Consider the following 59,673-nt stretch of genomic DNA (forward strand, 5'->3'; position numbering starts at 1 on the left):
TGAAATTTTCTTCTGACTCTAATCTGCAGGAACTGTGGGGAGATTTTGTCTTCCTCTGTAGCAAGAAGGAATTCTCCTACTCCCATCTTCTTGCAGCTTGTTGTAGTTCGTGGGTTTTGGTCTCCTGTATGACAGAGACTAGTAGGACTCCTCAGCACGGAGTTGCCCGAGAGGTGCAAGATAAAAGTGCGTAAAATCTTGCGTGGATTGAACAGTGACCGTGTATCATCTGTCATAATGCAAGAACAAAGGAACACCAAATGACACTATCTGGTGGCAGTCTCTAAGCAAACGAGTCCTTTTTCATACAGTGTGTATTTAGATGAAGAACTCATTGCCATGGGATCCTGTCAATACCAGTGTGAGGGGAAGAAAACCCTGTGGAGGGCTATTCAACACAAAGATGCCCACAGAGTCCCGTGCTCTCTCTTGTACTCTTGCCCAGGCATTCGTTACGGGCCGTGGGCAGAGACAGCTCATTGGGTCAGATGGTGGTTTGAGTTGATGCCATCTTTCTGTGGTTCTTCTGTCTTAAGTTAGGAGGTGTGGGTAGGGGAGAGGATCTCCGTCTTGTACGAAGACTACCTGGCCTGAGTAGGAGGTCTAGAAAATGAGCAAACCACAATGCATGGAACACATCTTTTATTCAATAAGCAAGCAAGCACAGAAGTATAATGTGTAGTGCTTAATATTCATACAGTACTAAAAATATAAAAATAGAAATAAAATTTCACTGAAAGCATTTTCACTCACAAATATACAAGGAAAAGTGCTGTCAAGCCACATCATGCTACACCACTTGTCAGTTGCTGAACTGACAGTTAGTTTCCCAACAGAACTGAAACACTAAAAATCTGCTAGTCCTTCCTCACGGCTTTTGATGAGCCTGAATATTTGACTAGCAAAAATGGGCCTCCTGCAGCCGAGAACCTAAAAAGCATAGATGTCAATACCTAACAGAACAATAAAATTATTCTGGAGAGTTTTATAGTGATAGTAGCCTGCTTCAGGCTGTTTGTGTACCTGTCGTTGAGAATAAAAAAAGATACAGAAATAAACTTGAATCCTGATTATAATCCAGACCAGTCATGGCTAACAATTACTGAAACTGTATTCTGCACGAATGTTTGTGCAATACTCCCACCTGGTGGCGTATTTTTAAACTCTCTTCCTTCAGTGCTGCCATTTCCTCTGCCTGCTTACACTGGCATGTATATTCGTCTTCCACTTAGGTCTGGTGGAGTCCAGTAGCACAAACCGTAAACAGTGCTGAGCGCCCTTAACGTTTAGTGGAACTAGAGGATATCCAGCACCTTATCTTCTCTTACTGTATCTAATGGGTGAAATTCACATCTACACAGGAAAGTGATACGGGTCAGAGACTCTGGTTCCTCAAGAAAGACCCTGCACCAGATGCCTTGCTTTTAATCCCCATTTTGAGGGACTGCATTAGCGTTGGGGGCTTAAGAAGCTTCTGTTTGCTGACCTTCGGCATGGAGAGCTGAACTTCACCCATCAGGAAGACAGCTGTGTGCTGTCATCCATGAAAGCATGGGTGGGTTTTGGGATTAGAGTGACAATCACAGCTGTATTTCATAACAAGGCCTGTCTTGCAGAGTATGCCAGTGCACAGAACCTACGCAAACTATACAGATAAGGGTGTGCAGAACCCAATGTGAACCCCACTTTGATCAGTTACTATTTTGGAATGGGATTTGTTTATACTTGATATACCTGCTATAAAAATAAATGTGACGATTAACCCCTGAGATCATTCTAGCATACAGTTTTGGCCTGTTACTTGTTTCCCTCTGAAATAATTTTTTATTTGGTTTACGGACGTTTATTTAGGTTCTAGTGAAAAGCTTTTATAAAACACATTAAATAATCAATGTGGGGCTGAAAAGGTGTACATTCTAGTTGCATATATGATACATACCTTATACGTATATAATACATTCCATAACAGCTGAGTATTCTAGTATTGTCTAGGAAGTTCTTGCATGTGGACAAAGGATTAAAATACTAGAAGATAAACAGCTGTTTAGGATCAAAGATAATTGTATCTGATATGATTTACTTAGATTGTTTTTCTTTCTTTAAATCTTGTTACACATAATAGCTGCAGTAGTTTGTCCAGCAGGTAATAAATGAATGCATAAAGCACTTCTAGCTATATTTGGATATCATATGCATGCATTTTTTATAAATAAAAATCAAATGTGAGGTCACATTTTCCCATCTTCTGTTTATAAACTAAATCAAATTTCTCATTCATTGAAACAGTGAAGATGTCTTTCCATAGCCCAACTCGTCCTGAAACACAGAGAAGGAACACAAGTCAGAGAGCGGACATAACAGGACACCAAGTATCTACAGTCTACTTGTGCAGGGCACCAAGTATCATCTGTGAGATGCTAATCAGTCTCAGCTTTCACTGAAAGCTCAGTGAGACCTAAGGCTGTTCATTGTCTTACCCAGTTCCCCTGCTACAACCCTTGCAAAGCCTTAAAATAAGTACCGTACACCTTGTCATCGGCACCAGGTGAGTATTATACAGGAAGAATCCAGATTTTTGTGAGATTTTGCTCTAGCCTTAATCAGAAATGAATACAGATTTTGGTTTGGGTACTCATTTAAAAGTGGGTTTCTGGTTTCAGTGCAAACTATGGCTGTTTAATAATTCCAACAGCTAACAACAATGAATTTCAAAATTACTGTGCCTTCAGCACACGCTGGTTAGAGAACTATCCAAAAGGTACATGGAATGCGGAGTATTAAACTGATTATTGAATTCTGATGATTGCTGTAACATTATCATTACTAATTTCTATTATTTTATGTTTAAAGATTAAGTTCAACAGATGAATTTACATTTCTCAATATGGAGAGATTTGTTAAATACGAGTGCCTAGATTATATCTACAGAAGAGAACAAGTGCCATGCACCCAGTTTGTGCCATTTAAATTTTAATTTTGTACATGAGGAATAGGAAGCTTTTGGTGGATGCAATATGGACACTGAACGCTTTTTCCTTGTATGGAGTATTCTTCTACTCTACTGAACCCAACTAGTAACATAACCTGATGACACTGCTGAACCCACCAGTCAAAGGCTGCACTGTTTCACCGCAGTCCAAAATTTATTTAACTCAAAGTCAGTCAGGCTTACTTGTTGGTGAATAAGCCCCATGGAGTAACCAGACTGAGAGGCCCAATTCTCTTCTCATTTATATTGGATATAAATAAAGACAAAATCCAGGCTTGTTCAACTGGAATAAATGAAAGAATTGGGACTCTGCAACCAGAGAGCTTAATCATAACAGCAAGAACAAAACTACATGCAGGGAGCTTAATTATGCACTTGATGCATAAGAAGAATACCCATTTAATTTAATTACCATTGCTTTTACGCAGCAACTCTATAATTGAGTCCAAAGACAAAACTGTCTGAAACATCTACAAATTACATATTAACGTGATGGTGTAGTATGTGTGGCAAGGGCCGTTTTATGAAATCAGGATTTTCCTGTAACTCCTGAAGGTATGACAGTGTTCTGGTTTGTTTTCAGGATCCAAAGATCAAAAGAACCTGAAACTGACTGAAAATGCATCATTTATTGTTTTCACCAAATTTCTCCTGCATCAAAAAAACCCTTAAGAAAACGCTTGCAATCATAAACATCTGATACCGATTTCAGTTTTGCCCCGGCAACTATAATTGCGTAAAGTACAGCATGAAACATAAAAGCCTGTATTTGCCTTTCAATAATGATAATAAAACAGTTTCTTCCTCTGCTTGGGGAAGATAAGTCTTTAATTTCTGAATCTCCCTAACAACATGTATGGACAAATGACAAGTTTTACAAAGGACATACAGAGTGGATTATTTGTAACATCTTTTTTTTTTACCATATGAATTGATAGCTTGTCAAAAAGTCACCCACCTGGTTTATGATTTGAATCATGCAACTGTGTAAATTATGATGTGATAAGAGTCAAATATAAGTAACATATCTAATCATTGTTCTGCTTTCACAGCAGCTCAGGGTTATCTTCAGAGTAAAGATCAATGTGCTAAAAGAAAAAAAAATGAAGAACTAAAATAAAGCAAAATAATAAAGTAAATGTAACTAATGACAAATTAAAAATATTTGAAACAAATTACAATAAGCTGTCATGTTATCGCCACCATTCTTTGTCACAGAAACGAACAGAGAAGGAACAAAGCACTGTTAATGATGCTGCATTCTGAAGTAACAAAATACTGTAAAAGCCGCAGACAGCGAACAAAAGAAATTCAAAATAAAGATATTTTTAATAAAAAGCACAGAGTGAACAAATGACAAAATAATACATTAACTGCTGTAGCTCCCTTCCTTCTCTATTACAAAATGGAGGCTTCTTTTTGAAAGATCTGTAGATGGTATAAATAAGAGGCTCTGACCCTTGACTGGGGGTTTGTGGGCTCCACTGCAGAGCAATGAACACTAACACCACGTACAGAACGGTGCATGCAGCAAGAGCATGGGCATCGCCCCGTTTATCTCGATGGAGATGAACTGGCCAGCAGAGACAGTGGTTGACCTTTCTGCCTGTGGAAGGTCTCACCAGCAGCTCTGTTCTCATTCCTCTTGTATTACAAGAGAAATCACCTTTCTTTCACAACTGCCTTGCTGGCTTTCACTGGACAAGGAGGGGGGATTTGGGCTGTGCATGGCGTGTAGCAGTGCTGCTGCTCCACAGATCTCCAGATCGTGGAGGTTAGAAACAAACCTAGGGTTTTGTGTTACTTCATGCAAGTCAACGGAGGAGAACATGGCTCTGTTGTTTGTAAAATCTTGCGCTGACATAGAACACTTTAATCAAGGCCCTCAGGATGTCTTACCAGACTCATTATTTTGCGATCTTGTCTTCATAGCAGAGAAGCGGGTTGGTAATCAGTTAGGCAACATGCCGTAAAATCCTACTGCAAATGAGATGGTCTGTTGTTCTCACACAAGATGCATGTTGTATTACATGCCGAATTTTCAGTTTGAAGTAGTAAGGGGAGGGTAGGATGGGAGTTGAAAGCAAGGTAACTAAAAGCAGGAAAACACACCATTCAGTGGAGACTCTACCAGAAACTATAGGGAATATATTAGGTCTTTCAGTGAAACTACGAACTCCTTTGTCTTCACCGGAATTTTACCTCAAGCCAGCAAACTTGAGATATTTATGTCAAGAAGTCATCATTTACCATAACATAAGTGAACTGGGGCAAAAAGAGGTGCCATATCACAGTTACGACAGAGAACTGCCCACAGGAATCTGGTTTCCAGTCCTACTGTAATAACTGGAGTGTATGGCCCCTACATAACGCACTAAAAGCCTTTCCATACCAGGTGTGCAAAGTCACAGATAAAAGCAAGGAGGTGTGAGCAATGGCTTTTATCCAAGTATGACATTCTGAAATGTTTGTGCCAACATACAAACGGGACAAGTTATCCTGGGTCAGTTACTCTGACGATAGCCTGAGCTGAGTAATGGAAAACCGGTATACGGCTCTGCCAAGAAAGACGCAAAGGTAGAATACCAGTGAACCTGCTTTCATGGGAAAGCAAACTTGCTCTCAAAACAAACGCGACTGAGTGTTGGTAAGATTACAGTTTGATTAAAGGTGAATGCAAAGATACAATAGACTTTTGTAAGGCATGTGATTTTAGTGTTTTTTAATAGAACTATATAAAGTCACCAAAATGCATGATAAATGAATAAACAACTGGCTAACTCAAAATTAGTATTCAAGAAGGACTGACAATATTCAGTATTTTTATCAGAGATTTGAAAATAATTATAAAAATTACAGCTGATAAAATCTGCAGATAACAAGAAGGTTGGCTGAGAGAGGTGGTGTGGAAAGGGCTCCTACGCAGAAACCTAAGGATAACGTATTCAGGTCATGCTCCCTGAGTAAGGGGCAAGAACCCGCAAACTAGTTCCTCTGAAAAGACTTTGTGGTCACGATAAACGACACATGCTTCATGTATGATGCTGTAGGAAAAAGTGCTGATGTGGCCATGGATGCACAAACAAGGGAGATGGGGAGAGAAAGTTCCAGTTAAAACTGGATTAAATCAGTGGATAAAGTGATTTTATGTCTGGATAAGGCATTTGTGAGGCTGACAGAAATTCTCCTTTTTGATCTTATGCCCTCATTTTTAAAAAGGACTGTTAAGTGCTGTAAAGCAGCCTACAGAAAATAGTTTGAGGGAGACTTACTGAGGTCACTCTTACGCTTATCAGAAGGAAGACTGAGAAAGAACTTGATTTCTTGGCATTATCAAAGAACAGATGTATCAGCAGTTTAAAGGGCACTTCAGGTTCCTAGAGAAAGACCTCACCAGCATAAACATCTGGAAGCTAAACACATTTTAAACAGCTGAGGTAGACAAGGAAAAGAAAAAGCTCGTAAGGAAAACTTACAGCTCCTTGTTATTTGATGCCTTCAAATTAGTATCATCTGCTATTCTAGAAAATCTGATATACTTAAACACAAGGGCTTAGGCCAGGACAAACTGTATGAAATTGTGTGGGCTTTGACAGGCCAAAGGTCAGAAGGAGCAGTGCAGCCTTCTCACCATGAATAGCTCAATCCGTTGAAGTAAGCCAAAGACTAACAGAGCAGTTTGCGTGGTGTTGAATACACACTGTTGATCTTGGACGTTTCCATCCTTTTTAGTCAATTCTACCTAACTTTATTTCAAAACAAACAAACCCCAAAATTGCACCAACAGTCAGTTTCCTCCCATCATTTACATAGCAATATTTTGCCAACATCTTAACACATCCTGGAGGTTACGAAGTTGTCAGTTGCTTCTTGCAACTTCCACAATAAGAGTTTCACTGTGGGTTTTAAACATACCCCTGCCAACGGGAAGCGCTTCTGCATTACAGCACTGATCAATGAGTTGATGGCAGTGTTCCACCATGGATTCCAACTGTGCTTTGTCATAAGAAACTCCTAAGAACCTCACCAGTTGCTCCACCATTGTTGCTAGGTCCTGTAAGAGAGTATTTAAAAATATACTTTTAATATATTTTTATATTTTTAAATATTTCAAAATAAATATTAAATTTAAATTAATTATTAAATATTTCAAAACAAATATTTAAATATTTCAAAGTAAGTTATATCCTGATGAGTGTGAAAAATACAAATGCAGAAGTTGTAGAAACACCACTCTCAAAATTTTGCCCCCTTCCAATTTGCTGAAAATAAACACATTCCAAGTTATTAGGGTAAGACAAGTCGGCAGAGAACGCGGTCATGTAAGCTCGCCTCTTCAAATATTAGAACGGGGAACTGCAAAGTAACTGTGATGCTTCCCACTTCAGACAACATCACACCCTTAACGGATCACTTTGGAATACGACTGTATTTTGGAGGAATTAAAAGTTACTTTGATTTTGATCTTGGTAAAATAAATTACTACAAATGTTAGAACAGCCCTTCCTTCATTGTTAGCTTCTGGGACTGCATTCATGTAGATGGAAAGGATCTAGTGAGGTGGCCTCTGAGAATAAGCAGTCCTTCATTTACGTATCCAGAACTCCAGGGTTCCTCAGTACGAGTGAGACTTCTGGAATTGCAAGGGCAAAACAGCAACGTTTATCCGGAAGCAGAAAGACACTGTGAGGCCACCAGCTTTTGGCAGCATCCATCAGTGAGCACAGCTAGGAATATATCATTATTCAAAACCATGGGTTTGAAATAACTTCTACTAAACTTTTTTAATTATTCTGATTGATTGTATTACATCTTCTTTTAGCATCCCACTCCATCAGAAGGCTCCGTAAAGCTGAAATTATAATTTACTCAGCTTTATTGAGTTCTACCCTGATTTTGCATTTTTGTAGGTTTAGAGATAGGAACTGGGTGTTTCCTATGTTTGCATTAATTTTCCAGTCAAATAAACATTTTGAAGTATTTTCATTAATTCTCAAAAATACATTATTGCAATAGGAAATGGAAACTAATGTTCTATGTAGTATTTCCACTAAATTTCTGATTAAAAACGAAGTGGAATTACTAGCCAGTGTACTTTAAGGACCCAATAATTATGTTCACCTTATGCTACACAATCATCCCCAATTGTTTTCAACATTGTTTCACAGAAGACAGTAAGAACAACCAAATAATCAGAATAAATGCCAAATATATAGGGCAAAACACTGATGATGATGATACACTTTTTTTTCTCATTGATACAGCACACACAGCAAGACATTTCTTTCAAATGAATGCCCAGGGCTGAGTGTAGCAAGCACTGAACAGTTACCCATCTCTGCCTTCTCTGTGAGTAGTTTAGTGCCTGTGGATGCAGGCAGATTCCTGAGTAAATTACTAGGTTTATGAAAGTGCTGAAAGCCCATAGAAGCTATCGAATGCCCATGCTTTAAAAATGGTATCAGACATTAGGGAGCCCAAATATGGACATAAGAAGCAAATTTTGTACTTTATGTATTTTAAACATTACGATGCTAAATGTAATTAGCAAGCCTTTTTGCTACATCTAACCTACCTTATGCATATCTTCATACTTGAGAAAAAGTACATTGGCATCCATGTGATGTTCCCAAAACTCTTGCACGTGTTCAAACCACGAACCATATCCTACTAGAAAGACATTATGATTGGCATGAGGAAAATGAACACTTTTGTTACTAAGCCCTTTTCAAAAAGGAAAACAAAAGGAGAAAAACAAATTAACTGGAGTGGTTTGTAGCCCCAGGAGAACAGTGTCTGGTTTTGACCCATTGTCATGCACAGCAAGGAACTTAATTAAAAAAGAGTTTTTTTATCAGCTTGGAATATTCAAAAGAACTAACTTACCATAAAGATAAAATGTTCAACTGAAAAGCCACCGTATTTCATGACGGACCTCTTGGAGCTCAGTATTAATAACGCCTGACTATTGAACGGAAATTGAGCCAAAATGAAAATTACACAGATAGCTTTGCAGAAGGCAAATTTCCAGTGGCTCCAATTTGTGTGAATTCCTGCATCACACAAGAATGTATCACACTGCAGCTTCCTTCACTTAGAAGCTAGATACAGCATTCACGGGATGTTCCATAGAGCATCCTCTATTACGGACAAAGAATTGCTAACAACCACTGTCCTTTCTTAATTAAACAAGTATTGAGGAAACAGACCTATAAAAATGCTTCACGGTCATTCCCAAAAACATAGGATGTACTGACAGAATATTCTATTTATCATTACATCTCTTGCCCCCCCGCTAAAATCTAAGACCTATTCTCTTCTATTGTTATTTTCTGAACACTTCCACGCAACTTCTGTAGATAGGCCAGAACACAGCTTCACTTACACTGTTATCAGTTACCTCAATTACACAATAAATCCAGACTACAACCAGATGCCCATGAGGCGTTGAGTGCTCCCGAAAGCTTAGAGTGATGTGATGGGGTACTGCCCATTTATCACAAGTTGTGAGCTGGCCCAGCGTGCAGGGTTGCCAATGATGAAAAGCTTATGCCTCCTACCTCCTGCATGCCACCAGCAGCTTGTCTTCAGTTCCCCGTGTCTGCTGCGTGGGCTTTAGGACTTGAAGAGAAGCTGAGGTGCTGCGCTGGGAGGGCCTGCGCTCCCAACGCTGCTGATGCAGCGGTTACTGGAAGTCTCAACCCTCCCCCCAAAACTTTCCTCCTTTGTTTTTCACTTCTCTGATAAAGTCCACACTTCCACTGATTTCAGTCAATTTATGTGTGTCTAGCAGAGGTTCAGACACTGGTATTTATTATCTAGAGAATATCTTTTGCTGCCAATATTACCAGAAAGACAACCCAAAGAGAAATGCATTCTGCGTATTTCTTTTTGCTACCCGTGATAAGTTCCCCCAAAGTACTTCAGGTAATCAAGGCAGGAGTTAAGCAAATATGGTGAGCAGTTTTTCACATTCTTTCCCAATATTTTTTTGGTCAATTTTATCTTTTCAGCAAAGCAGCTATAGAAAATTATGAAACTTTTTAGTTTTGTATTTTGAAGCCACCTTTTCCCTTTGAAAAAGAATTGTTTAATTTTGTTAACTGGAACATTTTCAATGGACAAAGAGGTCAGTTTCATAGGAAAGTTATTTGAATCAGCTGACTCATTTTCAATTTTTATAAAGGTATTGGAAAAATTCTATTTTTGTTATTTCCATTCCATACACCCCTAAAGAAATTCACACATGAAACTACCACATCAGTCAAGCAAAAAGTGTTCCTAGCTGCTCTTAATGGTGCAGGGCAAGAATCCATTAAGATTATGTTAGCAGAGTTTACCTATGCTTTATGTAAGAAAATCCCTTAAGCTTTAGAGGATAATGCCAAAGAATTAGCACATTCAAGACTAATCCCTATCCAACTGTATGCTCTCAAACAATAGAGCTAACATGCACTGAATTTGTTTCAAGATGGTCAGGTATAAGGGGGGGTAAAAAGAGTGGGATTGTGTCATTTGGACTCAGTGCTTCTCCCTCTAGCAGTACTTGGACTTCTTGCGAAGGTTTTTTTCCTGCTGCATTGCTTCCACGAGATGCAAACATTTAGCTAAATGCTAAATTTACTGTATTACAAAACACTCCATTTGTACAATTATGGACCCAGAAAATGCTGTAATGTTTTACTGACTCTGGGAGGTTGTGATAAATCAGCTAGCTGCTACAAGACGAAGATATAAATAACTCTTGGGATACTTATATGACAAAGACTACAGAACCTTCCTTCTATCTTAGAAGACCTTCTAATGTGTCTTTCTTATGTCTCCAGTCTAGAAGTTCCTGATCGCAGGCTACAGACAAACATCCCATTCTCAGGGAATGCAAAAGAAAAAGCTGAAGGTGGGCTAGAACAGAAGGAGAGAATTTACCTTCCCTACACAAACTTGCAGGAGAAAGTAGCAAAGGTTTTTAAGGCCTGTTAAATAACCTCCACTGGTAGGCTTTTACTTTTTTTCTTCCCTTTAGTATTATACAGCTCCTTTAGCATCAACTCCTCCAAATTCCAGGTTGAAGGAAAGTTTGCTGCACTGGATCTAGAGGAGATCCTGCTCTCAGAGCACAAGGTACCTGGTGAATTCTTAGTGGCACGTTAAGGTATCATAGAGAAGATTTTGTAGAGAAATAGAAGGCAGTAAAAAATTTTTCTCTTCCTAGCTAGAAAGCGTGGCAAGCCAATGGCAAAAAGCCAAGTGGCAGCCAGTTATGTGAGAATGTAGGGCTTGTCCTCCCTGTAAGTTTACTGAGCTAGTGTAATAGGGCTACTTAAGGCAGCGCAGCCTGAGTGGGAACACAGTGGGTGGGTGTGTCATGAAACAGCCCCCGCTCAAAGGAATTACTGAGTGAGCAGCTGATGAGTTGTAAAGCAGGTTACTGTATTCTCATTAGAGGTGTATTTTTCTGACAGTAGCAGCCGGCAACAGGGGCTCACTTCAACTTACTGATGTACTCTAGATCAGTCTCATGCAAACTAGAGATTTTTGTGTGTCAACAGGTATCTTGCGAGGGACAAACCTTGAGTTTTCGGATGAAATAAAAATATTAAAGGAATTACCAGGAAAAAAAAGCCCTTGAGGACCAGAAAGGCTCCTGAGAAGTAGCTAACAGTGAGGTACAACTGAAATCAGATGATGCTGGGAGTATTTACCACTTTTCACAAGGTACCTGGTACCTTGCAAACTGAATTTTAGAAGACTAGACCAGAGTTTTGCCTGAGCTAAGTGGAACACTGCTGAGCCCATGGGGTCAAATATTGTAAGGCAATTATTTACAAGGCATGGCCATAGTTTTCATGGACAAATCTAAGTCCACGCAGCACTATCTGTAGCAACCTCCTTGCTGTATATGCAAAACAAATGCACCTTTATCCAGTTCATTTCTGTACTCGCAGAAGGAATGCAGAGATGAAAATAAATGTGTAACAGCGTGTGCAGAGAGAACAGCTCCTTACACTTGTCATTCATAAACCTTCTGCAGAACTCTTGAAACGTTCCTCTGTAGCTCATGGTCCTTAGGGAGCGGTGAAACTGGTAATAAGACACCACCAGGTCTTTGGGGTTGCGAGCCATGTATATTACCTATGACGGGAGGGGGGAAAAAAATCGTCTTATTGAAAGCTTTTTCCCCACCCCGTTTCCCAAAGCACTTAAACAACTGCTGCCAATATAGTTAAACAAACATGATTTCATTTCATTTTTACCTTTGAATTGCCATTATGGAGGTCCGAAGGCAAAAACCGGTATGGTAGGTGGCTTTTTATGAGGCGAGGAGATGTCAGTTCCTAAAATAAAGCAGACAGAAACATTTCTTATTGTGCATTAGTTTTTGGCACATCCTGAGCTGTCCTGAACTGTCATACTTGAAGCCCTTTACTATACTGAGTCACATTCACAAATTCACTTCTGAAATTAATAGGGGTCTGGGTCTAGAAATTACGTCAGGGAGTTACATCTGTTTTTAAATATCAAAAGTCTGGATAATGTGTTGGGGATTTTTGTTGTTTTTTTTTCCCCTTTTGTTTTCAAAGTACTTCCATTTGTAGGACCTTCTCAGGAAGAGAGTGTAATAGTTGAAGATTCTTAGTATCAAACTAACTTTGTTTCCAGTGATGCTTCCACTAAAATTCCTTGAAATAGATCAGAAGCTCTGAAAACCCTACCCCTAACTTCTTCACTTCAAAATTTTACTCTTGCAACTTATTTTATGCTCAGAATTAGGCCCAGACAATCCAAAGGTCTATCTGAGTGTGTGAACATCTTTCAAACAGAGTATTTTTCTATAATTTGAGACAAAATTGTCTTATAACACAAATGATCTTCCACTAGTTAAAAACTGCATAAATCCATACTGGATCAAGTTGCTAGCACATAGAATAGGTAACAATGTGTAATCTCAAACTAAACCTCTCACTATTGCCACCGCTTATTTGAATCAAGGTAGCACTGAGGTCTCATTGGACACAGATGAAAAAGAAAAGCAACCTCTGATCCCTGAATACTCTCAGCCTAAAGTAGGCTGATGCTGCAGTTGTCATTGACCAGAAGCAGCTCAAATCTATCTGTGCCAGCCTTAGCTAGCTCAATTCAACAAGCACTGTAGCTGTTATAGGATGGAGCCCAGTATTTTGCCTTACAAGATATGCCTATATCAGAAGTAGTTACAGCAATGACAAGATCACACTCATATGCCACGCCGCTAGTCTCTGAGTGTTTTTAATAGTGTGGAAGTCATTTCATGCAGAATATTCCAAAATCCTCAAACTACACCTACAGAGTCCGTAGATCCACAGATCCTGGGTCTCTAAGGATTTAGATGTGTAAATTCAGAGCAGTGGATCTACAGATCCATAGATCTCTGTATTTGTAGTTCCTCTTTCGCAAGTTCAGGGAAGGGCTCAAAGCAAATTTGCCCCATTTGGGCAGCTTCTGTTTACATAAGCAAGAGAGGCCTGGAACTTTTAATCAGAAAACCCACTGCCAAGATATTTAGGACACGGAGAAACATCTAAAGCATTAAACAGAGTATAATAAAGCTTAATAAAAGCAATTTTAAAATAACCTAATAATACTCTGAGTCATTCCAACAAACTGAGCAAGTCCAGTGATGAAAAGGACAAGGACACAGGATGAAACGAAGTGATAAATATGGAACCGAGGAAAAAGATACCCAAATGCTGAAAGACTTTCTTTACAATAAATTGTACCTTGATGATGTCCAGACCAGGCTGAGGGTACTCTAGGACTGGAAGTTGTTCATCTATATTCATTAGTCCAATCTCATCTGGATCAGCTCCCTGACTCACTAGATATACCACTTCCTGCAGCAAGCCTGTGCCTGCATAAACCAAACAATGAAAGAGAACAGATTGTATTACAGTTCTTATCTGAACAGAAGAATATGAAGGGAGACCTAGACATAGAAATAATGGTAACTTTTGTCCTTAACAGTCTGCTGTGAGCTAAGTCTGTAACTACTGTTTTAATGTAGTATGTCTGCTCCCTTGGTTTTATTTTAAACGCATGAAGATCTCCTTTCATGTAAAAGACCTGAGATTTTTCTTCAGTAATAATTTAAATATGTTTCTGTCTCCCAATCATTTTACCTGTGAATTGGAAAGCATTTTAAAAAAAGTTTTTCCACTGTGCATGTTAGCTAGACAAATACTACTATTTCCATTTTAGAAATTAAAAAAATGAGGCAGAGATCATCCAAGTTCACAAAATGCATTAGCGGCTGTACTGGGAGACTGCCAGTGTCCTCTATTCTAAATTGTAGGCAATTCTACTGTTATGCAACGACTTGAGAGTCTATTTATACCTCCATGTTATGGACTGGATAAACCACTGAATGCATCAATGCATAGTGAGTTAGTCATACACTTTAGAGGCCCCAATTACGTATCTCTCTCCAGTCTGAGGACATATACAAAACAACCATTAGATATTATAGCCTTAATGACTGCACTTTGGAAAATTAATCGGTATTCCAAATAGAAGTTTGAACAGGGAATTATTTCAAATTACTTTACCTTCAGGCAAGTAGGAAACCCTCAAAACAGGTAAACAAAGGTTCAGAGATATTTGGCAGAGGCTTATGAAGAGAAAGGCACAGGCTTTTGGTGAGATGGAGGAACAGAATGAGGAGAGATCAAAGTGAGCTAGCAGGGAAGGGACCCCACAGTTTAGATGACAAGTGACACGGGCATGGGACATCCTGGATACTGTGATAGATCGACCAATTATTTAAGAGTTGTGAGCCGTAAGGAAAATAGGACCGGGATTTATTCTCTCTCTCGTGTTGCCTAAAGGAACAAGTAATTGTTCCGGAACTCTTTACAAAGCCCAAGCCCACCTCAACATCCCATGTCCTTGGAAAGATGAGCTGCAAACTCTGAGATCATGCCTTTCATTCCCGTTTTAACTTGAAAATAACTTGTAAGTTGCAAGTAACTTGTAACAGTCACCAGTTAACTCATGTTAACTAGCATGACTGTACACACTCACAGACACGTTTTGCACAAATTCTGTATGTTGTTCTAATACTAAGAAAACCAGTGTATCATTCAGATTTTTTTAATCTGAGCTAGGAAGAGTTAGAAAAAGCTGATGTACTTTAGAGGCTGGTTAGAGTGAACACAGTCTGGATACAACGTGAAAGAACATGTCTCCAAGAATTGCTCTGGAGAGTAAGTACTTCGGGCATAAGATTCCTCTGTCCTGAGTGATTGGTGGGTAAATTAAAATGGTTTGGAAAAAAAGAAACTTTTACATTACCATCACTCACAGAGACAGTTGTCACAGACTTAATACACACTTGCCCTTAAGGCTGTTCAGTCTGCATTTTTAAGTCCAAGCATGTATTTTATACATTAAAATTAACGTACATATGGTACTTCAGTATCAGTCCTTGTGACTCTGAATGAGCACAACCCTTGTTTCTCATTAAATATTTATTCTGACAGGAGACACCCTGGTTCTCCATAATTTATTTCTGTATTTCCAATTCCGCCTGCAAAGAAAAATGCTATTACAGCAACCTTGTTCCATGAAAGGAAAAGGAATAACTGCATGGGGATAAACACCACCACCAGGACTTCCTAATTTTTCGTTACTCAGCTGCTCTCTAGGCAAAAAGAAGCGATCTCCATTGTGCCTCTGCATACAGAAGGGTCGCAGAGTTGAGGCAGAACTATGCTGAAACTTCAGGAGAGCAGCATGTTCCCTACCAGCTCTGCACAAAGTCCACCAGATAAGTAGGAGGTGAGGGCCAGGGAGCACAGCCCCCGTGGCCTTACCTAGTTCTGCTCAGACCCGTGGCCATGCACTAGACTTGGCTTGATTGCTAGCAGATCCATGGAGCACTGCAGAGTTAGGAACTAACATATTAACATAGGAGGCACGGGGAAAAAGGGTTCTGATTCAGAAGGAAGTGGGCCTTTGGAAGCTCAGAAAGTCTTCATCTAAATGTGCTTCCATCAAAAACAGTGATTCATTGAAAGAGTAATGCTGGGCGCGTGGCAGGTACTCAAGGCAGAAAATTAAAAATCCCCATCAAGTACAGGTTCTTTAAAACAGTGCTTTAAATCTGTGAACCTCAGTGCTAATTATTAGCATGCACATACACAAATTACTGTAGTTATGTATGTAGTGCTGCACATATTCTGGCATCCTATTCCTATTCACACAGCAAACAGTATTTCTGCAATATCTCTTCTACAAAGGGGAGGATTGCAAGCTGACAGTTTAGACGTCTGGCTTCTGGCCATCCAGCAGGTTAGAATTTCTCCTCCCTACACCTCACTTTTTAAGTGAAATTAAAGGATTAGGTCACTAAGTGGAAAAGCTAGCATGCATGCATATGAAGCCAAGGTTTTTCTTGGAGACAATCAATGGATCTTGTGTATCTCTAGTATTTTCCATCATTTTCTCCTTGTGTTGCTGAATGCATGCACATGTATGTGCACGCCTCATTTGGGATGGTACAGAAAGAGTAAACAGTCACTGACGAACAAGATTAATCTGTCAGCCTTTAGGCATGAGGCACCAGATTCAACATTCTTAAGTACCCAGCAATTCTACCCTTCCTTCTTCCAGCTGCGGCAGATCCACATTTCATCCTGGAGGAAGACTGCTGGCCCTGCTACCTCCAAGGTCATAATGCCAAAACAGATATGGAATTCATTTATGTTTATCCAGTTCCAACTAAAATGGAGCCAGTCAGCATCTGAGGAACTTCAGTGCACTGTACCTGAGAAATGCTCTTCCCTGACAAGCTCTTCTGTTATGTCAATACAACGCCTCAGGAGAAAACTGTTCCAGTTTATCACACAATATCTGGAAAGAGATGGGAAATATCTGGAAAGAGTAGCATTGATAAGCTACTGCCAGAATTTGCAGGTTTTTAGGAGAGCCTTTTAAATTATCTGTGAACCTGCATTTCTACTCTGCATCAGAGCATGTACAAAAGCAGCCCAAGTCACAGCAGTTTGAAAGTGTACTAGCTGGGCTGCACTGTCCTTTTCCGTGATGCCTGACAATGCTCAGAAATCAGGACTCATTAAGAATCCTATCACCCCTACAGCAGCCCCTGTGATGAATGGGAACTCTTCATTTGTACCCTTTTTCATGGTCAATGCCTCAGCAACAATAGCAAAGTCAGTTCATTGCCATACTGCCTCTGCTTATCAGTAAGCGTAACTGCTGCAGCAGCAACCAGACAGCATCGCAAGATAGCCAAAACTATGAAACGCCACAGCTACTCCTTTCTGTTTCTATTCATCAGATGCCTTTTGACATCAAATTTAGTCTTTGTAGGAGGGAGAAATATTCTTTAGTGCAGCTGTTCTCTAGCTCCTCTCACTATTTCTGGCCACTGGCACACTCCCATGCAGCCACTGAACCTCACAGATTTGTTCAAAGTGAAATGGCAGATATAAAGACATAAAATTTCCTGTGAAATTTTGCTTCCCTACATGGTTTCTAATGTAGTTTATTTCAACTTTCTCCCCTCTGTATCAGTTAACATGGGAAAAACCTGCAGCTCAAGGATGCAAAGGTCTTTGGTATACTCCTTTTATTCACCCCTTGTTTGGAAACCACATGGAAAAATAAAGAAATACTAATGTTAGTATTAACAGTCTTCTAGCACTCCCAATTAGTTGCACTTTGATCTACCAATGCTTGATCAAATTTTAGCTAATACAGTGCAACGGACCCATTATGACTCATAATTTTTTTATAACATCGGTAGATGTAAGTGCTCATTAAAAAATGAGGGCTGCTAAAGCTGTCAGATTGGCCTAGCAAATGCTGTAAAGTGGTTCTCCACATAGTTCATCTAATTGCCTGCAAGCTCATTCCCCTTTCACCAATTTCAGTATCATGCAGGTAAGTATGACAGATTCATCTTCACCCTACAATAGTGGAGGGAAAATTAGATTTTTCCATTAGAAGGAAACAATTTCCAAACCATAAAAATATCTCCTCTTGAGGTCTATACGTTCTAATTCTCCTACATCTTGGAATTCCAACTGGCTTAAGAATAGGGATTTTCATTATCAGTTAGGGTTTTAATAATAAAAATAATGCATACACCTTGATACCATATTTTCCAATTCTTCTGTTCCTAGATGAGACTCAGGATTCAAAATAAAGGGTTAAATTGTGATGTTATATTGCCAATATTTTTGACTGCCCAATTAAATCTGTATTAGAGGGCCCGATTTTCAGAAAAGACTGAATACTCATCCTGTAAGATTAATGCCCCTTTTACATGGCCTAAATGCCCCTAAGTTCAATAGTGACCAGCCAAGGGAGTCTGTGGAACATGACGAATCTGAATCCAGATCTTCTGAAACTGATGGCAAGACCTTAAATAAGATCAGATTTAAAACAAGTGCTAACTGCATGATTTCCAGTAACATTCAGAGGGCAGGGTCTTGGCTTTTTAGACTTATTAATCAGTTTATTTTTCTCCTGCAGCTACTGGCTTTTAAAACATAGGCTAAATTCTGCTTGTCTTTCACTGGACTTACATCAGAGAACACAGAAATGGGTCCATGTCTTGGTTTCAGCTGGGATAGAGTTAATTTCCTTCCTAGTAGCTGGTACAGTGCTGTGTTTTGGATTTAGGATGAGAATAACATTGATAACACACCGATGTTTTAGTTGTTGCTGAGCAGTGCTTACACTAGTCAAGGACTTTTCAGCTTCCCATGCTCTACCAACTGAGAAGGCTGGAGGTGCACAAGAAGCTGGGAGGGGGCACAGCCAGGACAGCTGACCCAAACTGGCCAAAGGGACATTCCATACCGTGTGACGTCATGCTCAGTACATAAACTGGGGGGAGTTGGCCGGGGGGCGGCAACCACTGCTCAGGATGTGGTGAGCAATTGCATTGTGCATCACTTATTTTGTATATTCTTTTATCATTATTATTATTATTATTATTATTATTATTATTATTATTATTATTATTTTCCCTTCCTTTTCTGTCCTATTAAACTGTCTTTATCTCAACCCATGAATTTTACTTCCCCCCCCACCCCCCGATTCTCTCCCCCATCCCACTGCAGGGGTGGAGGGGAGTGAGCAAACGGCTGTGTGGTGTTTAGCTGCCTGCCGGCTTAAACTGCAACAGTCCATTAGGTCTGACCTGTGTTTCAAATGTGTTTCACCAGAGGCTATAAACAGCAAACTGTGAAAACCGTATTTTATTTAGGACTAAAATGTACTTTCTATTTGGTAAAAAAGCTGTCACTGTAGTGTTTACACACATGTATTATCCATAGAATTACTGCTATTATGTATAACACAGTATCATAAAGCACTGTTTTAATAAACTGGTTACAAAACAGTGTTATTTTCAGCTAATGTATTAGTACTATTTTTAAAAAATGGCCTGAGTCCTAATTCTCCCTTATATTAGCACACTAACTACTCAGTAGAGGACAGGATGAAAAGTGCAGAATCAACCACAGTGCATCTCAGACCAGGTACCAACTGTTGAGGCACCTCCACTTCCATACTGCAAGGCAGGCGATGCAGTATGTTTCACACCTAACACCAACAGAAGCAGCTCGGAGAAAAAGGCCTACTGACACTTTTGAGCATGCTGGATCCTAATGCTGGAGCAACACTGGTAAATAAAACACACCAGGGCCTGTTCTCTGGAAAGACGTGTGGGACAGCCGAACCCACATCCACAGAGATCAATTTCTCAAAGCAAAGCAGCTTCATCCGTAGCTTCCTGGGAACAGTCCCTGGCTCCAGCTATTTCCCACACCACGCTGGGGAGCACGCTGTCGGGGGGAGAGCAAAACTGTCAGGGAACTGCTAGCAAGGAAGTAGCATGGATGACAGCCTGTCAGAGCCTCTGTCACAGTTATGTTTACTAGTGTAGCCATGGTGAAGCAGATAACTGGATTGTCTATGTTGCCTACTTTAGACTATAAAACCAGAAGAAAAATAGCTCAAGAGTCACATACTCCCTAACCATTGCATCTAACCTGCGGCTACCCCAATCTGTCCCAGCAGGCAGGGGTCCACAAGGCAAAGGCCTCGTTGAGGACAGCTGGGGCAAAAAATATTTCTTTTCTATCCCTCTTAATAAGCCAGAACATCCTCGCACTGCAGCAAGGACTGGGTAAGTCATATACTAACAGCCCTAAGAACTGAGTCAGGTCCACAGATTGCTCAAAATCTAGGAATTAAAAATGGTAACAGGACACTGGTTTGTCTTTATTTGCCTTCTGATTGATGAGTCATGATTTCTGTCTTCATGCTTGTCTCCACATCCATGATTTCATCATATCTAGGTGTCCCAGGTTTTGTTACAAGTCCTTCACTGACAGCTGATATCGGTTGGTAGCTGATATTTCTTAGTATCAGATATTCAAAGGGAAAAGTATTTTACTCTTCTCTTTAAGCTTTAGCTGGGCTGGTAAAATATGTCCATGTCTATGGATGCTCATCATGTCTGCACCAGATGTCATCACCAATGGAGCAGTTTGTGTGAAGTTACTCCAATTCACTTAAAATTAAATCAGCAAAATTAGCTTAAGGAGTTTCTATTTTTAGCATTGACTCACCTAGCAAATTTTGCCTGGGACAAACTAGAATGCATTCACACAAAATACTCTGCAGTGGTTCTTTAAGAGAAATTACAAACAGCAGGCTAAGGACACTAACATCCTGCACTAGCGCAGATGCTTTTAAAAGAGGACATCTACCCATACCCTTAGATTATTTCTCTTTCAGTTTCTACTTGCCAAACGTGCTCCAGTGGTATAAGAGAGCCTAACACCTGTCATGCTAAAACAAAAAGAAAAAAAAAAGTATAACATGTCACCGAGGTGAGCAGCTCCGGTGCCGGCATGATCGGCAGCGGCATGCCCTAGCGTGGTGCACAGGAGGGTTTCCCGAACCGGGGGAACCTCAGGGGGAGCAAAGAGCCGCCAGCAGCCCGTAGCTCACGTGACAGCCTGGGGGTGGCACGCCAATGTTCGAGGGATGGTGTGCTAGCGAGGTCCTTTGGTCTGTCATCTCAGTGGAGGTAGGGGATGGAAATCCATGCGGCAGCAAAGATGCAAGGGTGATGGATGTGTTGGAAACCACGGAAGTGCCTGAGAATGGTCATGTAGAAATTAGGGTTTCTCCCCCCAAAAAGGTGGCAGGATCAATAGCCCAACTGAAGTGCATCTACACCAATGCACGCAGCATCGGCAACAAACAGGAGGAGCTGGAAGCCATTGTGCAGCAGGAAAACTAGGATATAGTTGCCATCACGGAAACATGGTGGGATGACTCTCATGATTGGAGTGCTGCAATGGATGGCTATAGACTCTTCAGAAGGGACAGGCAAGGAAGGAGAGGCGGTGGGGTAGCCCTGTACGTTAGGGAGTGTTTTGATTGTCTAGAGCTTAATGATGGTGGTGATAGGGTTGAATGTTTATGGGTAAGAATCAGGGGGAAGGCCAACAAGGCAGATATCACGGTAGGAGTCTGTTACAGACCACCCAACCAGGATGAAGAGGCAGACGAAATATTCTATAAGCAGCTGGAAGAAGTCTCACAATGGCTAGCCCTTGTTCTCATGGGGGACTTCAACTTACCAGATGTCTGCTGGAAATACAGTACAGCAGAGAGGAAACAGTCTAGGAGGTTCCTGGAGTGTGTGGAGGATAACTTCCTGACGCAGCTGGTGAGTGAGCCAACTAGGGAAGGCGCCCTGCTGGACCTGTTGTTTGTGAACAGAGGACTTGTGGGTGATGTGACGGTTGGAGGCTGTCTTGGGCATAGCGATCACGAAATGATAGAGTTTTCGATTCTTGGAGAAGTAAGGAGGGGGTCATCAGAACTGCTACCTTGGACTTCTGGAGGGCAGACTTTGGCCTGTTTAGGAGACTGGTTGACAGAGTCCCTTGGGAGACAGTCCTGAAGGGCAAAGGAGTCCAGGAAAGCTGGCACTCTTCAAGAAGGAAATCTTAAAGGCGCAGGAGCAGGCCATCCCCCTGTGCTGAAAGAATAGCCGGCGGCAAAGACAACCAGCCTGGCTGAAGAGAGAGCTTTGTCTGGAACTCAGGGAAAAAAGGAGAATTTATGACCTTTGGAAGAAGGGTCAGGCAACTCAGGAGGACTACAAGGATGTTGTGAGGTTATGCAGGGAGAAAATTAGAAAGGCCAAAGCCCAACTAGAACTTAATCTGGCTACTGCCATAAAAGACAATAAAAAATGTTTCTATAAATATATTAACAACAAAAGGAAGGCTAAGGAGAACATCCATCCTTTACTGGATGTGGGGGGAAACATAGTGACAAAGGATGAGGAAAAGGCTGAGGTACTTAATGCCTTCTTTGCCTCAGTCTTTAATAGTAAGACCAGTCGTTCTCCGGGTACCCAGCCCCCTGAGCTGCAAGACAGGGACGGGGAGACAGGGAGCAGAATGAAGCCCCCAAAATCCAAGGGAAAATGGTTAGCGACCTGCTACACCACTTAGACACACACAAGTCTATGGGGCCAGGTGGGATCCACCCAAGGGTACTGAGGGAGCTTGAGGAAGTGTTCACCAAGCCACTTTCAATCATTTATGAGCAGTCCTGGCTAACCGGGGAGGTCCCAGTCGACTGGAAGTTAGCAGATGTGACACCCATCTACAAGAAGGGCTGGAAGAAGGATCCGGGGAACTACAGGCCTGTCAGCCTGACCTCGGTATCAGGGAAGGTTATGGAGCAGATCATCTTGAGTGCCATCATGCAGCATGTACAGGACAACCAGGTGATCACGCCCAGTCAGCATGGATTTATGAAAGGCAGGTCCTGCTTGACTAACCTGATCTCCTTCTATGACAAGGTGACCTGCTTAGTGGATGAGGGAAAGGCTGTGGATGTTGTCTACCTAGACATTAGTAAAACCTTTGACACCATTTCCCACAGCATTCTCCTGGAGAAACTGGATGCTCATGGCTTGGACAGGCGTACTCTTCGCTGGGTGAAAAACTGTCTGGATGGCCAGGCCCAAAGAGTTGTGATGAATGGAGTTACATCCAGTTGTTGGCTGGTCACAAGTGGTGTTCCCCAGGGCTCAGTTTTGGGGCCAGTTCTGTTTAACATCTTTATCAATGATCTGGACGAGGGGATCAAGTGCACCCTCAGTCAGTTTGCAGACGACACCAAGTTGGGCGGGAGCGTTGATCTGCTCGAGGGTAGGAAGGCTCTGCAGAGGGACCTGGACAGGCTGGATCGATGGGCCGAGGCCAACTGTATGAGGTTCAACAAGGCCAAGTGCCAGGTCCTGCACTTCGGCCACAACAACCCCATGCAATGCTACAGGCTTGGGGAAGAGTGGCTGGAAAGCTGCCTGGCAGAAAAGGACCTGGGGGTGCTGGTCGACAGCTGGCTGAACGTGAGCTGGCAGTGTGCCCAGGCGGCCAAGAAGGCCAATGGCATCCTGGCCTGTATCAGAAATAGTGTGGCCAGCAGGAGTAGGGAAGTGATCGTGCCCCTGTACTCGGCCCTGGTGAGGCCGCACCTCAACTACTGTGTTCAGTTTTGGGCCCCTCACTACAAGAAGGATGTTGAGGTGCTGGAGCATGTCCAGAGAAGGGCAACGAGGCTGGTGAAGGGTCTAGAGCACAGGTCTGATGAGGAGCAGCTGCGGGAACTGGGGTTGTTTAGCCTGGAGAAAAGGAGGCTGAGGGGAGACCTCATCACACTCTACAACTACCTGAAAGGAGGTTGTAGTGAGGTGGGTGTCGGTCTCTTCTCCCAAGTAACTAGCGACAGGACAAGAAGAAACGGCCTCAAGTTGCACCAGGGGAGGTTTAGATTGGACATGAGGAAAAATTTCTTCACCGAAAGGGTTGTCAAGCACTGGAACAGGCTGCCCAGGGAAGTGGTTGGGTCACCATCCCTGGAGGTATTTAAAAGAGGTGTAGACGTGGTGCTTAGGGACATGGTTTAGTGGTGGACTTGGCAGTGCTAGGTTAATGGTTGGACTTGATGATCTTAAAGGTCTTTTCCAACATAAACGATTCTATGACTCTATGTCAGGAACACAAAAATAACAGATAAGCCTGCTTGCTCCCTTACCAAGTATCTGACAGAATGACATCCCTTTTTACCCTTCCTACACTTATTCAAGGTTGACCAGGTCTAAAGTACATTCAGTTGTTACCTTATTTCCCCAGGCTCCTCCCTTTGATGGACATCCTCATGATCCAATTCAGAGATGCCATGCCTTTCATGACAATAGTGCAAGCACGTAGGATCATGCAGTCATACCAAAGGGTTGGCCAACAGGACAATAATTCACAGGGAAGAGTACTTTTATTGGCTAATATATGCTACAGGGCAGATTCTGTCTCAAACATCCGAAAATTATCTGGCAAACTTTGGCTGTGTAAGCTAACAATGGTACCTCCTCGCAGTGATGGGCAAAAGGTGTATTAGCAAATTTTCAAATCTCACCTCCTCTCTGGAGCATACATAAGAAGGTACACGCCCTTACCCCAATCTTACCTCAGTTGTATCCTGCCCTCACGCTTCCTCTCGCAGTCCTATTCTCCCAACGTTTTAGAGCTTATATCAAAAACATGCCTAAACCGCATTGTACACTACCCCAGCAGGAGCTCACTTAATCTCCAACAGAAAGTCCCCCCACCGTGTCTAATTTCCCTTCATTTTCATACAGGTGACAATACTCTACCAAGGATAACAATGCAGAAAAGAACGTTGCTGTAATGACAAGTCACTGTTTTTTTAAAATCACTCTCAAGGACTTCATTATGTTGAAGAGAAGTGCATAGTTACCCTCAGCGCCGCTGATTTCTAGGACAACTATATCACTTTCTGTGTTCTGTTCCACAGAGTCATAATATGGTCTGTGGCTAAATGCAGAGCCTCGTAGTGAGCTCTGCTGATTGAAACAGGATCAGAAGGCAGGACGCAATAGGGCATCCATATTAGAAACTTGTGTTGAGGTAGTTCTCATACCCTTTGCTGTGAACATGTTCCTCTCCCCATATGGTAAGCATATTTCAGAGGATGTCTGTCACTACTCAAAATGCAATTCTATGCCTTGGTTTCAACCCCTTCCAGGAAAATTGTTAGGCAAAACCTGCCTACACATTAATGTGCATTTGCATATATTAGGTGGTTAAATTGCAAGAAGGCAGCACACCAATAGTATAATGTGAAACCATTGCAGATAAGAGTTATACATGCAAAAACAAAAAAGCAGCACATTTTTGTTTCAGAGTTTCAAGAAATATCGTTTACCCTCTATGCACGAAACTACGCAGCCTGTTTAGTCAGCTACTGGTTGTCTAAGGTCAGGGAGTAAAGCATTTTCTCTCAAACGGAATCCCCCTCAAATTATAGCTGCCCTAAGCAAAACCATTCTTTGCAAGGTACCTATGGCCCCACTCATTTAGCACGCAGTCATTCCCTCTGTCTGCTGAATTGCAGTTTTAGGCAAACTACAGCTATTTCTATTCTATTTCTATTGCTGCTTTTCAGAATTAGAAATGGAAATAGATCTAATTGGGAGTATAAAAGGGGATCAGCCAATCTATACCACCATGGGTTTTCTCAGTATTGCAGCAAAATCCTTGAAGAGAACACACTATTTCTGATAGAAAGCACTGGTGATCCAACAGTAGCGCTGACATTGATCATTATTAATGTGCACTTCAGCTATATATGCATAGAGCAATCCAATTCTAGCAGTGCCTGTAGCTGTTCTATGCTACTTTGGCAACCCTGATCAGCAGTAAACAGGCTTTTATAGCTGGATGGTTAACCTGGGTTTATGGTTGCCTTGCATCCACAGGACACTGCAAAGCCGCCAACGTCCTGCCAAAGCTGGACTGCTGCATATATAGTCAGTGTGTGTCTTCTGAACATGATTCTCATCTCACCTGCTTCACGCTTGTCTCATTTTGTTGGCTTAGATGAATTTATTACTCATGCAGTGAATGCAGTGAAGGGCTAATTCAGCACCATTGTCTATATCCCATATGGTGATCTAACATCATTATACATCATCTAGAACTTGCAGCCTTATAAGGGATGATGGCCTTCACATCCTGCACTATAAACAGCAGGTGGGTAAAAGCATATGAAATCAGCTTGCATTTTTAAAATTATAGACGGATTTTGGCATTTAATGACAAAAATCCCTCCTCAATTGTTTCTCCAGCGCTCTTCCTTTTACTTTTTATCCTTTACTATCTCAGCCACTGCCTCAGACTTCACTAGCTAAACCTCCCCTATACACTTTCAGCCCCGTGATACGCTTCCTTCCTGACATTCCTCAGTACCCCTTCACTGCCCTCACAGTGGCTTTCCTAAGCCTACATCCCAGTTTGGCTGAGATGTTATAATGATGGACTGTTTCCTCCGCCATGTTGTCTTGTCTGTGCGCACACACAGCCAAAACACTTCTCTTGCTTCTGAGTCTGCAGCATATTACAGGATTAACACATGACGTAAATGGTTTATTTCTTTTGTAAGAGTCTGTAAAAGACTTTAGTATACAGAATCATAATTATTTCAGCTCTTGTGCCCCACCTTCCTGGATTCTCCAAGGTGGTACTCTGAGTAAGGTCAAAGTGATGAGATGCTGGGTGCTTCACGTTATTAATCCTCTGTTCATTGCTCCCTCCCACTGAGGGGAAAAACACATTCCTACATACTAGCATTATTATGTGCTCAGCTTTAATACCTAGATGCTTAATTCAATTTCAGAGCCATAATTTGCTAGTTTCTCTATAAAAATATAGATGGTAGGTGACACACTTTGTCCAAGCGAATTTCTTGTTGTTATACATGAAAAATTCTGCTAGAGAAGAAATATATCCACATGCCTCCAGTGGAAAATGTAGACAAAAAGATTATGACTTATCCAAGGTCACAGAATCTCTAGCCAAAAAGTCGTATCACATGCCCAGTGTACCAAACCTTGCATCACTTCTAAAGCAGCATTGATGGGACAATACAGGGGGTAGTTCCTTCCCCTCAGCATAGGGTGTATGAATCCCTACTGTACCCAACAAGAGAAAAGTCTTCATTTAATAGAACACTGCATAATAAGAATGAAAAATGATGTGTGCTTAATCTAATTCAGTTTAATGTTCAAGCATTTTGCTTCCTTTCATTAATATCTTCACTATGAAAGATGAATGTTAACATGAAATGAGAATGACTGGCTGTTGGGTTTGGCTGATTTACATAATTTTCTAATTCTTTAGTCTTTTGAGGTCATTATCATCTAATCCAGTCAATAGTGATTTCACATGTCCAGAATACACTTCTTACACAGGATAAAACCTTTTTTTCTCCCCCCCCCCCCCCCCCAAGCCTGCTTTCAAAAAGCAAGTTGCCTGAGTTTTGCAAATATAACATAATTGCTTCCCTGCTGTGAAGTAGTGCAAAAGACCCAGCAAAACCTGTTAGGTAGCTGGAGAATGCTTCCTCTTCTGAACCATTTGTTCTGTCTCCAGTAACACCTCTTCACTGTTTTGATAAAAGGCTCATGAGAGAAACACTGCTAGCTAGATAACAAAAACAAGTTTTCCTTAACCACAGGTTTTTCTTCTCCACCTTTATTTCCTGTTTGAGGCACGTAAGGACCTATTCAATTCTACTCCCACTGAAATCAAGTCAAATGCATCAGTGGCAAACTTAACATTGTCTTCAATTACTTATTATCTGATGGTTTTATTTATCATTCCTTTGCCTAGCAATATTTAAGACTGAGTCAATACTAGCAGGTATTTTGAGCTATACATAAATAAAACAAAAGACAGACCCATTTCAAAAGGACTTTCAAAGCACAGGAACCCAGTGGCCCTAACCCCCCCAAACACTTGTCTACAAGTGTTACTTTCTGCACCTGAGTGGTCCTCAGTGGAGTGAGTGAATAAGGTACTCTGACCTTACTCAGAGTACCACCTTGGAGAATCCAGGAAGGTGGGGCACAAGAGCTGAAATAATTATGGTTCTGTATACTAAAGTCTTTTACAGACTCTTACAAAAGAAATAAACCATTTACGTTATGTGTTAATCCTGTAATATTAACTTAAGCTAATGGAATGAGCTTAAGCAGAGTATTTACTCCTCTAATTGGTGGAAGGAACATGACTTCAGTCACCAAGAGCATGAAATCAGATTCAAATATGGACCCTGTATGTCAGTCCCTAAAAGGACAGCTCACAAAACATATCTCCATCACCCAATGCAGTTTGCTGTTCCCTTTCTGTTTCTGTAAGAAGTTCATTCTTTCTGGCCAGTTGGTATGAGAACTGATGCACATTCATATTGCATTAAAACAGAATGGTATCTGAGCTTTATAAATTACCTAAGATAGAGAAACCAAGTAACTGTGATGTTATCGTAAAAGAGAAAAAGTTAAATACCATATTATGGTTTTAAAGACATTAACTTGTTCATCCACATTCATGAAACTAACAGAGGTTTCCTATCATTCCATGTCACAAGGAAGAGCTTGTAAGTGTGCATAATATTGCCTCAAAAAACAGAGGTCAAAGGAAAAGAATCCCAAATGTATTTTGTGGAAAATTCTCTTGATTTTTAAGCCAACCTCATGATTTCTTGAGGCAAGCCTCTGGGCCAGTAACACCTGCATTCATTCTTTAAATGAAAACGGATTAAGCTCCAGGCACCAAAATCCTGCAAAGAGAACAGGACTAGCAGAGTCTAGCTCTTTCGCAACTGCAAAACTGTTGTTACAAAATAATACCAACAAAACTCTTGGGCGGAGTTCCATATGAGAACACTGGAAATTAAGGCAAGTCAACTAATTTAACACAAAAACATCCATGTGGATGCTCCTGTTCCCTGAGGAGCCTTAGCTACAATGGCATAAGGCCATCTCAGACTTGCCATTACCAGGGTAAACCTCTGCAATCTACCACAGCTGCCTCACATCACTGTGTCTGACAGCTCCCAGCCTAGAAAATCCCACAGCTTGGGCACATCCTTGGGCAACCTTTCAGCCTGATTCTCCTCTCATTTATGACTGCGCAAATCAGGACGGACTGTCAGCAGTCAGGTCATATGCATATGACCTATGCATATCTGGGTAGGTGGGAAGAATCGGACTCCTTGTGCTTAGGCTTATCAGTTTGTCACATCATGCTGAGGCTACTAGTACATGTTACCCAGTTAGGCAGCAAGCCAGGGCACCAAAAAAGTACAACTTACCAAGCCATAACTGGGGTATGCTTACAGGCAGGCAACAGAGGACACAGGCACAGCGATTCCCTGACATAATACTCAATCGACATAGCTCTGTGCAGACCTGTCACCTACTCACTGATTGCTATGGCAGGTAACTGCAGTTATGTTAGCTGGTGGGTTAACTGTGCACAGACTGCAAGATACCCCTGCAAGCATAGGTCATGTGTAGCCACGTAGTCTTAGTCAAGTGATAATACTCCTTATATTGAATAATAAGGGTATTATTGTACAGTACAGTAATGCTTAAAGAACCAGAAACCAACCTTGCCAGTAAATGTAACATCCCTGCCAAGGGATTTTCATAGTCTGAGGAAAACATGAAGGGTAGGATTGCACAAGACAAACAATGCAAGATTTCACAGAAGGCATAGTCATTTGGTACGTTTTCTTTATGGCGTATTTCTTAAATCAAGACATTTTGCCAATATGTTTTTATAACATGGTCCCACAGACAGCTAAGACTGATTGGAAGGGGAAGGGGAAGAAATATGAGGCTAGAGATAAGAAATCCTTAAACCAATTTCATAGCCAAAGAAAAACTACATGTGTCTATATCCCCAGTGGTTCAAGCCTCCCTTTGCCTTAAGTGTAACTTTCGAGTGCTGAGTCTGATCAAAGAATATTCTAGATGTTGATGAGAAGTCTATTAATTTTAGTGGAGGATCAGACAAACAAGAAAAGTGGTGTTTACATTGTACCCTCTATATCTGGTTCACAGCCCAGCAGCTGTGATTGTCACTGCTGTAATGGTCAATGGATCAAACAACTGTTTCCCCATAACAGAAGAAAACCCTGGGGCACATAGTGTCCCTGGCATGGAAAGATTAACAGGGATTATAGCACAAGGGAAATGGGCCATGGAAGAATGCAGACAGAGCCCCTGAGACGTGGCAGAGAAAGGGGAAGGACAGAGTGATGAACAGAGCTCCTCCCATCAGCCAGGAAGGGACTAGGGCATACCGGTGTCCCAGCAAGAGGAGGTGTTGGATTCAGGAGTGCTGGAAATAGCAGAGGATAAAAGAGTGGTATGCATGCAGTGGGAGAGGCACGCAGAACAGGAGGAGACAGAAAACCCACAATGCGTGCAATGCACTTTACCAACAGATGCAATGAGAAGCATGACCTTCTTCTGTACATACAGAATCTTTTAAAGCAAATAAAATAATGGACAACTCAATTTAACTTTCTCTGGTTGATTTCATATAACACCGAAGGTAAGTGTTAGAGAATTTCAAAGAGGAGAACTCAATGAATGTACACACAGGAAAGCTATCCTTGAACTGATCTGAAAATTCACTGTTGGCACTTCATTAAGCCAAAGGCCTAGAGTCAGCCATCATACTCCCTACAAGCTAATGGGTAGTTATAAAAATCCAGTGCTGCAAGGTAAATTCAAAATGCTATCTATAAAAAAACCCTCCAGACAGGTAGAGGCCATATCCAGCACATGCTCTTCCTACCTGCTGTCTGGCGCTAAATGCAAGAGTTCTCATGAACTGGCTGGACTTGAAGATGATGTTTGCCCAACAACTGACATTTTCCCACACAGAACTCCAGAAAATTATTTGGCAAAATAATCAACATGGGAGAGACAGCTTCATTATTAATGTAAATAGCTCACTTTCTCAAATTACCAGTTTTGCAAGAGGCATTAATTTGTGGGCTTTGACCCAAGAATGGAAAATGCACATTCATTCAGAACAGACACAAGATGGTATTAAGACAGCTATTGTACACCACTTATGAGTACAGCAAATGGACAGATCATGTACAGTCAGGGGTTAGCATCATAAGACACATCAAAATACTAAGTGAACCTGGACTCAGTATTATACTTTAGGGACTGACTTAATTCCACTGACATCATTGACCTTAACAGACAGCTAATCTAGCTCTTGTTATGGTGACTGAGGGAATACCACGAAAGAATTTGCTTATTCATTAATTCTGTAGTTTAAGTTCATAGAGGAGAATTTTAATTTTCAAGTAGGGTGCAACAAGCCCACAGTATGAAAGGGTTCAAGGAAAGCTGTGACAGAGGCACAGTGTTTCCTATGAACATCGCATTTGTATCTTATCTGTGAAGCAATCTGTTACGTGAGCTCCAATTATTTAATGCTATAGAGAGTGGTATTCCATTTTACATTTGCAGCTACTGTAAATTTCAGTGCATCCCATTCAGCCTGCCCATTCTATACTACAGTTACATGAAAGATGAAACTTGTGACTTCATTTCTTCAAGAGCGGTAGCACACCTGATTTTAAATTAGGCATCATGATAAAAAGGTTTTCTGTAATTACAGTTCTACCATATGCATATTTATAAGCATATATGCATATTCACATATTTACATGTCTAAATGAGTCTCTGGGTTTTAGGCATAAGCTTCTCCTAGTCCAGCAGCTCCCAAAAGCTGTTACGATTGATTGGACACAGGTGTTAAGAATAATTAAAGATATAAGGAGTATCATTATTTAGCCATCCATCAGTGGAAATCACATTAAAGCAGAGTCATTTTCCATTAGGCTTATTACATTATTCCCAGTAAGGCCACTGGTTCATTCAATTTTCTACCATTATCAGACCAGCTTTTTCCTGGGTCACTCCCAATCTACCAGTATCTGTAACTATTTCCAAGCACTATCTCCATTTCACATGTTTAGAGTTGTATCATCTAGTCTTGCAGAGTATAATGTCTTCAAAATGGCATACATACTACTTCATCAGTCCCTAGGATTACTGAAGCAGTCCTGACCCTATAAGCCACTTGTGTATTTTCTTTGCCAGATAAACCAGCATATGGTCAACAGCTACTGATGGAGCCTTCTGCTATTAGATTGTAGCATAGGGCTCAGTAAGAGCTACAAGCTCTGGCCTCTCACACATCTAACAGACGGACTTGTTGGTGTATTTTCCACAGTTTGAGCAGATGGAGAGCTGGTGAAACACTGAACAAAACTGATTTCCTTAAGAACAACAAAAAAGTTTTCCATTGAACCTATCTGACACTGGTGCATTTTTCTTTTCCTAAAATTCTGTTGTCAAAAATATTCTTGAAATTTTGTTCAAATGTAACTTATTAACAGAAATTAGGTAAGTGGTCCCAACCACGTTTTACCTTTAAAGATTACCAAAAAAAGCCAAGTATTTCATCCCAAATAATTATATTTTGCGCATGAAATCTGTTTTGTAAACCTACTTCTTTGATTACAGCAACATTATGAAAATTCTGATTAGCTCCAGTAAACAGAAAAATCTTTGGCAATGCTACTGAGAGACAGGAAGATTAAGTTGTAGTTAAGGTAATGCAGAGGAGCTTGGGGTTCTAGATCTAATTTCTGGCTTTGCTGTAGACTTCCTGCATGACCTTGGCTGAATCAATGCGAACCATATTAGGGCAGCCTAATTTCTACCAACATGCCTGTCCCTAGTCAGCAGACCATTTGGTAATTGATTCAGAAGCCCTAAAGAAGGCACCGAGCTGTAAGCCACATAGGATCAGTTGACAAAACAAGTTCCAAGGGTCCCCGTAGACTTCAGGCTACCTAAAGGTAGAGCTTGCAGACATTATTATCGCCCAGAGCCTATTCCCATGACAAGGACATCAGATTCCTCAAGACCTAAGTATTCTCTTTCCTGGCAAGTAAAATACTATGGCACCTATTTTGATCCCAAGGCTGTTCCCCCAGCTCCTCCACACAACACTGTACCTTCAGTTTTGGTGCCCCAGTTCTCAATCTTCCTCTTCCTTCTTCCACAGTGACTCTTAGTAAATCCTATTGTAGTAAGCACTGCCACTAACTTTGTAAGTGGACAGTTCCCTGTCACTGGCCTCAGCTGGGACCCCAAGAGACCTAATACGACGTTGCTATATTCACAAAATAATAGCAAATTAAACATGATTATGCAAGCTGGCTTTCCACAGCCAACTGTACAGCCATCAAAACTAAGCTATTGCCAGCTGATGTATTAGCTATATTGTGCCCAGCTGCTGGAAACTGAGGTTAGCTGAGGATATTTAACAATCCGCCAATATGAAGTTGGGGTGCGATACTAACGCAGGAACATTGTAAATCCAGACTCACAAAACTGAAATCTTAAAACTGAAGAATTAAATAGTGTTCTTGCTGCATGCTATAAATCTTTAAGAAGACAGTTTAAAAGAACAACAAAGATGTAGCTGTCTGCTCCTAATCCTAGCATTTTGGGGGCCATCCATCTACATATTATCCCACTATCCCTTATCTAATGTATGCATCTGTCAAGCTCTAGCCAGTCTTTAACAGCATCATTAGTAATGAAATATCAAAAAAAATGTGAAGACAAATATTTGAAACTGCTTGAGAAATGATACAATAATAGATGCTGCATTGTAGAAAATGTGTGTATGTTTGAAGCAGCACACCAAAAAATTGAAAAGCATTAGCCATTCATACAACAAACAATGAAGTAAGTCAGAAACCTACGATACTAAAACATCATTTTACAAGGGTATTTACAGAGCTAACATCTGTTATCTCCAGTGGACTTTGAATTTTCTAGAAAGAGATCATCTTATTGTCAGGAAAAAAGTCACTCAAGAATGTGCTTAATAAGAAAAAGTCTATCTGGTTTTATCAGGTGGGTTAGAGAGCTACCATATTGTCTGCCTCTTTGCAGGCAGCACTATATCCATGTTAATTCTGTTTAAGCATTTTTCTTGGAAACGGGGAGGATAAGAAATCAAGAAATACGATACTAGAAGCAGACACCCGAATGGTATAAAACAGCCAAAGGATGCGTTTACTGGAGAAATGCACACTTATACTGCTAACAGGAGATATTTCTGGTAATTCAGACAGTGCAGCAAGAATGTACTTTGAGCACATGTTCTCCCAGAACGATCTGGGCGGCCGCTTCGGAAGCACAATACGGGAGGCTGTAGAGCAGACAGCAAACCTGTATGCCACATTAGAAATCTGTATGCATGCTATATACGGTCCCGCTTTTCTGCATCTACCCTGAGCGAGACTTCCCTTGCCTGGAGCAGCGTCTTTATCCCCGAGCAGTTCAGCTGGCAGGCAGCGGGACCACCGAGGCGAGGAACCACCAGCGGCAGCACCTGCCGCGGGCTTGTATCTAAAGCCGGTGGGTACGCCCGAGGGCAGGGACGCCCCACCCGTGCCTGGGGGGCGGGCAGCCCCCTCAACTCTGAGGGGCTTCGGGGGCCGCCGGCCTGAAGGGCAGCCCCTCGCCGCACACGCGTGTGGCGGCAGGGCGCAGGCCTCGCCCGGCCTCCCGCGGGGGCACGGCGCCGCCGATGCGCACCGCCCGCCGGGCGGGGACGGCCGCCGCGGGCCCGGGGCCGCGGGGGCGCCTCCCGCCCCTCCCAGGGCCGGCTCCCCTGCCAGCGGGGGGAGAGGAGAAGCCGCCCCCACCACCCAGCCCACCCCCTCAGGCGCAGCCCCAGCCCGGGCGGGGGGGGAGAGAGGGAGGGAGGGAAGGAGGGGGACCCGCCCGCCTACCTGATTTGGGGTAGGTGACAATCCAGACGTCGCTGTCCCTCACCGGGAAATTGGCGATCTCCTCCATCTTCCCCCGGCAGAAGGGCGGCAGCCGCACCCCATTGTACTCAAAGTACTTGCTCTCGAACTCCCCGGGCGTGCTGGGGGTCTCGGCCTCGCTCTCCGCCATCCTCTTCCCTGCCGGCCGCGGGGGCGGGGGGCGAGGTGCGGGGGCCGCGGGCGCTCCGGCGGGGCGGGAGGGCGGGCGAGCGGCGGCGGCGGGCGCGGCGCAGCGCGGCAGCCCCTGCCCCCGGCACGCCCCCACGCACGCACGGGGAGGGGGCGCGGGGCTGGCGGGGCCGCGCCGCCCGGCGGCGCATGGGCTCCGCGCGCGGTGATGTCATGGGCGGCAGCCGCAGCGCGCGGCGCCGACGGCCGGTAGCGGTCGGCCCGACGCAGCCCCGGGCGGGCGGGCAGGGACCGGCCGCCCTCCCTGCCGGCCTTGCCCGCCCCTCAGCCCCTCTCCTCTCCGGGCGGGCCGCCTCACCCGCACGGTCCAGGGGCCGCAGCCGGCTGGGGCAGAGGCGGGGGACGGAGGGAGGACCTGCCTCCCGCGCTCTCGCCTCAGAGCTCAGCCCGCAGCACAAGGCTCCGCGGTGCTGCGGCAGTGCCAAGGCCCGGCCTCAAAGAGGGCCGACAGCAGGCTGGGGAGATGTGCGGAAGAGGGGGGTGAGCAGCAGCGGCCAGGTGCACCAGGGACCCGTTGCTGTCCTTGCACTGATCCCAAGCGCAATGCATAGGGAGGGTAAGAGAGTAAGGAAGGGGGCACGCACCCACCTTCTTCAGCAACACAGATCATTTGCTCCTTGTAGTGCGCAGGTTTAAGCCCATACCTGTTTTTTACACAATAAACCCTTCATTCTGGTTCCCTCTTCCCAATCCCTCTTGGATGCCACCTCTCTATATCTGGTAGGGTAACAGCTTTCATTACAGCATAAGGCATCTTGCAGGTGGGCTCAGGCTTGAGCACCCAGCCCCTGCTGGTACCTAGCACATCCCCTGCCAATTCTGACTTGCTCCCTGGACTTCCCAGGCTGGCATCAGGGCTGACTCATCAACTTACCTTGTTTGGTGGTCATTAGGCAGCAGAAACCAACCCTATCCCCCCAGTGCTGGGGGCTGGTCGGTGAGGACACAGCCCCGTCTGCACCATGGCTGCTGCCTGCTCATCCTTCCTATTACGGCAGCTCCAATCTCACCACTCCTACCAGCACAAATGAGGCCTGGAGCAGAACTCAAATAGCACTCCCAGTTGGGCTTACAGGCAAGACAGCCTGCTGCTCAGGGTATGTAAGGCCTAATGGTGCCTGCTGGGAAGGTATAAAAACTCTAACCTCCCTCAAGGTCTGTTTGTACTACAGAAGTGAAGACTCTTTTGGCTCTTTGGTCTGGTAGGAATGAAAAGGTAGCAGTAGTTCAAGCAAATTAAGACTTACGTTAGTTCCAGAAAGGTCAGTGAAGAGTTTTGGTTTAGTTTACTCTTATTAGTCTTATAACAGCTGCTTTATTTTATGTTCAATTATGTATGCTTCTGTAACAGTGCTAAAATATAATAGAAGTTCTTTGAAAGCTTCAGATACAAAGTGTCTGTAGCAGACGTGTTTGAAAGAAATAAGCATATAAAGAAGCAGTAAATCAAGGGAAGAGGGTACAATGACTTGGAAAATATATGTCTCTAAGCACCAGAGTAAATTATAGCTAATTTCAACTGAGTTGACTGAATTGTGAACAGCAGCCTGCTGGAGGTTGTGTTGTCCTGTCAAACTGTCCCTTCTACAGGAGCAACCTCAGGAAAAGCAACAGTGCAAACAGCTGAGGGCAGTAACTGCTTTCAGCCTTTATAGTTCCATCTACCAGCATGCATAAATCAATGCATGTAGTTTACTTTACAATACTGTAGTTTACTTACATTTGTTCATATTAATAATAAAATGCAGACATTAAAACTATGGTTAGAGCAGGTAGAAAAAGTCCACCAAAAACTAACATCAGAAGTATTGTTTCATTGAATGAAAATGGTTTGCAGGAATGTGTTAGGTAAAAAAAAGAAACCCCCCCAAAAAACTTAGAGAGAAAAATTCATCCCAGAGTCAGTGGTTGACTAGTAAGAGTTGCCCTAGAAGTTAATAATGCAGGTTGAAGTCCCTGTGATACCAGGTTTAGTTTTGAGGCTGTTTCTTCAAGACACTGAGATCAGAATTATCTGTTGACATCTAAAAGAACTTTTCCAATTTAAAAAAAAATAAATTTTTGATAAAAAGTGGGTTGACAAGTATAACAGGCAGCTGGGCAGTTGGTATTCTGTATATTAAGATAATACTGTAAACTCAGAAGCAACTGGCATTCTGGCTCTGGTGCCTGTTCTTTTCTTTCCTATAGTGTTTTAAATGGTCTGATTTCTTCTTTTCCTTGCTTAACAAAATAATTTAAAACTGCAATTTTCTATGGAAAGTAGAGTGGTGGGGTTTTCTAGCCAACCTTTGAGGCAAAATTTATTTATTAGTCTTTTCTGATGATTAAAAGCATTAAGCTATACTAGTAATAAATAACTTTAAAGCCCAACAAAACAGACAGACTTGAATTCTAGTCTCTATTACTATTTTCTTAATTTTAATTTAGTTTTTTAAATTCCTAACTTAGTTGTCAGGCATGGATATGGCCTTTGCTCAATACATCAAGTGGAGGGAGCCATATTGACAGTAGAAAAACTCTGTTTCCTCTTTAAGTTAGTAGGAGTTGTACAAACGTATCTCGGGGTGGAATATCAGCTTCTATAGAGCAAAGCCAGACAGGCATTACCACAAGGGACACAACAACAATTGGAGCTCTCTCTTTAGCAATGGATGCTTTCACTTACAATATTTCAAATGAAAGAGCAATTGGAGCCCAATGTGGCTGAGAAACCAGGTGGCCTGGATTAACTGCCCTTGGAAAGATCATCCCGGTGTTACAGGTGCAGTAAATCCTAATGTAGGGATGTTGGACCTATAGTGCACAAACTGCACAGCTGATGTACGCATGTGGATATTAAGCGTACAGGATTTACTGCATGCATGCAGATCACCGGCCCAGTGCTTACTCAGATCTGACATAGCTGAGACACATCAGATTTGCTGGGAATTCAAAGACAGCTGAACTACAAAATGCGTGAAAGCCATTTGTTTAGGAATTCCCCGTAAAAAAAAGACTACAGTCAGTACATTGTGCTCAGAGGCAGCGCGTCATTCACAGGGTAATCTACAACAAAAATGGTGAAGCTGGTAGAACATCATTCGGTTGCCAAAGGGTATATGCAAACGACCCGAGGATGATCTGGTATTAGAGCTAAATAAAAATCAAATATGCTGTAACAGATGAACCACGCTGGAGTGTTTCACTTACCCTCAAACTAGAGAGGAGTTGTGGAGGGAATCAGAATATGCAGCCTGCAAAGTAATTTTCTGTAGGTTGCTTTTTTCTGTTTAAAAGAAAAATTTTAACAGTATCTTGGTCTATTTGAATGTGTTCCCAGGCTTTTCTGTAACACTTAGACCATTCTGTAACTGATGTAACTGATCCCAGAATGTATAGCTATTCAGTGTTCCCATGAAGTAGCAGGAAGAAATGTAGGTGAAAAAGTTTGTGTTCTCTCACAATCATGTAAATTGGGACCAACTTCACAGAAGTCACTAGACTCCCCTCTGTATAAAACTTGGGTAAAAAGAAACTTGAGAAAAGAAGAAGATCTTAGAAAAAGAATGAAATGCTGACCTTAGGAAAATGTTGTCATTTCAACATTTGCGAAAGTAGGATTTAACCCTGGAAACAGACTGTTCCTATGCTGTTTCGGTATGCCTGTGTTTCTGTTGTCTGTCACTACAAAAAGCACTCCTCTACCTTTGTACGCCTGAAGAGTCAGAAAGTGTCTCCTTGCCTTTGCTGTCAGATGCGCCTACTTATTAGCTGAAGATACTGTAAAGAATGTCCCTGTCTTGATATGTGTGCGTACTGTCACACACACAAAAATGGAGTTTCAGCTTTCAAAATCTGTATGATGAAGAAAGATAAATCTGGCAATGTTTTGTCTTACCATTTATTAAACCATTGTAACAGGAACCTGCATCAAGGTTGAGGGGCGTGTTCAGAGGAAGATAGATTGTTTGCACGTGTTGGGGTGCCAACTGCAGTGTAGTTTTAGACATGGAATCTGTAAATGCTACCGCAAGTATTAAATGAAGGCGATGCAGTGATACCCTAATAACAGCATGTGATATTGTATTAATGCAGTAAACAGCTGTGCAGTAGATTGGTGTTTATAAAACACTGCTGTCTGCTAGTCGTTTACATTTGTTCAGTGAGTGCACATGAACTTTCAGGAATGTTTCTTACTGACTCAGTTGAAATATGAGCCATAGCTGTGAGGTTTGAGCACATGATCCTAATACAGCATTTAATTCTTCTAGTGAATGTGGCTGAGGATCAAGCCGTTAATTGGCACTCACCATCTTTCTTTTTTGTTTCTGGTACTTGTAACCAGGAATGAGTGCTCTGGCCTCATAACCAGGACGTTAAGAAATCCGATCCCTTTTCTGCTAGGATTTCTATGTAACCTTAGCTAACTTAGTCTCCTTGTGCTTTATTTTCCACCTGTCAAAACAGTGCAAGTACTGTAATCCACCTCACAAGGCTATCTGAAGATAAATCTCTTGCCTCTCATTACCTAAGCACAAGATTCAAGGTCTTTCTAGGAGGCAAGATTGATGCAAATCATGATTTCTTTGATGTGAGCCTGATCAATACGGTCAGAATGCAAGGGTTTGTATTTCTCTCTAAAGTGTTCACAACAGTACTTGGAAAAGCCAGTTGCTCGGTGTCCCGGGCTGCAGAAGACCACTCCGCGTTAAATTCAGTAGCAATCACGCAGTGTGCCAACTCTGAGGCAGGTCCTTACCATATAATATTTTCCACAGAATGAAATGAGGGCAGGAACATGAAAAGGCAAGTAGCCAAAAATAATCAGCAATTAGACCACTCAAAGGGAAAACGCAAGAGGTGCACCAGTATTTTCGGTGAGTCAAAGCAAAGATCACATGAGAGGAAGATGAGTAGCAAATAAGTCAGCACTGTGGATTAATGGCTTTGCTTTCCTGAAAGGTCAGAGTTGCAATTTTTTAAACCCCCACCACAAATTGTGCAATGATAATTCCACCAGACAACTCAACTAGTCACACTGTAAATATTTCCCCAGTGGGTTGTAGATGGCTTTAGCTATCTGCACATTACTATCTCCATTCCATCCTCCCACAATTTTGAATTTGTGGCTATTTTTAACAGCAACTTTTATTCAAAAAAAGGGCTAATTTTTAATTGAGGATAATTTTTATAGCATAACTGTTTATGGCTGGGACTGAGCCATAAGGAAAGAAAATTTCTAACTTAATCTGCCCTAGGTTTCATTGGAAATGTGTACAACGTGGCCTTGTCGGCACAGTGCTGGCCTGGGACTTAGGGTATCTGGATTCCATTGCAAACTCTTGCCGCTTCCATAGGTGAAGTTGGGTGAGTTACTTTGCCACCCTTCGCTTCAGTCACCCTTCATTTTAAAGGGGGACAGAGACAGTTGATCATATTTGTGTTCATGGGAGAAAGTACAATTCAATATTGATATATAACAATGCTATCAATTAATTGTGCTTATTAATTATTAGTCTTATATTTATTGTGTCATTATTAAAGTTGAAGACAAACAGTTTGGGGATAACTTAAATGGTCATTTAACTAAGATCAGGGCACTGGAGGCAAATGGTTATTTCAAGGCAGTAATTAGTGTGACTTTCACTGTATTCTTATAGTAACTATTTGTTAGTTTTCGGTGTGTTAGGAGAGGCAGACAACTGAGTGACCTTTGGATATGCTAGTTTCATTATCTCTGCATAATAAAGGTTGTGCAGCTATCTTTTATAAAACTGGTTTATTTTTGTGGGACCTGATTTGAACATCTCAGTGATTCAGTACCACAGAAACAGATCAGTTCTACAGGAGTTTTTGTGATTGTTATGGTTGCAACACCATAGAAACTGAAGCCTAATAGGAGGTGAACTGGATGTGGCTGCTTTAGTGCTATGGGCTGAGAGTTGTTTTCCCTTCTAAATGCCTCTGAATTTATCTATCTCAAAGCAAGCTGGTGTAGAAATGGCACAGACACAGTTGTCCCTGATGAGAAGCAGTGAGAAAATTTTCATTTATATTATGCTTCTAAAAGTATATTAGTATTTCTTTTTTATCTAAACATGGGCATAGAGGTATGAGTCTGGATAATCTTCAAGTCACGGGCCTTAAACCACAAAAGACCCTGTGAGTTCCTGAATGGACTTTAAAGTGCATGCTTTTGTACCAGTTTTCTGCTGTTCAAACAGCTGCAGGATGTCATGCCCAGTTAACTGGGAGCACGTGTGCATGAAAAGGCAACTCTGAGCTGGCTGCACAAGTGTCGTGGTTTAATCTCAGTCGGCAACTAAGCACCACACAGCCGCTCGCTCACTCCCCCCCACCCGGTGGGATGGGGGAGAGAATTGGAAGAGCACAAGTGAGAAAAAAAACCTCGTGGGTTGAGATAAAAACAGTTTAATAATTGAAATAAAATGATAATAATAATAATAATATGATAATAATAATAATACACAAAGCAAGTGATGCACAGTACAATTGCTCACCACCCGCCGACAGATGCCCAGCCAGTCCCCGAGCAGCGGCCCCCCTGGCCAGCTTTCCCCAGTTTATGTACTGAGCATGACGTCACATGGTATGGAATGTCCCTGTGGCCAGTTTGGCTGTGCCCCCTCCCAGCTTCTTGTGCACCTCCAGCCTTCTCAGTCGGTAGAGCATGGAAAACTAAAAAGTCCTTGGCTAGTGTAAGCATTACCTAGCAACAACTGAAACATCGGTGTGTTATCAACTTTGTTCTCATCCTAAATCCAAAACACTGTACCAGCTACTAGGAAGGAAATTAACTCTATCCCTGCCGAAACCAGGACAGCAAGTCAGGCTGTGGTATAGCCAGGTTTGTGTAGTGATGTAGGGAGGCTTCACTGCTTCCAGACAGCAGCTCAGCCTTCTGTGTGCGGCTGAGCAACTGTGTGTAAATTTAAAGGCTCGGGATGGTATTGGACTGGGGACTCTGCGCTATGTTTTGCAATGCCTACCCTTGACACTACCCTTCAGGCGCTTTTGTAAAACCACTCAGATACCTGATCAGCATCCCCTAGCAATTACAGCTTTATAAATCTGGCCTCTAGGCTTGAAATTTGGGGAAAAAAAATATGTTAAAGGAAATTAGCTACTATAGCTGTGCAGTCATTTTCACAATGAGGACGTAGATAGCAGTAAAAAGTCACAGCAAGGAAAGGAGCTGTTCAGCTGGGCTTCTGAGGAGTGTCTAGAGTAGCTTTAGTCATCAACAGGTGCTGATCATGGTTCTAGACTACTCACTTCAGAAGGTAGTAAATATGCCATCCTAGACAATCTCTTACATGATTTCAGAAAGGTACAGAACAACAGTCTCTGCTACACAGTCATTACAAAAATTGCCTCGCATCAACACAGAAAACCAAATGGATACGCACAGCTGTGAGGCAGCTTTGTGCCTCATCTACTAATGAATTTCTGGGAGAGGAAAGGCCAGAAGGAAGGGATTAGAGAGACTGAGGGGAAACCATTAAAAAAAGAGAAACATTTCTCTGCTAAGGTGAGCAAGCTAGAATGTCAGGGAAGAGATAGGACGATCACAGAAAGGCAGCGTAAAGGTAGTCAGTCTAGGAAGAGTGGAAGCACTTACCAGATAGAGGTGGAAGGATCCGGATGCTGAAATGAAGGTGCCAGGTTGCTTGCAAGAGTGGGTGATGGCTTGGCACTGAGCCTGCTGCAGTCAGGAGCATTAAAGGTCCCAAAAACATAAGACACAGAAATTGAGGGGGGCGGAAAATGGAAGACCACACAAGGGGCCTGAAAGAAGGTAAGAGCAGATTTATATAGTAATGTGATCCATACTAAACTATTCTAAATGTTGACTAGGACTTAAGATGCAGACATTGAAGAATACATGACTTGAATTACATGAACCTCATCAGCATGAATGTGGCTTTTCACATACCTAAAATGACCATGCGCATTAATACTTTATTGCACTGATGTGTCAATAATAAAGGTGTTAAAATGTGCAAACTTTGAGTGGGAACTGATAGTAGTAATGTCATTAGTGACACAGCTGACATAATGTTCTGTATGTTCACGCATGGATGTATCACATACATACGCACTTAACTAGTCATCTACTACTTCAGAACAGATTTGAGTCAAGCTAACTATGATGATCAAGAAAATAGTCGCTGTTGATCTCAGTCCTGACGGTTCCTCTGTCAAGTTGTTCTACTTTATATTCTGACTGCATGTGAGCACATACCCATGACAGTTGTCAAGGTTAGACTCATTCTCAAAGGCATTCCCAGAGAGTCCAGTACTGTGAGTTATATCACCTGAGCCTCAAAACATACATCTCGGGAAGTGTGATGAGAAAACCTTTATCTGGGACACTAAGCAACTGGCTTCCACAGTTCTCACAAATATGCCTTTCTTATTTTTAACTCCTGGGGCAATCCTGGGGTAAGGACTACTTTCATTCTATGTGAGACGCTAAACAGCGACAAAATGTCTATCATGCAGACAGCCTGTTTGTAAGAACGTAATTCTTACAGACTAGAATCAATGCAAAATCCTCCTTCCTTCTCTTTGGTCAGCATCTTTGGAGCAGGTGGTGCCTGATACATGTCACCTGTGAACTTGAGCTACAACAATACTGCCATCCAACACTGTCCTCAGCTGAACACGTCTCACACATTCTCAAGACAAAGTAGGTAGTACCATATATGATTTATCATACAACTAGAGTGCTTCTTTTCAATCTGCAGAGGGAGCTTTGGGTTTTGAGTCCGAAATTTGTCTCCTGAGCTGTTTCCTAGTCCCTCATTTGTGACACACTAGGTGTGTGGTGGAGCAAGAGGAATTTTAAGTGACTGTTTCCTCTTCTGTAATTGTAGGCAGTCCAGGATGACAGCCTCTATGGGGTAAATATCCTGGACACCTACCAATTGCTGCTGCTGCAGCTACTCTGAGGAAAAGGGGCTGCTAGATTCTAGCAGAATACTCAGCAGTGGGAAAGCATAGTGGTTGGAAAGAACTTGAAAAGGCAGAAGGAAGCGTGGTGACAGATGCCTTGAGGAGGATAGTTACTCAAAGCGTCAAAATGTCATTCCTACAGCTCACAGTGTAGAGTACAAGTTGCAGGTGTGGACCATGATCTTGGTGCTTGGTGAACGCTCCCCCTCACAATTATTCCAGACACTGGTGCAGTAGCAGGCATATACTGCTGAGAGGGAGGGAAATATTTTCTTATACAAGTGTTTGAATAACATTTCTTATTATGTAAATGGAGCGCAGACAGAATAGCTGTTAGCACTTGAGAAATTGCAGCCTAGACTTTCCCCGTGTTTTGCTAAGGCTTCTTGTGTGAGTGGTGGCAGCCACTCTATTCTTCAGGACATGTCTTCTTTCTGATCCTGCCTGTTGCTCCCCGTGCAAAGTGCACTCCCTGAAGGCTTGTGTGGCGCAGGAAGGGAGAAGCCAGGCTCTTCCTTTATTCTTACCACAAAAAGTCTGTTCAGCAGGGAGCGGGAAGAGATGTGAGCAATGCCTAAAGCATCGCCTGCAAGGCATAGGGAGAACAACCCGCAGGTACCCAAGAGTGACTACACAAAACTGACTGAACCTTCCCTGTGGGTAAGACACCATGACTGGTTCTGTGGGAACAGCAGTATTAATTCATAGTGGCCTGATTGTGCCCAGGTGTCTGTAATGGAGATTAACAAACCACATTACTACCATGCATTACTATATGCCAGGCTTCAAGGCCACTCTGCCCTGCAAGTTCTGAAGCGATACACAAATGGAAGAGCAGGCTTTTAGTAACACTTGCAGTATTTGGAAATGAAGCGGTTCATCTTTCAGCTGACAAATCCACATGTTGACTATTGCAAAATTCAGAGATTTTTGGTTCTAGACCACCTCCAGCTTCATGCTGATCCTAATACTTATAGCTAGCAATCTGGTTCTTCAGACAGTCACAAGGACTATGGTACAGTATCTGCTGGCATGTAGCTGAATCACAATGATTCTGGATGTATTATCAGCTTTATCATGAAAGCACCCATGAATAGTTCAGATGTAACGTGTCTTCTCCAAATGGCTGCAGTCATCTCCTGTGGGTGGACCTGTAATGAGGATAGGGGTCACAGTCTTTCAAGAGTATGTTATATGTCCAGGTGTAATATGACTTATCTTAACCAGACTCATTAATTAGGCTGGCAAATAGCTCTGTATGTTTTTCTTACACTGTACATTATACCTTCAGTAGCAAGCCTACCTGTTTGCTAAATATAATTTGGAGCCTTTGGAATATAGTAACCTGATATTATTCCTAATTACCTTGATTATCCTAGTTTAGGTACTGAGCGCTAAGAAAGCATAGGTGCTGGGTCAAAAAAAAAAAGCCAACAAAACCATAAGACTGCAATTTAAATGCTCAATCCTGACTCTTTTCTCACTAGTTTCTGTGGGACTGATCATATGAATTAGGGATGTAGGCTTAGTCTCTAAAAAGAGAAACAATACAAATCAGATGTACTCCAGGAGAGATAGTATTGTTCTGAAGTTTAAGCATGTGGATGGGAAATAGAGGTCTTAGTTTCTAATCCCAGTTTTGCTCTAACTTACCTGATGTCCCCACTCAAGTTCTTAAACCTCCTGTTTCCGTATTTATGAAATGTAGAGAATGTCTTTGTCTTAGTGTCTCGGTGTCTTTATGATGGATTTATTAAAGCCTCCTGCCTTATAGCAGCCTCTTCTGAACTAAATGTGAGAGTGTTCACCACATGTCCAGTGCTGTGTTCTTCCCCGCAAACTCCAGCTCCCAATACTTCATACTTGTTCAACCTTCAGTTACGCAGCAGAGCAACAATGACTTTGCAAGGCTATTAGAACTTATTCCTCTTATTTGTCTTCTGTTGCAAGTTTAGTAACTCTGCCACCAGGCAGTGTGTGACCACCTAGTGAGATGAACAGTACAAATCCACTCAGGGAACACCTGATGCCCAGACATTTAGTATCGTTCGTGTAAGACAGGAAGGGGCATCAGAGTAATAAGAGAAATTAAGGCACAGGGGAGCTACTTTTATGACTTAGGAAAACTGAGCAAAATCTTACTTTTAGTTGAGAGGCAGCTGCAATGAGCATATCATTAAAATCTTGTGTGGGAATGATTTAGAGGACATGAAATGTGTTTGTTATCAAGCACTGACACAGAGAGGACAATTGCTAGGGAAAGAGGCTGTTAAAAAGAAGCTATTGCCCAAGAAGTTCCGCATTGACAGGCTTGGGAGTTTCTGACCTAGTACTGCAAGCTCTTCTGGTTATGTCTAGTACCTTGTGCGGCTTGTGCAGGAAGCCATTCCAGGAGCAGAAGGAGAGGTGTCTGAGTCTGCCTGTGTTCACATGCCATCTGAACCGACTACATTAAGCCTCAGAAATAAGTCTCATTTTCTCACAGATGAGCCTTTCTTGTGTTTACATTGAAGGAACCCTGAATGAGGGCCTGGGCAAACAACGATGAAAAACACATTTGTGAGAAAGCTTCAGATCCCCATCATCCATCTCCTTGGACTGTGGCCTAGTCATCAAGTTATATACTGGGTGAGAATGAAGGGTCCTCCTCATTCCCATGCTTCCTGTGGGTGCTGTGGACTAGAAAAGTCTTGGGGCCAGGAGGGAAAACTTCAGAAGCGCATCCCAGGAGTCTTTGGCTTCTTTCCCCTGGTACTGGGCAAACAGAGTGCTGGGGGTGTTGGCTGGCTTAGTGATGCAGTCGTGAGCAGGCTGGGATTTAGTACACAGCTCTAGGACCCTCCAGGTAATGCTTTTTTGTTAAATATGTATTATTTTTTCATTCTCCCATTTCTTCTTAAAAATCACGGTAGAGAGTTCCTCAAACCGACTGTCTTGAATTGCACTGAATAGTCATAATAAATACAGCTCAGGTCATAACTGAAGATGTTCTACACATAATTGAAGATGCTGTACTCAGCAAAGTATTAAATAGCAGCTAGAAATCAGGATAAACTCGGCTGTCACTGAATTGCTTTGCCACTACTCTGAGGTGGGTAGTAAAGGAGATTTCTTTGGATACATATGAGAAATCAACATGAAGTAAGACAGAAGCCAGTCCTTAAAGGAGCTATGTGCAGATGAACATGAAAGACTTTCGACTGTAAACAGGACTGTTTACCTGTTAGTACAGGTAAAAGCCTCCTGGACAATTTAACTCCAAGCCAGTAGTTACTAAATCAGTGATGGGTGTTCTGAAAGGCTGTGGCAGGAGGAGTACTTTCATCGTGGCAGCGATTTGGAGAGAGATTTACTCCAATTGCAAAAGCAACTCCAAGGGTCTTGTGCTCTTAGGAATCTGCCAGAGAAACAGGAGAATTTGAAATGAGCTTCTCAATCCCAGCTATTCAAGCTAGCCTGCTATGGAGAAATTTGTTCTATAAGTCTCGAAATACCAAGCCAGAGTGCCTTAATTTTTCATATTGCAGCTGTGAAGTTCACATTGCTATTAGGTAGTGAGGTGCAACTGGCACTGATGTGCCAAACATCTTACGCTTTACAACAGTTATGTTCGATTTTTGAAACAGTCACTAGGAAAAGGAAAATGCACAGGGGCACTCTCTAAACTTTAACAACAGTGGAATTGTTCAAGTCCTTACTATTCTCTTGCTCAGCTATACTCTTCCAAAGTACAGCTTGATTTTTTTTTTGCTCAGAAGCTCAAGCTGAGGGTGATATTCTGGATTGCTGCTGAACGTAAGGCTTTCCTTTATAACAAGGGATGTAAAGTCTTCAGCTATGGTGGTACATTTGGGCAGGAAATATTCTTTGGGTAGGTCTGCTCTGCCTTTCACACATAGGCCCCAAACCATTATCGAGCTTCAACTTCTTATTCATAATGGAGGGCCATATGTTCAAAAAACATTAATGTTTCCTAAACTACTTAGTTAGTTATACTGTGAATTGCACTGAAACTGTAGAGGTTCTCCAAAGCACCACTCTATGTTCACTACAGGCTGTGCTGAACAAGTAGCCTGCATTATTCTTGTCAAATTTAGTTTTCAAATGGAGCACTATCTTTGACCAGAATCACTGTTTACTCGTTCCTGATGTGACCGTCACCTGAAGAAAGAGCATTCGTTTTGAAGTGATGGGAAGTTGCCATGTTTTGGATGGGTGTCCCTGCTTCCTCAGCCAGAGTCCTGCAGTAGCAATGTATGCTCATTGTGTGAGCACTCCTCTGATCTGCTTTACTACTAGGTCATTCAGGCTAGCTCAGTCAACCTTGCATTTCTATAGCAAATTAAAATGTGTGACTCCACATTGAGGCGAATAATGTCCCTGTAAAAGGGAGCATAATGTAAAATGTAAATGTTAAAATGTTAAATGTTAAAAATGTTAAATGTTAAAAATGTTAAAAATAAAAATGTAAAGCTCTTTTACCGGCTTTGCTGTGGGAGCAGTGATCTCCGGAAAGGCGTAACAGGGAGACGAACAAGACACAACTGCTCCATAGATTTACAGCATGAACTTGTGGCCAGGCTCATGTTTTACAAATTAAATAGCACGTTCTTGGTCTTCAGTGATTCCATTGCTTTTGGTTTGCACTGTAATAGTCATTACCAGAGTCAGAATTCCTGTGTTTCAAAATGAATACTTTTTTATTGTATAAAATAATAAGGAAGTATCCACTATTCATGTTTCATCTGGCAATATGTCCAGTGCTAGAGAATACACTTAATAGCAGTATAACTCCAGGCAATTTAAAAAAAAGCGTACAATTTCCTACACTGCAATTTCAGACAATGCAATTTGCATTCACAGACTGAAACTGCAGTGGCTGATGCAATTTCAGATGCTTCTTTCTCTTTCAAGGGAGTGGTTTCCAATTGAGGGCTACAGCTGTGACTACCAGATGTCATTCCTCAACACTAGGGACACATTGAGCATAAACTGCATTGCTTTTCATCTCTCCTCTGTCACAGGGATGAAGCAGTCTTGGATTTAAATATGGATTCAAATGGATTTTGGTTAAAAAAGGACACCTCATAGCCTAAGTAAATAATACATGCAAGGAGAAAGCAAATAAACAGAAGAAAGAATGGCACTTTAGCTGTAATAGGGAGTCTGTTTTCCTCCCCAGTTCTAGGTACTGCATGACCTAACCTTTGTAACTCTTGTTTAAACTATCCTTTAATTATACTGTTGCATTTGCAAAAGCCAGGCACGTGTCAAATGGGGCTGTCAGAAGTTAGCAAGAAATTCATCCTGCCAGATTTTGAAAATCTGACCTGAAAGAGAGTGCTCCTTCTTGCACAACAAACTAAATCCATTTCTATTTCTCTTGCACCTGGCTTTTCTCTCACTTGATCTATATCAGCATTATGTTCCATGCTGTTACATGCAAAAGAAATTGGAAAAAATTAACGAGAAAGGAAAAATTGGCTTAATGGGTCTGGCTTTGGAACTGAGAAACCAGAACCCCTATTGCCGGTGTATGTGCCTTCCAGCTACTGAGACTGTAAACACTCTGTTGGGAATAGGATAGCATTAATCTGTGCTAGACCTGCTTTCTAGATTACTGCTGTTGGCATTACAAAGGAAAAGCTGTAGGATTAAGCCAAACAATAGTTACTGGACTACTTATCACATATTTACCTGTAAATACTATAACACCATTCACTTTTTGCTCTATGACAATTTATATCTGCTAAATACTTGAGCAGATATATGTTTTTCCTCCTGTAAATGTCTAGTGATACGTTGCCCATTAGATCATAACAAGTTGTAGGTTTAAGTGCAAAGCCTCAACCAAAAAAGGTCTGTTTGTATATATGATTCCTTGTGGTTTGCAAGAAGTGGGTGAGTGGTTGGGTCTTAGATCTGCTTTTGTTCCTTCTCTGTAAAGGGAAGCAAAAGAGTGAGAATGAGAAAAATAGGAGTTATATTTTCTACCCATGATGTTGCACTAATAATAATGAATACAGAGGTAACATTCTGTGGTCCTTTGCATCTGCTGTTACATAGAGAAATCAAACTATATTTTCTGTATTCTGAAATACAGAAAATGGACTAAAAGTCAAACAACATTCAAAGATTTTAACTGGATCTTATGAGCTGCAGCAAGGATTTTTTCTACTATGTAGATTGTACTTGCAGATTCATATATGCTTGAGATATATGCCTCAAAGAACTTATGAAAATGACATTACTGCAATGCAATGTTCTCCTCTGCTCTATAATCTCTTTTCTGATATTTTTGTTTTAAGAGTTGTTTCAAGATTTAAAGGTCGTTTTATACAGTTTTTCTCTATATTGTACTCTTTTCTAATTGTGAAATTAACATTTGACAAGCTTGGTTGCATTGTCATGCTTTGCAGTGTTGCTCTGAGGATCTAACTTACTTTGTCATTCCAGGAAACTACAAATTAATCAATCTTACTTGACATCAGAAATGTTTTTAAACAAAAGATGAACTCTCTAAATAGAATCAGGACTGTCTCTTAAACTCAATTAAAGCAGCTATTTTGTGTGCATTAAACTTAACCATTCCTGTTGTGAAGCAATGACAGCACATATCCCTGATGCCACAAAAAGCTTAGCATATTAAAGAACAGTTTCAGACTGCCGTTCCACCATACTTTCTCTTGATCAGTTACTTCCCCATCTCCTTCTTTTCCCCAACCTCAGCTGTTCATTCTTGCTTATTTGCTTCTGTGCCAGCTTCCCGGTTGTGTTATTTTGACTGCTGCTGTGGCTGCTCGTTCATCTTGCAAAGTAGACCATGATGAGAGAGGATAAGCTGCAGTCTTCTGTAAGTTCAGAGCTTTTATTGGGAGGAGAAAATAAAAGGTGTGAGGGTGTTGACAGTAAGCGCTTAACTAAGAATGATTTTCCATTAGGGAGTTGGGCTTCTGGTTGGCAGAATATCAGTGAATGAGTCATACAGAATGATTTTTCTTTACAAGAAAGACATAAATATGTATGCATTAGGAACAATACAACACAGAACTATTCCCTATTGATACTGCAGGGCACTGTTTCTTTGACCTAGAGTCTGTGCACTGCTGACGGTACATGAAAGAGAACAGAGAAATCTTGGCAGAAATGGAAACAATCTCATGTCCATTCCATTCTGGGAAAATAAAAAGATTTTATAATCTAATATTTAATTGGTAGTACATGGTGACCAGGATGGCAATACTGAACAAATTTCCTTAGGTTTATTTGGAAAACAGTTAAGTGGTCATTCAGTTATCTCTTGCTCTTTTTAAAGGTGATATGGGGATCTGAGGAATTAGTCACTTAGCTGCAACTGGAAGATCACAATGAGACGTGGGGACAACTTTCTTTTTTCCACATTTTCTGTGGATGTTTCTTAGGCAGCTGAATTGGAAGTATGCACACTTTCTTCAGAGCTAGGAAGCAGTATGCTATGGCTTCAGTCAGGAGACTTCGTAAATTTTGAGGACAGCTTTGGTTTGGTTTGATTTCTCGGGAAGGGAAAAGGAGTAATGTTGTTGGTTTAAGCAGAAGATTGGGACTGAAGTTCTGGATTCACGAAAGCTAGCAACAGATAACAAGGAAGGGAATGCATGCATTCCCTCAGTAGGCGACATCACAGCCAACTCACAAGATTAGGACTTGTAGGAATGTGTTTTATCAGTATTGGTTGCATTTTGAAAGGCTTTTTGAGGTCTTGGGCTGAGAGCTGACTGAGGTCTCTACAACTCAGGATGAATAAAGTGCTTGTGAGCAGTTTGGGATATGTACTGGGCAAGCTGTGTACAATAGGCCTCCATCTGACATCAGACCTTTTGTACTTCTAGGATTCATCACCGAGTGATTAACAGCTGGACAGCCAAGAGCTTCTAGCTGGACCTTCCCATCAACCTACGGGGAAAAAAATTCCCACATGCTCTTTCTGTTGGACATTGGATTTGAATGTAGATTATATAAAAATGTGTTTTACAAAGTGACTGGTAACTTTAGACTTGTCTAAAGACCCTTTCAAACTGGCTACACCCCTACCCCACCAATTTAGAAACTGATCCAGGAAGAGTGGTTTGTCTCTACGTGCTCCTTGAAGGAATTATAGAATTATAACTAATCTCAGTTGACCCATCAGTGGTGACCTACATGAAAATATTTTTAGCTGTAGACTCAATAAACCTCTTAATGCTTCTTTAAGAAGGCATCCATGAAAAGTGGTTTTTTTTTCTGGATTTTTATTTTTCCATGGGGCAGACAGCCCTTGGAGTATTGATGTCTAGGGCTGGCTTTCAGAGCTTACCCATTGCTAACAGATATTTTCTATGAAGAGCATAGATTGCTTGCACCTGACAACAGGAGAAAGTCCCATGTTTATCAGTGTTTCACTTTGAAAAGCCTTTTGGCCAGATTAATGGGGACAGAGCTGCAGCACGTGCTGGAGGAAGGCTGGAGTGCTGCCTGGTCTTAACGGCAACAGAGCAAGGAGTCTGCTGCCTACAAAGGCTAAAAGGCAAAGGAAAAGGGTAAGGAAGAGGGGCATTCAAGGACAGGCAGAAGCACAAGTGGTAGCAGTCCTAATGCCAGGAAGATGGTAGTCCTGGTAATGTAAACCCAGCTGGTGTCACCTTCTTTTCTAGCAGTTATTGTAATGAGTCACCGAAAAGAGCAGCTGATGACTCCTGAGAAGGTGCTGCAGCTTGTACAGCTACCTGGGGTCATGAGGAGTCACCCTGCTTTGTTGCAACAGGCTTCCTAAGCCTAGAGGGCAGAGCCAAGTGTCTACAAAACAGTGCTCCCAAGACTGATCTTTTTGTCTTTCTCTCTGACCTTCAGCCTGTCCCTTGTCTAGCTTTGTCTAGCTAGGCATGCCCCTAGGCCAGCTTCCTTGCTGCCTACACGCACCAGTATGACTTACCTCTCTGACTTTAGAACACACAGCTGTCAAGTACCTCTTTAAGAAATAACCTCTCATCGTGTCTGGATAGCAAATAGAAAGGGGAACCTTTACTTCAGTTGTTCCCTATTATAATCTTAATTGTGTTACTAAACTGTCCTGGTTTCGGCAGGGATAGAGTTAATTTCCTTCCTAGTAGCTGGTGCAGTGCTGTGTTTTGGATTTAGGATGAGAACAAAGTTGATAACGCACTGATGTTTTAGTTGTTGCTAAGTAGTGCTTACACTAGCCAAGGACTTTTCAGCTTCCCACACTCTGCCGGCTGAGAAGGCTGGAGGTGCACAAGAAGCTGGGAGGGGGCACAGCCAAACTGGCCCAAGGGACATTCCATACCATGTGACGTCATGCTCAGTACATAAACTGGGGGAAAGCTGGCCCGGGGGGGGGCCGCTGCTCGGGGACTGGCTGGGCATCGGTAGGCGGGTGGTGAGCAATTGCACTGTGCATCACTCGCTTTGTGTATTATTATTATTATCATTATTACGTTATTATTATTATTGTTGTTGTTATCATTATTTTATTTCAATTATTAAACTGTTTTTATCTCAACCAACGAGCTTTTCTCACTTTTACTCTTCCAATTCTCTCCCCCATCCCACTAGCGTGGGGGGGAAGTGAGCGAGCAGCTGGGTGGTGCTCAGTTGCCGACTGAGGTTAAACCACGACAGTCCTTTTTGGCGCCCAACGTGGGGCATGAAGGGTTTGAAATAATAACAGATTAACCAGAGCATATTAAGGAGTTTATATCTGTTAACAGTTGTGGGTCACAAAGTTGGTTCCTCTGTTCTCAATATTGATTTGTCTAATCTGCATTGTGCTTTTTTTTTTTTTTTTGCTGTACATGTTAGAGATTAGTGTTGGTTTTTGCAGTTGGCTGTGGTCTGCAGTGATTGGTGATGTTTCGCTTGGGAGGTTTATTTTTAACACACTGACCTTGGGTGTAAGTTGTTATCCGAGTGTTGTGCTGAAGCCATTACTGTACTTCGGATACAACTTTGTGGAGACAATTAGCAATTACAGTTCTTCCTCTGACAGTTTTTCTACGGAGGAAATACAGAATGGCCGCTTCGCCACCTTCTTCTATGATGTTTCCTCCTTCATTACAGTAACTTTTCAGTATTTAGAATCATAGAATCATTAAGGTTGGAAAAGACCTCGAAGATCATCGAGTCCAACCATCGACCCAACACCACCATGCCCACTAAACCATGTCCCTAAGCGCCTCATCTACATGTCTTTTAAATACCTCCAGGGATGGTGACTCAACCACTTCCCTGGACAGCCTGTTCCAATGTTTAACCACTCTTTCACTAAGGAAATTTTTCCTCACGTCCAATCTAAACCTCCCCTGGCGCAACTTGAGGCCGTTTCGTCTCATCCTATCGCTTGTTACTTGGGAGAAGAGACCGACACCCACCTCGCTACAACCTCCTTTCAGGTAGTTGTAGAGAGTGATGAGGTCTCCCCTCAGCCTCCTTTTCTCTAGGCTAAACAACCCCAGTTCCCTCAGCCGCTCCTCAGAAGACTTGTGCTCCAGACCCCTCACCAGCTTCCTTGCCCTTCTCTGACACGCTCCAGCACCTCAACATCCTTCTTGTAGTGAGGGGCCCAAAACTGAACACAGTATTCGAGGTGCGGCCTCACCAGTGCCGAGTAGAGGGGCACGATCACTTCCCTACTCCTGCTGGCCACACTATTTCTGATACAGGCCAGGATGCCATTGGCCTTCTTGGCCGCCTGGGCACACTGCCGGCTCATGTTCAGCCGGCTGTCGACCGACACCCCCAGGTCCTTTTCTGCCAGGCAGCTTTCCAGCCACTCTTCTGTAGCACTGCATGGGGTTGTTGTGGCCGAAGTGCAGGACCCGGCACTTGGCCTTGTTGAATTTTGAACATCCTTGGGTAGTTAAGATACTTCTATTGGTATTTCTTTGGGAAATTGTTTTGGTTTTGTCTAAGGTTAATAAGCAATTTAAGAATATCATCCAGAGATCCGCCCCAAGGCTGGATAGTTATGAGTGGCAGGGTGTGTGGGATAGCATGGGCAAGTACCTAGGCCAATGAGCACCCCCAGTGTTTTGGAACTTCACCCCTGAGCAAGTGCAGAATCCTGAAAAATTAGTAGAATATTTGGAAAAGGTGTGCTGTCACCCTGGCAACTCCAGAGAGACACAGATCACTGCAATGTGCTGGGGCCTGGCCCATGCCTACCGAGCCCTGTTCAACACCATTCAGTACCCTCAAAGGGAAGAGAAGGTCTCTGGATCTGACAATAAAACGACAGGCCCTGCGGCCACTCTAAACCTGGCAACATGCCCTGTGGCTGAAGCAAAAAGCCAGCCTGTGCCGGTATCAGTCGCCCCATACACAAGAAGAAATCTTGGAAGCAGAAGTCGGCTCGTTTATTAAGGGAGGAAGATGCTGCTTCTAAAAGGGAGCCAGAGGAAGAAGTGTACGACGCAGACTACCCTGGAGAAGGGCCATCACGAGAACAAGAGGAGGAGGGCCAGCAACTGCTCTGGGAGGAAGAAGAAGAACTCATAAACGAGGCAGTAACCACCCAATCTCTATCCCTGAGTGAGCTGCAAGATACACGAAAAGATTTCAGCTGTCATCCAGGCGAACATATTGTCACCTGGCTGCTCCGATGCTGGGATAACGGGGCCAGTAGCCTAAAATTAGAGGGTAAAGAAGCCAAGCAGCTGGGATCCCTTTCCAGGGAAGGGGGCATTGACAAAGCAATTGGAAAAGGGACACAAGTCCTCAGCCTTTGGAGGCGACTCTTGTTAAGCGTGAAGGAAAGGTATCCCTTCAAGGAAGATGTCATATGTTGCCCAGGCAAGTGGATCACCATGGAGAAAGGTATCCAGTTCCTGAGAGAATTAGCTTTGCTGGAGGTGATTTATGGTGACCTGAGCAATGAGCAGCTATCCAAAGATCTGGATGAAGTCAAGTGCACACGACCCATGTGGTGGAAGTTTGTAAGGAGCGCACCATCGTCATATGCCAACTCATTGGCAGTGATGACCTGGAAAGATGGAGAGGAACAAACAGTGGATGAATTGGCTAGTCAACTCTGGCAATATGAAGAAAGTCTCTCTTCCTCCCTCATCTCAGCTGTGGAGAAACTGTCCGAAAAACTGTCCTGGGAGTTCCAGCAACTCAAAGAGGATAGATCCTACTCCCCACCTGTACAGACCAGTATCTCGGCTATTAGGAGTCAGCGTTCTTTTGCTCAAGAGACAGGATATAAAGGGTACACACCACAGGGCACCCTATGGTTTTACCTGCGTGACCACGGAGAGGACATGAGGAAGTGGGATGGAAAACCTACCGCAGCCCTAGAGGCACGGGTATGTGAGTTACAAGGGAAAACAATCACAAAAGGGGGTTCTTCCAGGAAAACTGCTGCTCCACTTTCCAGCGGGCAGTTCCCCAGGCAGAGTAGAAGGGCCGATCTTACTCCTGATCTTAATGAAGAGACTTCTGACTCGTATTTACAGGAAATGAGAAACGAATACTATGACCAGGACTAGAGGGGCCCTGCCTCCAGCCAGGTGGAAGAAAGGGACAACCGGGTTTACTGGACTGTGTGGATTTGGTGGCCTGGCACATCGGACCCACAGGTCTATAAGGCTCTAGCAGACACTGGTGCACAGTGTACCCTAATGCCATCAAACTATATAGGGGCAGAACCCATCTGTATTTCTGGGGTGACGGGGGATCCCAACAGCTAACTGTATTGGAAGCCAAAGTAAGTCTAACTGGGAATGAGTGGCAGAAGCACCCTATTGTGACTGGCCCAGAGGCTCCGTGCATCCTTGGCATAGACTACCTCAGGAGAGGGTATTTCAAGGACCCAAAAGGGTACCGCTGGGCTTTTGGAATAGCTGCCTTGGAGACAGAAGAAATTAAACAGCTGTCCACCTTGCCTGGTCTCTCGGAGGACCCTTCTGTTGTGGGGTTGCTGAAGGTCGAAGACCAACAGGTGCCAATCGCTACCACAATGGTGCACTGGTGGCAATATCACACCGAGACTCCTTGATTCCCATCCATAAGCTGATTCTTTGACTGGAGAGCCAAGGAATGATCAGCAAGACTCGCTCACCCTTTAACAGTCCCACATGGCCAGTGCGGAAGTCTAATGGAGAGTGGAGACTAACAGTAGACTATCGTGGCCTAAATGAAGTCACGCCACTGCTGAGTGCTGCTGTGCCGGGCATGCTAGAACTTCAATACGAACTGGAGTCAAAGGCAGCCAAGTGGTATGCCACAGTTGATATTGCTAATGCGTTTTTCTCAATCCCTTTGGCAGCAGAGTGCAGGCCACAATTTGCTTTCACTTGGAGGGGCATCCAGTACACCTGGAACTGACTGCCCCGGGGTGGAAACACAGCCCCACCATTTGCCATGGACTCATCCAGGCTGCACTGGAACAGGGTGAGGCTCCAGATCACCTGCAATACATTGATGACATCATTGCGTGGGGCAACACAGCAGGAGAAGTTTTTGAAAAAGGGAAGGAAATAGTCCAAATCCTGCTGAAGGCCGGTTTTACCATAAACCAAAGTCAAGTCAAGGGACCTGCACAGGAGATCCAGTTTTTAGGAATAAAATGGCAAGATGGACATCGTCAAATCCCAATGGATGTGATCAACAAAATAACAGCCATGTCTCCACCAACTAGCAGAAAGGAAACACAAGCTTTCTTAGGCGTCGTGGGTTTTTGGAGAATGCATATTCCAAATTACAGTCTGATCGTAAACCCTCTCTATCAAGTGACCCGAAAGAAGAACGATTTCAAATGGGGCCCTGAGCAACGACAAACTTTTGAACAAATTAAAGAGGAGATAGTTCATGCAGTAGCCCCTGGACCAGTCTGTGCAGGGCAACGTGTAAAAAACGTGCTCTACACCGCAGCTGGGGAGAATGGCCCTACCTGGAGCCTCTGGCAGAAAGCACCTGGGGAGACTCGAGGTCGACCCCTAGGGTTTTGGAGTCAGGGATACAGAGGATCCGAGGCCCGCTATACTCCAACTGAAAAAGCGATATTGGCAGCATATGAAGGGTTTGAGCTGCTTCGGAAGTGATCGACACTGAAGCAGTGATCATAGATTGGCCAGAAGGCAAAGATTTTGGAATATCGCCAGAGGAGGAGGTGACGCTTGCTGAGGATGCCCCAATGTATAATGAACTACCAGAAAATGAGAAGCAATATGCTCTGTTCACTGATGGGTCCTGTTGTATTGTGGCAAAGCATCGGAGGTGGAAAGCTGCTGTATGGAGTCCCATGTGACAAGTTGTAGAAACTGCTGAAGGAGAAGGTGCATCGAGCCAATTTGCAGAAGTAAAGGCCATCCAGCTGGCTTTAGGCATTGCTGACCAAGAAAAGTGGCCAGTGCTCTATCTCTATACTGACTCATGGACGGTGGCAAATGCCCTGTGGGGGTGGTTGCAGCAATGGAAGCAGAGCAATTGGCAGCGCAGAGGCAAACCCATCTGGGCTGCCACATTGTGGCAAGATATTGCTGCCTGGGTGGAGAACCTGGTTGTAAAAGTCCGTCATGTAGATGCTCACGTACCCAAGAGTCGGGCCACTGAAGAACATCCAAACAACCAGGAGGTGGATCAGGCTGCTGAGATTGAAGTGGCTCAGGTGGATCTGGACTGGCAACATAAGGGTGAATTATTTATAGTTCGGTGGGCCCATGACACCTCAGGTCACCAAGGAAGAGATGCAACATACAGATGGGCTCGTGATCGAGGGGTGGACTTGACCATGGACACTATTGCGCAGGTTATCCATGAATGCGAAACATGCGCTGCAATCAAGCAAGCCAAGCGGTTAAAGCCCCTCTGGTATGGAGGACGATGGCTGAAATATAAATATGGGGAGACCTGGCAGATTGATTATATCACACTCCCACAAACCCGCCAAGGCAAGCGCCACGTGCTTACAATGGTGGAGGCAACCACTGGATGGCTGGAAACATATCCCGTGCCCCATGCCACTGCCCGGAACACTCTCCTGGGCCTTGAAAAGCAAGTCCTATGGCGACATGGCACCCCAGAAAGAATTGAGTCAGACAACGGGACCGATTTCCAAAACAACCTCATAGACACCTGGGCCAAAAAGCACGGTATTAAGTGGGTATATCACATCTCACACAATACGCTCTGGTTAATCTGTTATTATCTCAAACCCTTCATGCCCCACGTTGGGCACCAAAAAGGACTGTCGTGGTTTAACCTCAGTCGGCAACTGAGCACCACCCAGCTGCTCGCTCACTCCCCAGCCCCCCCGGTGGGATGGGGGAGGGAATTGGAAGAGTAGAAGTGAGAAAAAGTTGTGGGTTGAGATAAAAACAGTTTAATAATTGAAATAAAATAATGATAACAATAATAATAATAATAATGTAATAATGATAATAATAATACACAAAGCAAGTGATGCACAGTGCAATTGCTTACCACCTGCCGACCGATGCCCAGCCAGTCCCCGAGCAGCGGCCCCCCCGGCCAGCTTTCCCCAGTTTATGTACTGAGCATGACGTCACATGGTATGGAATGTCCCTTGGGCCAGTTTGGCTGTGCCCCCTCCCAGCTTCTTGTGCACCTCCAGCCTTCTCAGTCGGTAGAGCATGGGAAGCTGAAAAGTCCTTGACTAGTGTAAGTGCTGCTTAGCAACAACT

General features: G+C 42.7%; 1 protein-coding gene across 2 annotated transcripts; it reads right to left on the bottom strand.

Moving 5' to 3' along the window:
• Nucleotides 1-625: 625 nt before the first annotated feature.
• SULT4A1 (sulfotransferase family 4A member 1) lies at nucleotides 626-35,022 on the bottom strand. Of its 2 annotated transcripts, none has more exons than XM_076343935.1 (7): nucleotides 34,808-35,022; nucleotides 13,747-13,877; nucleotides 12,244-12,324; nucleotides 11,995-12,121; nucleotides 8,565-8,659; nucleotides 6,905-7,043; nucleotides 626-2,316 (listed from the first exon to the last, which is right to left on the bottom strand). In XM_076343935.1, the coding sequence occupies exons 1-7, from the start codon at nucleotides 34,974-34,976 to the stop codon at nucleotides 2,204-2,206; spliced, it is 855 nt and encodes a 284-aa protein (XP_076200050.1). In that variant the 5' UTR covers nucleotides 34,977-35,022; the 3' UTR covers nucleotides 626-2,203. The 2 variants fall into 2 exon arrangements, with proteins under 2 accessions (XP_076200050.1, XP_076200060.1); XM_076343945.1 differs by lacking the exon at nucleotides 626-2,316 and adding an exon at nucleotides 3,506-4,077.
• Between the last annotated feature and the right edge of the window lie 24,651 nt (nucleotides 35,023-59,673).

Source organism: Aptenodytes patagonicus, chromosome 1 (assembly GCF_965638725.1).
Source record: "Aptenodytes patagonicus chromosome 1, bAptPat1.pri.cur, whole genome shotgun sequence".
NCBI lineage: Eukaryota > Metazoa > Chordata > Aves > Sphenisciformes > Spheniscidae > Aptenodytes > Aptenodytes patagonicus.

Excerpts from the sequence above, each read along its gene's own strand:
- SULT4A1 (XM_076343935.1), bottom strand. The coding sequence starts at position 34,976 with ATGGCGGAGAGCGAGGCCGAGACCCCCAGCACGCCCGGGGAGTTCGAG. Across the intron at positions 12,325-13,746 it reads CTGGTCTGGACATCATCAAG|GAACTGACATCTCCTCGCCT; the intron begins GTACAATTTATT and ends GCTTTATTTTAG. Across the intron at positions 2,317-6,904 it reads AGCGCTTCCCGTTGGCAGGG|GACGAGTTGGGCTATGGAAA; the intron begins GTATGTTTAAAA and ends TCTGTGTTTCAG.